Genomic DNA, 72,089 nt, shown 5'->3' with positions numbered 1-72,089 from the left:
TACAGATTTAATGCAATCCCTCTAAAGATACCCATGACATTCTTCAAAGAAGTGGATCAAACACTTATGAAGTTCATCTGGAACAATAAACACCCTTGAACAGCTAAAGCACTCCTAGGGAAAAGGAAAATGGGAGGCATTACTTTCCCCAACTTTAAACTGTACTACAAAGCAATAGTTATCAAAACAGCATGGTATTGGAATAAAGACAGACCCTCAGATCAGTGGAATAGGCTTGAGTTCTCAGACCATGTTCCCAAGACATACAATCACCTAATTTTTGACAAAGGAGCAAGAAATCCTAAGTGGAGCAGGGAAAACCTCTTCAACAAGTGGTGCTGGCAGAACTGGTTAGCCACTTGCAAAAAAGTGAACATAGACCCCCAGTTTACAAAGGTAAAATCCAAATGGATTAAAGACCTCGATATCAGACCTGATACCATAAGGTATATAAAACAACACGTCGGTAAAACACTCCATGACATTGAGACTAAAGGCATCTTCAAGGAGGAAACTGCACTTTCCAAACAAGTGGAAGCAGAGATTAACAGATGGAAATATATTAAGCTGAGAAGCTTCTGCACCTCAAAAGAAATAGTGCCCAGGATACAAGAGCCACCCACCATGTGGGAGAAACTATTCACCAATACCCATCAGATAAGGGGCTAATATCCAAAATATACAGGGCACTGACAGAACTTTACAAAAAAAAAAACATCTAATCTCATCAAAAAATGGGGAGAAGAAATGAACAGACACTTTGATATAAAAGAAATACAAATGGCCAAAAGGCACATGAAAAAATGCTCCTCGTCACTAATCATCAGGGAGTTGCAAATCAAAACAACAATGAGATACCATCTCACACCACAGAGATTGGCACATATCACAAAGAATGAGAACAATCAGTGCTGGCGGGGATGTGGATAGAAAGAAACTCTTATCCACTGCTGGTGGGAATGCCATCTTGTCCAACCTCTATGGAAAGTGATATAGAGATTCCTCCAAAAACTGGAAATTGAGCTCCCATTTGACCCAGTTATTTCACTCCTAGGGATATACCTAGAAATACAAGAATACAATACAAAAACCCCTTCCTCACACCTATATTTATTGCAGCACTATTCACAATAGCCAGGCTCTGAAAACAACCAAGATGCCCTTCAACAGACGAATGGCTAAAGAAACTAGTACATATACACAATGGAATATTATACAGCTGTCAGGAGAGATGAAGTCATGAAATTTTCCTATACATGGATGTACATGGAATCTATCATGCTGAATGAAATAAGTCAGAGGGAGAGAGAGAGACGCAGAATAGTCTCACTCATCTATGGGTTTTAAGAAAAATAAAAGTCATTTTTGCAACAATCCTCAGAGACAATGAGAGGAGGGCTGGAACTTCCAGCTCACTCTATGAAGCTCACCACAAAGAGTGGTGAGTGCAGTTATAGAAATAACTACACTGAGAACTACCATAATCATGTAAATGAATGAGGGAACTGGAAAGCCTGTCTAGAGTACAGTTGGGGGTGGGGTGGGATGGAGAGAGATTTGGGACATTGGTGGTAGGAATGTTGCACTGGTGAAGGGGGGTGTTCTTTACATGACTGAAACCTAATCACAATCATATTTGTAATCAAGATGTTTAAATAAAGAAAAAAGTTTAAAAAATAAAAATAAAATAAAGAATTAATAAAAGAATAGATTGATGGTTGTAAGATAGGGATCAGTGAGGAATAAGAAAAACAGAGGGAGGAAATTCTCAAGATTCAATGTTCCATGTATAAAATAACCTGGGGATACTATAAGCAGTACAGGAACAAGAGTAAATAGTGCTCTGTGGCACATTTGAAATTTGCTAAGATCATATCTTACACAGTCAGTACACAACACCAAAATAAACATGTTTGATAACTGTATATGGTGCAAGCAGTAATTGGACCTACTGCAGAGTCACTTCACAAGAAAGATTAACATCAGGCCATTACATTCTATGCATACTGCTAATTATATGTGACTTAAAAAATCTCTGTTACTAAAAATAAATTAAAAGAATAATTAAAATATCCTCCTATGAAAGTGAGCCTCAAAAACATGACATGAGGTGAAAGACCCCAACACAGAAGACCACATGCTGGATCCAGCTTTCTGTGGTCCATCTGAATCATGAAACAGAAGGCAGAGCTCAGAGTGCTGTAGCTTCCTGGGGACAGTGATGGCAGGGCCCCCCAAAAGATCCAAAGGGGATCTTTCTGAAGAGTGGGATCATGTTTATGGTCCCCCAATTCTGTGTATTAACACTACTAAACTGTGCGTTAATATGCATGAACTTTGTGATATGTAAATTCGACCTTTAGAAAAGCTTGTCATAAAAAATAGAAATATGGAAAGCTAAACATTTACAAAATGTTTTAAAGAAATCAAAAAAGGAAAAAGTGAGGCCACATGTCAACCTAGAGAACAAGGGCATGCCATACTCATATATGACTTTATGTCCCTGTAGTAGGGCTGTCCTTCCCTACCTTGGCTTGTAATGGCATTTCTTGTCCCAGCCTTATCCCATGCCACTTGGTGGATGTTTGCGGAATGAAACAAGATCACTGTACCATGAATAAGGTGTCAGAGTATGTCCAATGCACAGTCAGGGATTCAAACCTTTCCTGTATTCTAGGATTATTCTTTTTATAATTTTTAATAAAGCAGCATGGTTTTCAAAGTTATTAAAAGTTGTGTTTTACATGGTTCTCTCTAGTGCCCCTTAAGTGTGAGGTGAAACGAGAGGAAGCTATGCACCATCCTGACTGCAATATGGGATATGCAGACTCCAGGATCTTTAATACAGAAGCATGATACCAACAACAGAGACTATGTGAGGAATGGAGGTGTATTGCCACTACAGACGATGACTCGAATTGGACAAACTAATTCGCCTGGAGCCTAGAGTCAGTCCTGTGCCAGGAAACTTCAGGGTTAGGGTCTCCTTGTATTTAGACCATAATTTGTCCTTCCATGTCCCTTATGTTTTGATGGGCCTATGCAAACAAATGCCACTTTAATACCATTTTTTACTATGTTCCCTTGACTCTAATTCTTAAGAAAAACAAGCCACTAAAACTTTCGAGGTTAACTTAAACTAGTTTGTATGTACATGGAACTAGAGAAATGTACTTTGCCCTCAATGTGTAAGGAGCTACATAAGTATAATGTCTTTAGATTATATTGTGTGCTGCTAAGAAATAGTATGTACTACAACTGGGGATTTGAGGGACAAGGAATTGTATTGTACATGGGTTCAGTTTTGTTTTTATTAATGCTCTTTGGCTGAAAGTTCAAGGCTGGGATATCGATGGGACTACCGAGAATTCTGTTTATGGGTGATTGGGCTTCCACTGTAACTTTACCTGTCCTCTTCTTTACATCTTTGTTGTCATAATTAAAATAAAAAAATTAAAAAAAAAGTTGTGTTTTAGACATACAATGTTCCAGCATTGGTCCTGCCACCAGTGTCAACTTCCCTCCACCACTGTTCCCAGGTTCCCAACCATATTCACACTTAGTCTGCCATCTTGACAGGCACAGTTCAAAATTCAATATTCAGAAACAAAAGAATCTCACCAAGATCACAGTGCCACAGAGCTAGAAGTGAACTATAAGAAGATTTGAAGAAACTCTACCTCCACAGAGATTGAACAGCATGGTCCTAAGTCATAGTTGGATCAAAGAGAAAATCATAGGTAGAATAAAAAAATATTCCTTGAGTGTCTGGAGTGATAGCACAGAGGATAGTGCATTTTCCTTGCACACAGCCAACCCTGTTTCAATCCTTGGCATCCCAGATAGTATCCTGAGCATGCCAATCCTGATCATAGAGCCAGTAGTAACCCCTGAGCACCTCTGGGTGTTGCCTAGATAAACAAACACAAAGATTCTTTGAGACATAATGTGATGGGTGATAATAAAGAAATGAGTTACCTAAATCTATGGGACACAGAAAAAGCAGTACTTAGAGGAAAATTCATAGCAATACAGGCTTTTAGAAGGAAAGAAGAAAAAGATGAAATCAACAAGCTAAATGTGCACCTTAAATGTCTGGAGAACCAGTAACAAGTGATTCCAAAAACTGGAGGAAGAGCCTCTGGAATTATCTAGAGTGACTTGTTCATGCTACTTTCACATAAACACACTGTGGACATTAATAGCCACTGTAGCCAGAGCTGTTGTGTGGCTGACCTTCAGCCATATTAAACCCCTTCTAGTTTCATTACAGCCAAGCGAAAAAGTAAAAGACTCTCCTAGCCCCCCTTGAAATCAGATCTGACCCTCATAAATAAAATCTGCAGGGGTGGAGGTGCTCCCAAGCTGTGTTCAGGCCTGAAGGGCCACTCCCAGCAATACTCTACCACTGGGCCACATAGTTTGATGCTAAATCCTGGTGATGTGGTTCTGTCCAGGCCCAGCAGTGCTGGAGGCTGCCAAGGTCACAACAGAAGTGCTCAAAGAGGTGTAAAGTGTTATAGATTCAGCTCCAGGTCCTATGTGTTTAAGGCACCCAGTCCTAATCCACTCCCCAGAGCCTAAATATTAACTCACTATGTATAAGAGAGAGGAGGGACCAACATCAAGAAATATTTTTGCTCTCCTGGTAAAAGAGCTGGTTCCAATCCAGATTCTCTCCTCCTGACTAGAAAGCAGATGTGATATGAGAAGCATCACAGTCACTTGAAACTATAAGTTATGGCACAGACATCACAGGGGCTCTGCCTGTCATGACATCATTAGTCACATGCCTTTACATTTTCTGGAGAGAAGTCTTGTGTCACTCATATTTCTGTCACTGGTAACTGGATGCAATTCTTAAAATACTTGAAAGCAAAACGACAAGAGAGTCCCCCCACTGACTTAAAACTTTTTTCTCTTTCATGCCTGTTCTGAGAAATCTCTCACCCTCCCAGTCTCTCTAGGAGACAGTGGGGGTCCCTGGGGAGCCCCTGAGCATCTCCTTAGAGAGCCTCTTTCCTATTGCTGGACTCAATGGAAATGTCACAAAGCAGCAGCTTAAGTGGGAAATAAACAGGTCTAATTTTCAGGACAGAATCCCATGTTCTCTTCTAAGTACAATCACATCAGATGATGGTAATTGCTGGAGATGATAATAGAGCAGACAGTATGCACTCACCTTCTAGACCTTGTCCTATTCTGGTTCAGCAGGCCCAGATGAGGGAGAAACTGGCCAATAGCCTCCCAAGTCCACAGGGCTGCACACTGATCCCTGGGCTCAGCCCTCCATAGATTTCCAGACCAGAGACAGGACAGTGAACAGCCACACAATATTCTCTCTCTTTCTCTCTCCTCACTTTCCTTCTTTCTCTTCTCTCCTCTGTTTCTTTCTCTTCCCCCCCCCCCCCGCTGCCTGTCTCCATCTCCCACTTCCTGTCTCTCTCCCTCTATCTTTCACTCTCCATCCCTTTGTCTCTGTCTCTATGTTTCTGTTTGTCTTTCTCTGCCATCAAGGAGACTGGATGCTCTTGCACAGATGACAATTCTCAGATCCATGAAGAACCAGGTGGAAAAGCTTCTAAAATGACTCCCAAGAGACCAGGTGCAGCGCTCCCAGGCTGCTGCAGGATAGATGCTAAAGGACATCTGAGACCTAAGGAGAACTTTAAGTAAGACCAGGAAGTAAGGAACTTGCCCTGTCTCTCTCCTATGAGTAGACCAGACTTGGAAATGCAAGTCCAGCCTGAGGCTAGTGACAGGCTGACTCTGTTCTTGGACCTAAACTGGGGTAGTTTCTTTAGGACTGAGTCTCTGCTTCTGCGAATGCTGAGCTGTGCAGCCCCTCCTCTGCCAGCATGTGAAGGGGTGCAGGATCAGACACAGATTGCACTTGAGCTTGACATGACAAGGCCCTAGGTGGCCTAAGAGAGTCTCCAGAGCATAGGATGCAGTGATAGCCTTCCCAGATCCCTTTTCTCATCCCCAAAACTGCTTGTTGGAAGCTGCTACTTGGAGAGAGTGATTGGGGAACATTTGTTCCACAGCAGCAGACAATGCATGGAGAGGAGCAGGATGATATTTAAAAAGAAAAAAGAATGCATTTCTAACAGCATCCAAACCTTCCAAAAGAAAGTGCATGTTTTGTTCTGTTTGGAATTGGAAGGGGGTCACATCTGATGGTGCTCAGGTGTGACTCTTCCCCCCCATGCCCTTTTACCTAAGCTTTCTTTTGAGATATTAATCCCACCTGGATGATCAGACCCACCCATGGGGTGGACTGTTTTAAATAAAGAAAAAGTGCTGGCTTTGGGGGTAGAGAAGGTACATGGGAGAGACAGAACTTAGCAGGAGAAAGACACATGAGGAGAAGCATATGGTGGACAGGGTCATGGAATAAAAGCAAGCTGACTCTGATGAAACTTTAACTGACTGCTTGTGAATTATTTCTTTATCTTCAGACCCATTGGCCAAAAGGAGTAGAGGTTCCGTGCCAAGGGAGTACTCACCGAACACATGAATCTCTTTATATTTTATATTTTAATTCTACAACTCTCAGGGTTTACTCCGGGTTCTGTATCCATCATAAGCCACATGCTGTACTTGCATCTCCCCACCCTGGTGTAATCACAGGAAAAAATGTGGAAGAAAGAGCCTTTCCCCTTATATTTTTTTTTTGCTTTATCTTTGGTCGATTCAGGAGTGTAACTTTACATCCTATGTGTACAGGATACAAGGGACCCAGCAGCCCAATGGCAACCATATAACCCCCAAATGATGCCTCCCCCATATCTCTCACTCATGCCCCTTCTGTCCAGTTAACACTCTGGAAAAGGAAGTCTGGTTTAGAAGACAATGTCCCTCATGGTTTGCCTGGGGAAACTAAATAAACAATCCTTAAAACTCTGGCTGAATGTTGATCTCTCTGTTGTCTCCACTGGTCCTCTGCTGCTCTGGGACTAGTACTTATAGTCCTGGGTGCAGAGAAGAAAATGAGGCACTTTAGAAGGAACAATTTCATTTCCAAGATATATTTCAGAATCTCTCTATAGGTTCCATTTGGTGTGAAAAGGTTTGTGTGCATGCAGGCAGGTAGACTGGTACTCACGTGGTCATAAGGTCCATATCAAGTGCAACCCTCGGTGGAGGACCCCCGACCCGCGGGGGTGTGGGAATGAGGGTCACTAGTAATTTGTGGGTTTACTCGAGCAGGTCTGATCTGTGAAGAAAACTTAAGTTAGTAAAGAAAACCCTTAAGGCAACTCACACTGTTCAAAAGGGGTTTATTGCCCAGGAAGATCAGCTTTTAAAGGCGAAATACATCATAGAGGGTGTTACAGTTTTCCACCAATTACAATTGCAAGCACTCATTAGCATAAGCTGGGGGCAGGTAATAGGGAGGGGTAAAGAGGTAGACCTGAGCACATGTTTGTACTGAAAGCATGAGTTTATACTGAAAGCACAAGATCCAAACAGGGTCTTATAAATTTTACTCAGCAAGCATAAATAAAACATCAGCTGTAAACACATTATTCTTTTGCTAACACAAAGGCAAGTTGCTCTATATGGGTAATTTTCTCTCTGGCTGGGTATATTGGGCTGCTTTGAATTATTATAGTGTTTGTCTATTTCCTTTGTCCTCAGGGCATGGGTGCCTCTGGTCACGGTGGGTAACAAGGTCAGGGATTTCTGAGACACCCTTTTGTTCTAGGTTCCATCAGCTCGGCTCCCCACAATCAAGCATCTACAAACTGGCTGCAGAGGCCAAAGAAATACAGCTCATCTTCTAGGTTCTGTAGGGCTCAGACAGATGAGAGCAAGGTTGGAGAAGTGGAGGAGGATCATGTGGTAAAAGTTAGATCACCTAAAAAACCATGTTGAAACTTCCATTTTATTTTGCATAAAGTTGACTCTGCATTAAGGTTAACATGGGAACATACTCCAGTCCTTTATGTGATACCACTCACTAATAGTTTGTTGTTGTTGTTTCTTTCACCTGGCAGTGCTCAGGAGTTCCACCTGGCTCTGCATACTGGAATTACTACTAACAGTGCTCAGGGTACCATATGGGATGCGGGGGATCAAACTTGGTCAGCCACATGCAAGTCAAGTGCCTACCTTGCTGTCCAGTCACTCCAAGTCTCTGGCTGCTTCCATGTGACAAGGACTGTGAGCTTATAGGTCAAAAAACTAGGTGAGCTAATACCTGTTCTCTCAAGAAAAGATGCCTGCCTTGATTTCCTATTTTTTCAGTTTGTTCATTTAGTTTGACTTTTAATAGATTTTTCCCACATAACTCATTGAATCTACTCTATTCTTTTAGATTTTTTCCCTCCAGAAGAGTGGTCCTCAAACTTTTTAAACAGGGGCCAGTTTACTGTCCCTCAGATCGTTGGCGGGTCGGACTATAGTAAAAACAAAAACTATGAACAAATTCCTCTGCACACTGCATCTATCTTATTTTGAAGTGAAGAAACAAAACAGGAACAAATACAATATGTGGCCCGCGGGCCATAGTTTGAAGACCCCTGCTCCAGAATGAGTATTCCTGAAAATCTAGACAATATTCATCCCTCCTAGCTTCTTCCTTCAAGATTAGAAGCCCCTTGAAGATTTTGACTTTCTCTGTTTATCTTTACAGTCATAGAGTAGAAAAAATTAAATCATTAATTGGTTAAGTGCAGTACCTCTGGTTCTAAACATAAAATTAAAATAATAGACTAGGAATCTTTTTTTTGGGGGGGGGCACACCTGGCGTTGCTCAGGGGTGACTCCTGGCTGTCTGCTCAGAAATAGCTCCTGGCAGGCACGGGGAACCATATGGGACACTGGGATTCGAACCAACCACCTTTGGTCCTGGATTGGCTGCTTGCAAGGCAAACACTGCTGTGCTATCTCTCCGGGCCCAGACTAGGAATCTTTTACAAAAGATAGATATGGCTCAGAAAAAAAAAAAAAAAAGAGATAGAGATTTGAATGTCAGTCAATTCTGCGTCCCTTAGAATGGAAATTTATCTTCAGCACCATTTTTTTTACATATTAAATCCTTACTGCCTCCCTTTTTTCAAAACAACTTGACATGCTTAACAGTCATTTCCCAAGATAGCATATTCTCTGTGACAAGATTTAATTAAACTTCCAGTAAAATAATTATCAAGGCTATCTTAAAAGACTGTTTTCTAAATACCAGAGTGATACCAAAGAGCAAATAGAGTTAACACTGTCACCAGAGATCAAAGCCATCAGAAAACATGACTTGGAATTCCACCTCTGGCAGCCAACTATTGCAGAATACACATGGAAACAGTTGGGATATTCCTCCATCTTGGGATCCATCCACAAATTCTTTTGACATGGAAAACTTCCATGGGAAACTTAAACTTGGTAAATTTCCATTAATTACATAGCCTAGAATGTTCTCTTCATAATTTATTATCCATCAGCAATGGGGGAAGTTGTAATGACTCTGGATCAAATAGATGACTCTTCTTCACTTAGAAACAATAATGGAGTTACCAATTCAGTTCATTTGGGGGTCAAACACTTAGGGATGGTATTGATGGCTTTCTCATATACAGATCCTCTATAATGGAAACAATGGGGTTCAGAACTTATTGTATACCCCCACAGTTCATGGGAACAAACAAGAAAATTCCAGGGGTTCTAGGTCAAAGACATTCTATCTGATCATTCCAGAGTCCTAAGTGATCCTCTTTAAGCCTCATTCTTCACTCATCCATGCCATGATCTCAGACTCTCCTCCAGACACATTTTGCCCAGTTACTGGGATAATAGAAAATGTTGCTCAGATCCATCGTGAGGAAGAAAGCAAAGGTCTGGCAATAATCTTATTTGTTCCACACAGGATATCACTAGGGACTCTCATTTCATTCTTGTGGACATCCCATTGAATACTCACTCAGCTTCGTTGGGGGAAAGGGGATCATACCTCCCCTCACCTAGTGCTGAGAGAAATTAATTGAATACACAGGATGTGCTCAGATCCTGCCAGCCATGGGAAACATTCAAGCCACTTAGTGCCACTCCCACTGCCATGCAAAGCTTCCATTAGGAGAGTCTATACCATACCCCCTCCCTCGGCCTCCCATGCGCACTCAGGCCAGATAAACCAAATTAACCTGAAGAAGTATATTCACTTTCTATCTTGATTGCAAACATGCCTATTCCTGCTCCCCTCACCCACCTGCAAGGCTCTCTCACCTTCCCAATTCCTCTGCTAATACAAGCACTGATTATTTTTCTTAAACAGCATTAGGTTGTTTCCTCCCAATACATCTGTGAAGGAAACAGAAATGGAAGGGGGGAGGAAGGATCTGTTCTAGCCATTAGCTGTGTTTCATGCTATAGGTGACCTTAGTGCCTCTCTTCACCTCCCATGGGCTCAGAGGTTTCGTCCTGTTTGAATAGAAGCAGTGTTAGGTAAGCCTTACCACGGCTGGTGACCCCAGCCACAAAACAAACCCCCTTTACCTAATCATCGCTACTGAAGGGGCTTCCTAGTGTCATTTCAAATAAGTCCTCACCAGCAGAGTTCCTTGGACTCAGGCTCCAAATGATTTGCATATTCAGAAGCAGGGTCTCTGAGGCTTGGGTCCATTGAGGAGTGATTTGCATGCAGGGAGGAAAAGCTAATAGCCAAGTCTGGGCAATTAGTGAAAGACATCCAGTCAGTCTTCTAATAAATTATCTTAACCCAATTACTAAAAACATTACAAACATTCCTGCACATCTAAGACCATTCTGCCCAGGAATCTTCATTGGCAAGATAATTAAAAAATGTATGAGTTGGGGCCTGAGTGATAGCACAGAGGTGGGGCATTTGTCTTGCATGTGGCTGACCCAGGACAGACCTGAGTTCACTCCCTGGCGTCCCATATGGACGTCATGTGGACGTTCCCATATGGAAACTTCCCAGGCCAACCAATAGAAACTCTCAAGAAGAAACAGGTTAATTTCAACATCCCTGAGCTAAGGGCTAGGGAGCTCTTACAAGATTTAAGGCACTAGTCTTGCATGCAGCCTACCCCAGTTCAGTCCCCAACACTACATAAGGTCCTGCATAAGGTTCCCAAAGCATGGCCAGGCATGAACCATGAGCACATTGCCAGAAGGAAGCCCTGAGCACCACAAGTCTTCCACACCAAAACCAAACCAACAAAAAAGACCAAAGTTTTCAGAGCTGGCAGGGGCAATGCCAGAATCAGACCAAAATCTGGTGATACCAAAGCTTTTCTGTCATTCCTCAACAGGTTACTCAGCTGTTCTCTGCCTGTGCTATGTGCTGTGCTTGCTGTACCTGGATTTGTTGAGTGACCATATTCCCCTAAGACTTCCCCTGTTCAGCCGAAGGCTCCATCTGTAAAATCACCCCCATGCACCATATCTCCAACCCCAGGTGAATGAATCTAAAGCAGTCACTGCATGAAACAATCTAGACCAGACTGAAGGTGAAACATATAGTCTGTCAATCTTCTACCTCATATGAAGTGCTAACTGCTTGCCAGAACTATCATTTTTATTTAGTACAGAAACCACCCCCAGGTGGGGCAGTAAGGACAGATAGCTCAGGCTATTCTGAGCCAGTTCTGCCCAGGTTTACATGTAAGGCAATCTCTGTTTTGGGGTAAAACCAAGTTGTAAACAAATAGATACAAAAGAACCAGGGATGATCTTAATCTTGGGTTAAATCAAGTTGTAAACAAAAAGAAACAAAGTACAGGTGTAGAGGGGTGGGGAGGAGGGAGATCTGGGAAACTGGTGGTGGGAATGTTGCACTGGTGAAGGGGGGTGTTCTTTACATGACTGTAATTATACAACTATAATCATGCTTGTAATCACGGTGTTTAAATAAAAATAATTATTAAAAAAGAACATATTATATGCCAATATCATGCCAAATAGCATGTAAATCTTCTCTCAAGATTCTTTTTTTTTGGGGGGGGGTCACACCCGGCGGTGCTCAGGGGTTACTCCTGGCTGTCTGCTCAGAAATAGCTCCTGGCAGGCACGGGGGACCATATGGGACACCGGGATTCGAACCAACCACCTTTGGTCCTGGATCGGCTGCTTGCAAGGCAAACACCGCTGTGCTATCTCTCCGGGCCCCTCTCAAGATTCTTTATAAAAAGAAAAAAGAAAAGAGAAACCAGGGATGGTCTTTGTTTTGGGTAAAATAAAGTGTAACCTAACATCCATCCACAGAGTCATCATTGGCCAGGACTCATCCATTATGCAGAAGCAGTGAGAAAGTCACCAGATCACTGGATGGGAACAAGCACTGCTTTCCCCTCCAGGACCAGACCCACAGGGATCTAGTGGGCCATGGCCAGCCACATGTCCACATTGAACCTTAAAGGCTCAGGGATTGGGAAAACAGAGGCGCTTGGCAAACCGCACTGACAGGCTGGCGTCCTCCCTGCCAGATAGAGGGGAGGGAGGGAGGCCATTTCGAAAGGCAAGCAGGCACTCTGTAGCCAATAGTTAATGGACCTGGATTCCTGGCCCAGGTCCCCAGATCTGACATTCATCTCCAAATGCCACCTCCCTCTGATCATGGGGGTCTCGGGCCTTGGACCCTGCCAGGAACACAGACACTGGCAGTGCCTTTGTCATTAGGCTCCTGTTCAAACCCCTCCAGCAGACACTGGCCCAAAGAGCAGAACTGTGAGCCCAGATCCAAGGGTACAAAGGAAGCCAACACAAAGCCATGGGCAGAATCATCCAGGCCAGCACTACCTGCTCACGTCCTAAAATCCCGACAAATGCAGAATGTTTTCATCAAAAATGCAGCTTCTGCCTCTCCCCCAACCGCTATCATTAATGGCATTGATTCTCCTGTCGCCCGGCTGAATGTCGTTGTCTGATTGAATCCACTTGACAATGTCAAGAGGACCATCTCCTGTGCTAGACACAGGGTGGGGACCAAAGCTGACACCTTAACCAGGGCAGGGGCAGGCAGCTCTCAGAGCCTCACATGGTACCTGTGTCTTCCAGAGCCTCACATTGTCTCCTGCAGCCACCTCAGCCTGTAGCACCATCCCAATGACCAGATTGCAGAAGCCAACCAGGTATGACTCTGCAGATGAGACCAAGTGAAGCCAAAACATTCTCTAGGTCAGAGGTACTTTAACTTGACATCTCTGTCCAAATCCACCAGCAAGCCAAGGTTCTGAAGCCTCTTGACCATGTGCCAGGTTGCCAGACTACCCATTTTGCATTTCTGTACCAGTTGAGTCCTCATTCCTGCAAGGGTAGATGGTGCTGTGCTCGAAAAATGCAAACCCCATTCCTTGCCCTTGCTGGGACTGTCCCTAGTGCTCTTCCTGCCCCCCTTTCTTTCTCCACACAGTTCTCCCCCCACTAAATCACCTACACCAGAATCCCTGCCCCAGGCTGTGCAATTGGAGCCATGGACCCAAGACATCCTCCTTCTCACACCCTCATCTCTGCCTCTCTGCTCCCTCCGGGATCCTGAACACCATTCAGAGCCTCAGGAGATAGTGACATGGGGGGAACTTGGAGTTGTGGGTTGCTAGGAAGCACCAGGCCAGACAGCTGAGAAAGGGCAGCCAAGTGGACCTGCCTGGCAGTGCCCAGCACCCCCGCGCCAGACTGCCCTCGGCCTCCTGCTCTTTGGGTAATTAAGAACAGATGGCCCAGCGCTTCGCCATCGCAGCCGCCAAGCCCCATTAATTCCTTAATGCCACTCTTCTGGAGGCCGGACGGCTGGCCGGAAAAGCCGGCTTTAGAGGTCGCCTGATTAACGGATGCTGGCACCGATGGCTGCCCAGGCTCTCCAAGGCATGCCAGCTGCCCCTGTGGCTTCATCTGCATGGCTTCAAGCAACCCAATGGACTGAGGACCTGGGTGAGCTTAATCAGGAGAGGCGCCTAGGGTATAGAGTGCTGGTGTTGCAGGCAGAGCTGTGCACCTAGCAGTGGACATGCCTCTCTAGTCCACCTTTTGCTGCAGAGCCATAGGAGCTGCAGCAACCATCATGATCTCAAGTTCACTGGGCCTCTAATGGCAATCATGGTCCCTTTTGTGATCAGAATCGCTCTAGGGGCAATAAAAAACGCAGCCGAGGGGCCAGAGCAATAGCACAGCTGTAGGGCTTTTGCCTTGCATGCGGCTGACCAGGACGGACCTGGGTTAGATCCTCAGAGTCAAATATGGTCTCCCAAGCCAGGAGTGATTTCTGAGCACAAAGCTAGGAGTAACCCCTGAGCGTCACCAGGTATGGCCCAAAAACAAACAAAACAAAACAAAACAAAACAAAACAAACAAAGAAACGCAGCCCAATGCTTTCCATGAGCCTTCTGACCTGCTAAGAGTGATTTCTGAGCACAGAGTCAGAAATAAACCTGAGCACTACTAGGTGTAGCTCAAAAAATAAATAAATAAATAAATAAACAAACAAACAAATAAATAAATAAAATAAAGATGAGAAGTGAAGAGTAGGAGAAGGAGGCTTTAGTTGGAAGCTTTCCACTAGGGATACAGAGAAAGGTGAGTTGGGTCAGGGAAGGGACCACTATTACAAGGACAGTGGACATTGATCACTCTGGACCAGGACTAGGTGCTGAAAGAAGGTAAAGTAGCATGCATGATCCCCTCTCAGTGCCTAATGGGAGAGGAGAGTATAAAATTAGCCTATCAAAGACAGGTTAGTGGTAAGATAGAAACTGGGGACCTTGGTTGAGAGAGGTAGATACCAGTGAAGGGATGGGTATTAGATCACTGTATGCTTAAAACTCAATCATGAATAACTTAGTACCTTTACAATTCATAGTGATTCAATTAAATTGCTTTCCAAAGAAACCTTGACTCCCCTCCCTTCAAGAAATATATAATAATAATAATGCCAATTTAAAAAAAAGATGCCATTCTTTTCTTTTATTCTACTTTCTCAACTTAAAGTTCCAGTGTTTATACCTGCAAACTCCAGATTCTTTGTAAACCTCCTAGCTAGCTTGACAGAGGAAAAACTGATGAGGGCGGAGCTCTGGGAAGGCCCCTCAGTCCAGGGCAGGCTGATAGGAGTCATAAGTACTGGTATCTCTTCTGAGTTTCTGCACAGGGCCAGTAAGTGCAAGAGGAAACCAGGGAGGCAGGATTGGGGTCTCAGCTCAGGGAGAGAGAATCCATGTTTCCATCCACAGAATGTGGTCATTGAGGGGAATGGAAGCAAGATCAGGCACATGTTTCAGGCCCACTAGAAAGAGGGCCAAAAATTATTCTTTTCAGTAATTGGGTTTGACATTTCTGCCTAGACAAAAAATGTTTCAGCTCCTGATCAGGTGCATTGAGGTGATGCAGTTTCATTAAAACTTCAATCAGGTGAAAAGGCTTCTCAACATGGACGTTCTACTTGTGTATAGTTTCTTTTTTGTTGGTTTTTAAATATTAGGAATACACTCCTAATTTTAAAAAGGGGGGGAGGCTTAACAATGCCCAAGGCTGCTTGGAAGATCTCTTGCAGCAAATAACTATTCCCTTGCCTGTTCCTCATCTTACAGCAGACAGGCAGCCTGTTTTATGGACTAATGCTTACCCCAGGCCCCCACATGATAGAACATGCATCTTCTTAGAGTGACTTAGCTTGATTATTTTCTCTTTTTCGGGGGGGTGTCATACTCGACAGAGCTCAGGGCTTTCCCTTGGCTCTAAGTTCAAGAATCACTCTTGGCAGGGCTCAGGAGACCATATGCGGTGCTGGGATTGATCCCAGGTACTATGTCTCCAGTCCCCCAAGACTTGATTCTTTCATTTACTCTAAAGGCCTTAAACTGACAGATGTTCTGTGCTCTTGTCACCTCAAGCTGGGCCATGGAGACCTGGCTGTGGTTTGAGCAACTCCTTGCTATCCTTAAACCCAAACTTCAAGCCCTTCACTGGAATGTGAGGGTTTTCTTGGTCAGTGCTGAAAGCTAACCAATAAGCAGTCACCCAAAGACATCCACCCCAAATCCCGTCAAGATGATAGCTTACATTACAAATGCAAATATTGCAAAGACTATTCAGTTAAGGAACTGAAGACTATGGTGTGGCATGAACTAGGCAGATATATCATTCCCAAATTTTTTATAAGAGGCGGTATGAGAAGGTCAAAGAGAAAGACCTGAGATGCTGAATTTAAAAGGAAAATAGGAACAGAGGGATGCGAGTTGCAGGCCCACCTCTAGAATTGTCATACTCTCTGCATCATATATGTGTCCTCTTTTTGGAGGGGGTTGTTTCTGCTTGTTTTTATTTGTTTCTTTGGTTTTGGAGCCATACCCAGTGGCGCTCAGGGGTTACAATCCTGGCTCTACACTCAGGAATCACTCCTGGCAAGTTGACTGGAATTTTATCTCTGGCATCCCATATGGTCCCTTGAGCCTTCCAGGGATGATTTCTGAGGGCAGAACCAGGAGTAACCCATGAGCATTGCCAAGTGTGGCTCCAAAATCAAATAATAATAATAATAATAATAATAAAGAAAACGTAGAGTCCCATAAGCCACGATGTCTTTGCACTGATCCAAAACCCTCTTCCCTTGACTTAATTTTTCCCATCCACTAACCAACTAGTATTCAAAGTAAATAAAAAAAATGTCACTTAACGCCCATGTAGACACATATACACACAGAAATAAGTGTTTTGTACAGACAGCAATTGAAGCCTATTTTGATCACTGCAGTCTCACCATATTGAGAGAGCATAGTTGATACCAGTGAGTGGACCAAAACTCAGGAAACAGGCTGCTGGGGGGAGAGGGGATCTTATATATATGTATAGCCTGGAGTAAGGCCCTAAGTCTCTGTCTATGCTGAATCACATATTCAATCCCTACAACTTGAACAATCACAGCTCCCTCACCCAGATCCCCCCCACCCCTACACACACAAATACATGTTGAAGGACTGGCCCAGAATTCTATACATCTCAGCCTAGAAGTTGTCAGAATTCCAGCCTGTCAAGAGCTCTTACATTTTATTTGATTGCAAATATGTCTAATTCTTGGTTCACTGGAGCAGCAAGGAGAGGGGGGAAAAGCCACTCAAGTCTGTAATTTATAGAGAGCAAAGCAGAAATATTCATCTTAAGAAGACAGTGGGATTCAATCATTTTTGAAAAGGGAGAGAGGACTACCTACTCTGCTCTGAAACTTCCCATTGCCTATTATTTACAACACCCTTGGAAAAGCAGCTCCAGGTCTGGGGCCAATCATTTGGTTCAAGGGCTCATTTCCTGAGGTGGGTAAAACTGAGTTCCCTAGGAAGCCTCTGGAGGCAGGAAAAATGAGTGTAGGGCCTGAGTCCTTTCTTGGGGGAGCATGAGTGAAAATCTGATAGTCTTGGCTCTGCCCCTCTAAGGCTTGTAGAATGAAGAGAGGAAAGGAACACCCCAAAGAGGAATGTTCAAGGACACACTTAAAACCTCATAGAGAAATAAAGAGAAAGCAAGGTGACTAGCAGTTCTATAGGGTATTGAATGGATGGGTACATGTTTCTTTGGTCTGAGCTTTTCTTGGTCAAAGATCTCTACCAAGGGGGCAAACAAGGGTGGGTAGTAACCTGGACAAATGATGGAGAGAAATTGACATTAGTAGTGGGATTGTTATTGAAATATTGTATCTGTTCATTTGTTTGCTTTGGGGCTATATCTGTTGGTGCTCAGGTTTTATTCCTAGCTCTGTGCTCAGGGATCACTCCTGGGAAGGCTCAGAAAATCATCTGCGATACCAGGGATCTCTCTGTGCAAGGCAAGTGCCAACTCTTGTACTATCTCTCTCTCCAGTCCCTGGAATATTGTATGTCTAAAATTTAACTATTTATAATTGTATGACTATATCTCAACTATGTATGAAAGTCACTACACATAAGCTACATAAAAACTATATAAAACTCACTATGCCTAAAATACAAATTACGAATAACCTTGTGAAACACAGCACCTTTATAAATCCCTTTTTTGAAATCTCTCTCACTGTGCCAAACTGGGCAACAGTCTTCCTCGTGCATTTCCAGGAGTGGTGATGGGGCTTCGAATAGGTAAGATGCACCTGTCCTTCTCCTGCATATCCAGAAGCCATTCTAATGCCCAATCACCCTAGTGACTAGGTGCAGGATTGAAGAGATAAGGGAGTGCAGGAATGACAATCCTCCCAGACTTAGATGCTATTACCATTGTCTGTGTCCCCACTACTTGGTAAATAGCATCCAGGCACATTGAGTCCAGAGCTTCCCTGGCTACCCACCTCCTCACATCTCTACATGTGTCCTCAAATCTTCCACAAGCACCCAAAGCCTTATCTTCATGTCAGCTTCCAGAGAAAGTTCCTGGAAGACAAGGCTAGGATTCTCTGCTCCATTTTTCACAGAGAAAAATTGTAGACACAGAAAGCTTCAAACACTCACCCAAGGGTGCACAGAACACACCACTGGCAAGGAAGGACACACATCCAAAAAAAATCTGGCTTATAACATGATATGGGAGGAGGCAAGAGAAGGTATCTTGCTACCTGAACTAGGCACAGAGTAAGAAAAGTTGCCTTAAAGGTGCAGAAGATAAAACATTTACACCCAAGCACTGTGCAACCAATGGCCAAAGGTGATAATAGCTTCATGGATCAAGACATAGACCAGCCTCATTCCACTAATGAAAGCTTTGTCTCTCCAGCCCAGCCAGCCATGGCTTTCCTAAAAGATGAGCCAGCAGCAGCCATGCTACTGGTGTTATCAGATAGCATGGATTTCTGGCGAGCTTGTCAACCTAAAACTTTAATTGCCAAACAGAGCTCAGCCCCCTCCCCACAAAAGCAGCCCCTCTGTATTGACAATTACATCCAGTGTTGCATGGAATTTAATGCCTAAATAATGAAGTCAGAGAACAATGTTGGAGACCAAGCATTTGAATATACTTGATTGATTCGTTCCTTGCTCCCATTTAATAACTCAGTTGCTGACTGTTAAGTGCTGCAGACTTAGAAAGAACATAACACACCAGAGAGAAAAACATTTCACAGATTAATAACTGGAGGTGGGTATAAGCTGGCTCTCCTCTAATAGTAGCACAAAAATAGGTTATCGTCACACACACAAATTCTGGTTCTAACATTCCAAGATGGAGATTCATGCTTTTATCTTTTTAATGGTTCCATACTTATCATCCTAGGCTAATGAAACAATTCAGAAATAAGGAGCTAATAAATACAATTCTGGAGAAATTTGTTTTATTTTCTAATTTAAGATCATCCAAGATCGTGATCTTTGTTCAATATCTTTAATATTCAAATTACAATGTGTAAATAGTAAGCCTATTTGATTATGATTGAACTATCTAAAACAAAAGGCTAATTTATCAACGCAGCCACCTAACATGTCTCTACCATATGAAGGAGGAGATGGCCACAATTTATCTATACTAATTTATTTGGTAAAGATAGCTTTGAAACCCACCTACCTGAAGAAAGCTGTGTGAAGCTAGATACTCATCTGGCTTGCGTGTCTGATGTGCACAGAGGGACAGACAATTAAATGCTATTGAATCAGTATTTAAAGCAGGTAGGGGGTTGGCTTGGGGAAATGTTCTCTTAAGTTACATTCTTGCTGTGCTGATGAAGAAAAAGAAGGTAGTCGGTATAGGGAAGGCTACTCTCTCTCTCAGGTCAAATCATAAAAAAGTGGGTTGGATCCTCTTTCTGAAATAATTTTTGGATGATAGTGCAAAAAATATATTCCCCCCATGAAATAGATTTATGTTTCTCGTTCCTTTCTTATCCCTTGAATTTGATACTTTCCTTTCATCTGACCCTGTTCAACAGAGAATGGCCCACGTCCCTGGACCTAAGGGGGCTTGCTTGTTGTTTGCCACCCTATCCCCAGAAAGGACATGTTACTGCAACAATGGAAATGGGACAATAAAGGGATGGATTTACCTGTGTGTTGTGACCAACAACTTGGCTCATTCCTTCTGTGGTCACTGACTCTGCCCCAATATCATCTTTTTTCTAACTTACCATTCAATATGCATCATTTAAGATACTGACTCAGGCGCCAGAGTGATAGCACAGCAGTAGAGTGTATGCCTTACATGCAGCTGATCCAGGAGGAACCTCTACTCCATCCTTGGCATCCCATATTGACCCCCAAGCCAGGAGAGATTTCTGAGCACATAGCCAAGAGTAGCCCCTGAGCATCACAGGGTGTAGCCCCCCAAAAAAAAACAAACAAACAAAAAAGATACAGGCTCAGTACAATTTACATGTTAAACTAGAATGTTATATCTGACAAAAATTTGGGAGAATTTACCTTTATAAATATTCTCATGCACCCATTTGATCCTGAGTATCTTAGTAAAGATCACAAGGAAAATTCATACAATCAAGAGAGGTTACTCCAAGGGCTAAGCTAAGCACATGCTAGTACACAGAAGACCCAGGATTGAATCCCTGGAACCATTTGGTCCCCTAAGCATTGTCATGAAGGGAAACATGCAGCACAGAACTAAGAAATGGCTTCTAGGTGTGATCTAAACACTAGACAAGAGGTCTCAAACTCGCAGCCCGCAGGCCATTTGCGGCCCTCCATACAACATTTTGTGACCCACGGCCTGCCTTCAAATATCGCAGTATTTGCATTTATTTGCTTACTGAATAATCACAATAAAAATCGCATTAGTAAGAAAAAATTGCATTAAACATTCAAATACCCTGAGCAGTTCCATTCGGGGTATGCAAATGTTTAATGTGATTTTTTGCAATTTCTTTTCTTATTAATGCGATTTTTATTGCGAATATTTGATAAGCAAATAATCATGAATACTTTGCACCTAGCGCAGACATCATTTCCGCTGCTCCTGCCCGCTGTCTCTTGCATTATCGGAGGCCTAAGGGAAAGAAGGGAGAGAAGGAAGAGAAGTTTATTACAGAATTAGATTTTGTCATACCTTCATCATGACATCAAAGCCTGCAGTGAAAAGAAAGATTGATGACGAGCACAGACAATTTCAGGAAAAGTGGGAGACACAGGGGCATCCCCATATGTCTTATTTGCTCAGAGAAAGTTGCAGTGCACAAGAAATACTACTTGAAATGCCATTATTCAACTAAACATGCTGAGGAATGTGCAAAATATCAAGGAAATGAGAGAGCCAAGTGGGTTGCCAGTCTTAAAGCATGTCTAATGAGGCAACAAGATTTCTTCAAGAAAGCAACCAAAGAGAATGTTGCATCAGTCGAAGCTAGTTACATGGTTAGTGAGTTGATTGCTAAGGCAGGGAAACCATTCACAGAAGGAGAGTTTGTTTAAAAATGCATGTTACATGCTGCAAGTATTATCTGTCCAGAAAAGAAAGGTCAGTTTAGCAAAATCAGCCTTTCTGCCAACACTATGGCAGAGCACATTTCTGACATGTCAAGTGACATTTATCATCAACTGTGTGAGAAAGCTAAATGTTTTGATGCATACTAAGTTGCTCTTGACGAGGGCATAGATATAACAGACACTGTGCAGCTCACAATTTATGTCCGTGGTGTTGATTGCAATTTTGAATTGACAGAAGAGCTGCTCACAATAATACCAATGCATGGCCAGACCACCGCTAATGAGATATTTCGACATCTGTGTGATGCCATTGAGAATGCAGGTTTGCCATGGAAGAGGTTTGTTGGAATAATAACCGATGGAGCGCCATCGATGACAGGGAGGATAAATGGACTGGTGGCGCTTGTTCAAAAACACTTGAAGAGGAGGGTGTAGAGAAGGCCATTGCTTTTCACTGCATTATCCATCAGCAGGCCCTGTGCAGTAAATGCCTGCCGTGTGACAATGTAATATCTGTTGTGAAATGCATCAACCAAATCAGATCCAGAGGCTTAAAGCACAGGAGGTTCCATGCTTTTTTAGAGGAAATGGAGTCAGAATATGGAGATGTGCTCTATTTCACCAAGGTATGTTGGCTCAGCAGGGGAAATGTCCTGAAAAGATTTTTTGAGTTGAGAGAAGAAGTGAAAGCCTTCATGGAGAAGGATAGGAATGCTGTTTCTGAGTTGAGTGATCACAAATGGCTCATGGACTTAGCTTTTTTTGTTGACATCACACATAGCTAAATGTACTAAACAAGATGTTACAAGGCTCGGGGCAGCTTATCAGTGCTGCCTATGACAACGTGAGAGCATTCTCCACAAAACTTGTGTTATGGAAATCCCAGCTCTCTCAGACAAACCTTTGTCATTTCCCAGCATGCAAGGAACTTGTGGATGCAGGCATACCATTCAGTGATGAGAAATATGTTGATGCTATTTTTAAGCTAGAGAAGGAATTTGATCACAGATTTGCAGACTTCAAAAAGCACAGAGCCACTTTCCAAATTTTTGTGGACCCCTTTTCCTTTGATGCGCAAGATACCCCTCCTGTGCTACAAATAGAGCTCATTGACCTGCAATGCAACTCTGATCTCAAAGCCAAGTTCAGGGAGATTAGTGGAAAAGCAGACATGCATGGGCAATTTTTGAGAGAATTGCCCCCCAGCTTCCCTGGGCTTTCCCGAATGTTCAAGTGCACCATGTGCTTTTTTGGGAGCACATATTCGTGTGAAAAGTTATTCTCCACATTGAACTTCAATAAGTCAAAGTACAGGTCTAGTCTTAATGATGATCTTCTTCAAGCCATACTTAGAGTCTCACTGCTTCCTCTCTAAAGCCAAATGTGGTTCAGATTTGTGAGAAGAAGTGCTGTCAAGTCTCTGGCAGCAAGGAATACGCAAAAGATGCCATGTTCAGAAGAACTGTTCATGATCTTCACTCAATGTTCTATTCATGTTCAGAAGAAATAATTAAAACTGTTAATAATGAAGTTTGAGGACTTTTTTTGTGAAATCCCTTATGCGGCCCTGCCTCACCCCAACTTTGCCTCCTGTGGCCCTCAGGTAAATTGAGTTTGAGATCTCTGCACTAGATCCTCCAGAAGGGAAAGTTATTTCTTCTATAGATTTCCCCAAGGAAAGCCGCCATTTCTTGGTGCCCTGAGCAAAATCTACTATGAACCTTGGGATAATTAGTAACACACCTCTCTTCACACACACACACACACACACACACACACAACATACACACTCTTTCTCTTTCTTTCTCTCTCTTTCTTTTCTCACACACACCCAGTCCCCCTAGAAAACACATAAATGTCTTGAAGTGCCAAGCAATTCCCCTCTTTGAGTACAAGGAGCCCCTTGGGTTGGGTGCAAGCAAGGAGATCAACGTGGAGACAGGCATCCCTATGCTGGTCAAGGACATAGCTTGGCAGCAAATGCTGGTTAGGTATCAGCCAACTCACGCTCTCTTGGTTGGACTTGCACAAGGACCTTCTCAAATTTTCTCATGCAAGGAATCAGGGTGACAGGGTGGACTAAATTCTCAGCCCTGTAAATAATCCTGGGTAAAATCCTGGAAGCAATGGTCAGACTTTGGTAAAACCTTAGATCTGAAGTCTAAATGAAACCCTAAGGAAAACAATTCTCTGAGGGACAAAAAACTTGGTTCTAAAATCCACAGGGATCTACTGCAACACTATCTTATAAATAGGGCAGATGGAGTTGATGTGCTTCAACCAATTTCCAAAGTTCTACTTTTCTCACCAGCTCAGGTTGCCTCTGGTTGGTGGGGACCCTGAGCAAACCATTCAGTGAAGCCACATCCTGAGAGGATGTGGCTGTCTCTGTTGCTTGAGTACTCGCCAATCAGAAAGTAGTATGCAGATTTCTTTTTTTTTTTTTTTGGTTTTTGGGCCACACCCGGCAGTGCTCAGGGGTTACTCCTGGCTGTCTGCTCAGAAATAGTTCCTGGCAGGCACAGGGGACCATATGGGACACCGGGATTCCAACCAACCACCTTAGGTCCTGGATCGGCTGCTTGCAAGGCAAACTCCGCTGTGCTATCTCTCCGGGCCCTAGTATGCAGATTTCAAATATCCTAATTGGATAAGATGCTAACCAATGTCTATGCAACAGGCTTCGGATTCTTACCATCAGTTTCAGGTGAAGAACTAACAGCTTTGCTTTCAACTAGAGAAAGAAAAGCTTTTTCCCCAGAACTAAGTGACACTGAAAGTTCTAGAAAGTCAGCTCAGAAACTCCTCCCCCTGTTTCCAGACTTGTGTTTTGACTTCTTGTATTATGGTCAACATCTGAAATGAACAACTAATAATTGCAGCCATGTCTTAAGGGGCTTTCACCTATTTACATATAAATAGTTTTGACCAGAACTGGCCACCAGCAATAGTTAATTCAATTTACTATCCCCTGGCAAAAGAATAGTCATTGGTTTCCCAGCACTTTTAACCTTGGTAGACCCTAGGGAAATAAAAATTAGATTGAGAGAAAATTACCAGTGGTGGTGAACAGTATAAAAGTGACAGTAACATATATAAACCTGCTGCAAGAGTGGAATAAAGTAGCAGGTTATTGTTTGCCGGCTCCCCGAGTTCAACATTTCTTGTATGATTTATTCTTGTATGATTTACTCTGCCTTCGGAGAGTCATTGTGGCCATGTCTGGTGAGGCCTCCCCTGAGTACACCCTTGTTAGTGTCCTAGTAGGGACAGATCAGTTGCCTAAGCAGGGAGGGATGTGAAGACAAAAAGCCATAAGATAATAGCATGAGGGATCTACGCCAACACTGTCATAGATAGGGCAGATACAATCTATGTGCTTCAGCCAATTTTCAAAGTCCTACTTCCTCCACCAGCCCAGGTGCCTCTGGGTGGTTGGAACCTTGGATAAACCATTCAGTAAAGCCACACATCCTTAGAGGAAGTGTTTGTCTCTGCTGCATGGGTTCTGAGAGTTTAAATAAGATTTAAAGAGCTGCCTGACAAGTATCAAAAAATCTGGAGACAGCAAGTGTTGGTCAGGCTGTGCTAAGAAAGAACCTTCATCCCTATATGGGTTGGGAATGTCATCTGGTGAGGCTTTATGGAAACTAATGTGAAAATATCTCCCCAAAATAGGAATATAACTCACATACTACCCAGTGATAACAGTTCTTTTTCGTCTATCCCCAAAACACACAAAAAAGTTTCTTTGAAAGGATAGATGCACACCTAAATTCGTTGCTGAATTTACAACTACAGTTTACTAAAAGAACTAAATGTCCACCTATGCAGGAGTACATCAGGAAGTTGTAGTCTGTCTGCACAATGGAATACTTTGCAGCTCTCAGAAAGAACAAAATCATGAACTTTGCAGCAACATGGGTGGAACTAGATGACATCATGCTGAGTGAAGTCAGTCAGAAGGAAAGGAATAGATACAGAATGATCTATCTCCTGTGTGGGACTTAAAGATACACAGCAAGGGAGCAACAAAGGCAACATAACAGAATGAATTCTCACAACTGAGTTGAATGAGGAGAGCTTTGAAGTGGAGGAGTGCTGGGGTCCTTGGGAAGGAAATTTGGTACCCTGGTGATGTATGTGGTGTTGGAAGTATGTATATGAGAAACCATTTTTAATAGTGTTATAAAACATACTATCAGGGGCCGGAGAGATAGCATGGAGGTAAGGCGTTTGCCTCTCATGCAAAAGGTCATCGGTTCGAATCCCGGCGTCCCATATGGTCCCCCGTGCTCGCCAGGAGCGACTTCTGAGCATGGAGCCAGGAGTAACTCCTGAGCACTGCCGGGTGAGACCCAAAAACCAAAAAAAAAAAAAAAAAAAAAAAAAAACATACTATCAGTCAACTAAAAAATTAAAAAAATAAATAAATAGAAAGCCTCTTGGGAGGAAGCAGATGAGCCCTTGGGAGGCCCAGGTAATGACCTTCACTTTTTCTCAAGAACTCTAGACAAGTGAGCCCAGTTCTGCTGGGAAGGTCCTGCCCAGTGCCACCCTCTCAGGCTCACAGTTCACCAAGAGACCTCATTTGAATATGGGCACCTTACACATACACAATTGTTCCTCTCCCTGGCCTTTCGCTCACATATACTCCTCTGCCTTGGTGACCTTTTTACCCTTCAGATCTGTCAGTCTAGTCACTGATGGTCATTCAAATGTCAGTCCAGCCAGCACCTCCTTTGGAAAAGGTTTTACTATTGGACTCTGAGCCAAAACAGCTTTAGACAATTACCCTTTACTGCTGCCCTTCAGTTCCACCTCTAGGACATGTTATAAGAAGCCTATGAGATAGTTCACATGGTAGACCACATATTTTGTATGTAGGAGGCCCTGAGCTCTATCCCAATGCATCAAATGGTCAGACCCTCACTCCTAGCACTGTGGTCTGGTGGTCCTGCTAGCCCTTGAGTACTGAATTGTCAGGACCACATCAGTATTGCTGGATGTGAGAAACTCACCTTTTCTTTTCTGTACTTGATCCACACCCAGCAATCTTCTGTGCATACTCTAGACTCAGGCATTTTCAGTGGTGTTCAGGGGCCATGTGGTAGTGGGGAAATCAAATTGATGTCCCCTGCATGTGACAACTACACTCTGGCCACTTGAGCACCCCTGCATCCCTGGGCAGTGTGCTTTTTTTTTAAATGTGCAACAGAACATACAATAATCCTTTTGTGGCTGAATCTATTGTGACCTCTTAAAAAATAACAGAAAATAGAAGTTGAAAGAAAAGTTTCAAAGTTCAAAATAGGGATGAAAACAAGAGGGTAGAAAACTCCTACCTAATGCCTCCAAAAGATAGCTTTTCCTATATTGTACCCACACGGTTTTGTCCTTTTAATTGTGTGATTATTTGACTAATACACACAGAAACATACCACATACGCACACACACACACACACACACACACACCTGCAAAGGCAGGAGTGAATCAGCCTACCTTTCTTGTATTTCAAGGAAAAAAGACACAGGGTTGATGTGATAGTATGAGACTAGGTCAGGGAAGGGTGGGTCAATTTGCTTGCAGGGGTGATATGATAGAAAGCGTAATACCGTATTTTCCGGCATATAAGACAATTTTTTTTTTTGGTTTTTGGGTCACACCCGGCAGTGCTCAGGAGTTATTCCTGGCTCCAGGCTCAGAAATTGCTCCTGGCAAGCACAGGGGACCATATGGGACGCCGGGATTCGAACCGATGACCTCCTGCATGAAAGGCAAACGCTTTACCTCCATGCTATCTCTCCGGCCCCATAAGACAACTTTTGTTTTTTTTTTGTTTCTTTGTTTTTATTTAAACACCTTGATTACATACATGATTGTGTTTGGATTTCAGTCATAAAAGGAACACCACCCATCACCAGTGCAACATTCCCATCACCCATGTCCCAAATCTCCCTCCTACCCATCCGACCCCTGCCTGTACTCTAAACAGGCTCTGCATTTCCCTCATACATTCTCAATATTAGGACAGTTCAAAATGTAGTTATTTCTCTAACTAAACTCATCACTCTTTGTGGTGAGCTTCCTGGGGTGAGCTGGAACTTCCAGCTCTTTTCTCTTTTGTGTCTGAAATATATTATTGCAAGAATGTCTTTCATTTTTCTTAAAACCCATAGATGAGTGAGACCATTCTGCGTTTTTTCTCTCTCTCTGACTTATTTCACTCAGCATAATAGATTCCGTGTACATCCATGTATAGGAAAATTTCATGACTTCATCTCTCCTGACAGCTGCATAATATTCCATTGTGTATATGTACCACAGTTTCTTTAGCCATTCGTCTGTTGAAGGGCATCTTGCTTGTTTCCAGAGTCTTGCTATGGTAAATAGTGCTGCAATGAATATAGGTGTAAGGAAGGGATTTTTGTATTGTATTTTTGTGTTCTTAGGGTATATTCCTAGGAGTGGTATAGCTGGATCGTATGGGAGCTCGATTTCCAGTTTTTGGAGGAATCTCCATATTGCTTTCCATAAAGGTTGAACTAGACGGCATTCCCACCAGCAGTGGATAAGGGTTTCTTTCTCTCCACATCCCCGCCAGCACTGTTTGTTCTCATTCTTTGTGATGTGTGCCATTCTCTCTGGTGTGAGGTGGTATCTCATTGTTGTTTTGATTTGCATCTCCCTGATGATTAGTGATGTGGACCATTTCTTCATGTGTCTTTTGGCCATGTGTATTTCTTCTTTGTCAAAGTGTCTGTTCATTTCTTCTCCCCATTTTTTGATGGGATTAGATGTTTTTTCTTGTAAATTTCTGTCAGTGCCTTGTATATTTTAGAGATTAGCCCCTTATCTGATGGGTATTGGGTGAATAGTTTCTCCCACTCAGTGGGTGGCTCTTGTATCCTGGGCACTATTTCCTTTGAGGTGCAGAAGCTTCTCAACATAATATATTCCCATCTGTTAATCTGCTTTCACTTGCTTGGAGAGTGCAGTTTCCTCCTTGAAGATGCCTGTAGTCTCAATGTCCTGGAAAGTTTTGCCTATGTGTTGTTCTATATATCTTATGGTTTGGGGTCTGATATCGAGGTCTTTAATCCATTTGGATTTTACCTTCATACATGATGTTAGCTGGGGGTCTAAGTTTAATTTTTTGCAAGTGGCTATCCAATTGTGCCAAAACCACTTGTTGAAGAGGCTTTCCTTGCTCCATTTAGGATTTCCTGCTCCTTTATCAAAAATTAGGTGATTGTATGTCTGGGGAATAGTTTCTGAGTATTCAAGCCTATTCCACTGATCTGAGGGTCTGTCCTTATTCCAATACCATGCTGTTTTGATAACTATTGCTTTGTAGTAAAGTTTAAAGTTGGGGAAAGTAATTCCTCCCATATTCTTTTTCCCAATGATTGCTTTAGCTATTCTAGGGTGTTTATTGTTCCAAACAAATTTCAAAAGTGCCTGATCCACTTCTTTGAAGAATGTCATGGGTATCTTTAGAGGGATAGCATTGAATCTGTATAATGCCTTGGGGAGTATTGCCATTTTGATGATGTTAATCCTGCCAATCCATGAGCAGGGTATGTGTTTCCATTTCCACGTGTCCTCTCTTATTTCTTGGAGCATAGTTTTATAGTTTTCTTTGCATAGGTCCTTCACATTTTTAGTCAAGTTGATTCCAAGATATTTGAGTTTGTGTGGCACTATTGTGAATGGGGTTGTTTTCTTAATGTCCATTTCTTCTTTATTACTATTGGTGTATAGAAAGGCCATTGATTTTTGTGTGTTAATTTTGTAGCCTGCCACCTTGCTGTATGAGTCTATTGTTTCTAGAAGCTTTTTGGTAGAGTCTTTAGGGTTTTCTAAGTAGAGCATCATGTCATCTGCAAACAGTGAGAGCTTGACTTCTTCCTTTCCTGTCTGGATTCCCTTGATATCTTTTTCTTGCCTAATCGATATAGCAAGTACTTCCAGTGCTATGTTGAATAGGAGTGGTGAGAGAGGACAGCCTTGTCTTGTGCCAGAATTTAGAGGGAAGGCTTTTAGTTTTTCTCCATTGAGGATAATATTTGCCACTGGCTTGTGGTAGATGGCCTTAATTATATTGAGAAAGGTTCCTTCCATTCACATTTTGCTGAGAGTTTTGATCAAGAATGGGTGTTGGACCTTATCAAATGCTTTCTCTGCATCTATTGATATGATCATGTGGTTTTTATTTTTCTTGTTGTTGATGTTGTGTATTATGTTGATAGACTTACGGATGTTAAACCAGCCTTGCATTCCTGGGATGAAACCTACTTGATCATAGTGGATGATCTTCTTAATGAGGTATTGAATCCTATTTGCCAGGATTTTGTTGAAGATCTTTGCATCTGCATTCATCAGCGATATTGGTCTGTAATTTTCTTTTTTCGTAGCATCTCTGTCTGGTTTTGGTATCAGGGTGATGTTGGCTTCATAAAAGCTATTTGGGAGTGTTTCCATTTGTTCAATTTCATGAAAAAGTCTTGCCAGGATTGGTAGTATTTCCTATTGGAAAATTTGAAAGAATTCTTTAGTGAATCCATCTGGGCCTGGGCTTTTGTTTTTGGGCAGACTTTTGATTACCATTTTTACTTCATCAACGGTGATGGGGGTGTTTAGATATGCTACATCCTCTTCTTTCAACCGTGGAAGATTATAAGAGTCCAAGAATTTATCCATTTCTTCCAGGTTCTCATTTTTCGTGGCATAGAGTTTTTCAAAGTAGTTTCTGATTACCCTTTGAATCTCTGTCATATCAGTAGTGATCTCTCCTTTTTCATTCCTAATACGAGTTATCAAGTTTCTCACTCTCTCTCTCTTTCTTTGTTAGGTTTGCCAGTGGTCTATCAATCTTGTTTATTTTTTCAAAGAACCAACTTCTGCTTTCGTTGATCTTTTGGACTGTTTTTTGGGTTTCCACTTCGTTGATTTCTGCTCTCAGCTTTGTTATTTCCTTCTGTCTTCCTATTTTTGGGTCCTTTTGTTGAGTACTTTCTAGTTCTATTAGCTGTGTCATTAAGCTACTCAGGTAAGCTCCTTCTTCCTTCCTGATGTGTGCTTGCAAAGCTATAAATTTTCCTCTCAGTACTGCATTTGCTGTGTCCCATAAGTTCTGATAGTTTGTGTCTTTATTGTCATTTTTTTCCAGGAACCTTTTGATTTCCTCCTTGATTTCATCTCGGACCCACTGGTTATTGAGTATGAGGCTGTTTAACTTCCAGGTGTTAAATTTTTTCTTCTGAGTCCCTTTGGAATTCACAAATAATTTCAGAGCCTTGTGGTCAGCGAAGGTAGTCTGCAAAATTTCTATCCTCTTGATCTTATGGAGGTATGTTTTATGTGCCAGCATGTAGTCTATCCTGGAGAATGTCCCATGTACATTGGAGAAGAATGTGTATCCAGGTTTCTGGGGATGGAGTGTCCTATATATATCCACTAGGCCTCTTTCTTCCATTTCTCTCCTCAGGTCTAGTATATTCTTGTTGGGTTTCAGTCTGGTTGACCTATCCAGTGTTGACAAAGCAGTGTTGAGGTCCCCCACAATTATTGTGTTGTTATTGATATTGTTTTTCAGATTTGTCAACAGTTGTTTTAAATATTTTGCTGGCCCCTCATTTGGTGCATATATGTTTAGGAGAGTTATTTCTTCCTGCTCTACATACCCCTTGATTAATATAAAATATCCATCTTTGTCCCTTACAACCTTCCTGAGTATAAAGTTTGCATTATCTGATATTAGTATGGCCACTCCAGCTTTTTTATGGGTGTTGTTTGCTTGGATAATTTTTCTCCAGCCTTTTATTTTGAGTCTATGTTTGTTCTGACTATTCAGCTGCGTTTCTTGTAGGCAGCAGAAGGTTGGATTGAGTTTTTTTGATCCATTTAGCCACTCTGTGTCTCTTAACTGGTGCATTTAGTCCATTGACGTTGAGAGAAAGAATTGTCCTGGGATTTAATGCCATCTTTATATCGAAATTTGGTGTGTCTTTTGGTTAGTCTTGTTTTAAATTAGGTCTTTCAGTTTTTCTCTTAAGACTGGTTTTGAGTCTATAAAGTTTCTGAGCTGTTTTTTGTCTGTGAAACCATGTATTCTTCCATCAAACCGGAAAGTGAGTTTTGCTGGGTACAGTATTCTAGGGGAAGCATTTATTTCATTCAGTCTTGTCACAATATCCCACCACTGCTTTCTGGCATTGAGTGTTTCTGGTGACAGGTCTGCTGTAAATCTCAAGGATGCTTGCTTGAATGTAATTTCCCCCTTTTGATCTTGCTGTTTTCAGAATTCTGTCTCTATCTGTGGGATTTGTCATTGTGACTAGGATGTGTCTTGGGGTGGTTTTTCTGGGGTCTCTTTTGGTTGGTACTCTTCGAGCATGCAGGATTTGATCACATATATTCTTTAGCTCTGGAAGTTTCTCTTTAATGATGTTCTTGACCGTTGATTCTTCCTGGAAATTTTCTTCCTGGGTCTCTGGGACTCCAATGATTCTTAAGTTCTTTCTGTTGATCTTATCATATACTTCTATTTTCATCTGTTCCCATTCTTTGACTAATTTTTCCATTGTCTGTTCATTTGCTTTAAGTTTTTTTTCCAATCTCTCCTGCTGTATGGAATTGTTATGTATCTCATCTTCCACAGCACCAAGTCTATTCTCAGCTTCTGATACCCTGTCCCAGAGCTTATCCATTTTGTCATTCACTTTGTTTACTGATTTTTTCAGGCCTGTTAGTTGACATGGTATTTCAGTTTGGAGTTTTGTGATTTCTGTCTTCATATTTTCTTGATTCTTATTAGTGTTCTGTTCCACTCTATCCATGGTTTCTTTGAGGTCTTTGAGCATCTTCCATATTGCTACTCTAAAGTCCTTATCTGAGAGGTTGATTAGTTGGTTGGTCATTAACTGGTCATCAGAATTATCATCTTCATTCTCTATGTCTGATGCTGGCCTGCGTTGTTTCCCCATTGTCACACTTGTATTGTGGGTTTTTCTACGTGTTGTGGTGGTATTCATTGGTTATATGATGCAGGCAGCACACTTCTCTGGCTCCGCCCTTTCTGGATGGGCCGACTTGCCTCCAAGGTAGGGGAGTCCTCCGTGGATGAAGCCTCACACAGGATCAAATCTTAGGCCCGAGCATGCAGCAGAGAAGACAGTCTGGAGAGAAATTCTTGCTTCTGTGATCCAACACAGTTCTTAGTGTGGTTTTTCTTCTTCTTGTGATAGTGTTCTTTTTTTAGAAAGAGCGCACGGCTGCATAGCAAAGTGGAGCTAAGTGCCTTCTGGAGCCTCTTTTCAGCCCACTCTCAAGAGGTTCACGCAACAGGATAGTAGAGAGACACACACAGGCAGCACTCACAGTTTTTCACAGTCGGGCCCCACTGGACAGGCGTAGTTTTCACTCGCTTGCTGGGCAGCTTCAGAATGCTGTATTTTTGGGGTTCACTTCCCAGGACTATGAGGAGATCTTCAAGAATTCAGAAAATACAGGACAGGGCTCCCTTCAGGTCCTCTGTTTCCTCAGAAGAAGCACAGCCGGGTGGAGACTCTGCAGGTAGAGCCATCAGCACTCTGCCTGGAAACCCCCACATCCAGCCATTTCTTACTCACTCACTTGCTGGGTAGCTTCAGTTTTTTTTGGGTTCGCTTCCCAGGGCTCTGAGGTGAGCTTCCAGAGTTCAGGAAAGACAGAGAAGAGTAGGACAGGGCTCCCTTCAGGTCCTCAGTTTCCTCAGAAGAAGCACAGCCAGGTGGAGACTCTGCAGGTAGAGCAATCAGCACTCTGCCTGGAAACCCCCACATGCAGCCATTTCTTACTCACTCACTGGCTCGCTGGCTAGCTTCCGAAAGTAGTTTTTTTGGAGTTCGCTTCCCAGGGCTCTGAGGAGAGCTTCCAGAGTTCAGGAAAGACAGAGAAGAGTAGGACAGGGCTCCCTTCAGGTCCTCAGTTTCCTCAGAAGAAGCACAGCTGGGTGGAGACTCTGCAGGTAGAGCAATCAGCACTCTGCCTGGAAACCCCCACATCCAGCCATTTCTTACTCACTCACTTGCTGGGTAGCTTCATAAGACAACTTTTGAAACAAAAAAATGTTAATCAAAAATCGGGGGTCGTCTTATACACCGAGTACATCCCAAAAAATGTTTCAATAACAAGAAAAAAGCAGGCCGCTTAGTTTCCAAATCTCTTTCTTGGGGGCTCCCAAATAGTACTCAGGATGTCTGGGGGTCACTTCTGGCAAAACCCAGCTAACCGTGTTGGTGGTTCAGTGCTAGGGTCCAAAGATGGGGTGTTGTTTGGTTCATGTAGTAGGGGAGATTAACTGACGCCACCAGGTAATTGCCAGAAAAGGTGCCTATGATAAGGGACCAATCACTGCAAGGCTGCTCGGACCACCTCTCTAACTCAGCCAATCCAAGCAGGCTTTTTATGCATGCAAATTAGACAATGTTTTGGACCACGAATCTACACTGTAAAAAGCCTGCTCAGATTGGCCAGAGTCAGAGAGGGAGTCTATGACAGTGTAACCTTTGAACCTTTGCTTGTTGTGATTGGCTCACTGTGGTCCATACAGTTGCAGCACAGGAACGTTATATCTGATACAGCAAATATAGGCCTAAACCTATGTTTTAACTGCAAAATTAGGGGGTCGTCTTATACACCCAGTCATTTTATATGCCAGAATATACGGTACCTAAGTAGTTAATATCTAGATGCTAAAGGAATAAGGAAACAATTATCGGGCCAACCTTGCTGCTTTGCTGAGGATCCTCTACTTAGCACAGACTCCACAGCCCCAGCCCACTTGCCTCATTCCTCTCTCTCCTGCATGAAAAGGGGTGCCTGATAGTCACTAACTGATAGCCATAGAGAGAAAAGAGTAGAAGGAATGGAGCCATTCTGACGTATTATTGGCCTCAACTCTGGCTTTGAGTACATTGGTGCCAAACTGACTCAACATTTGTTGAGTCATTGAAATGTTGAAATGTTACCACTTCTATATGGAGTCCTAGTTTCCTTTTACTCCTTTGAAAAAAAAATAGAGAAATTTAGGACTTCAGAGGTAAATTTTCCCAAGACATGAGACAGTAAGTGTTGACACCTTGATTCAAACTACCAGCTTTTACACAGCTCAAACCAGCTCCTGGCAGAGCAAGTAGTTATCCAAGGAAGAAGGGGGTGGATTAGAGATTATGCCATCATTGCATACTTGCTTTTCTGGGTTAACTGTTGCCAGAGAGAACATTAATTCTGGGGGAGGTGATTGGGCAAGTAAGTTCTCTTCCTTCCATCTCTTCCTGGGAGAGAACTGGGGTCCTGGGAGTTGGGACTTCCTGTGAGGAACCAGGGATGCTGGGAACACAGGCTCTTGAGCTGAGTGAGCCATGGTCTGAATCATGGCTCTGACTTATGATCTAAAACAGTTCAGGTCTAAATTCTCCATTAGAAATAATGATCATCAACATAAATTTGATGATTAGTCCAAATAAGAACAACTCCTCAGAATCAAAAAACACTATTGCCAAAGAATAATAACCCTAAATCTCTTCCATGGATTCATGGCCACTCCAAGTTTACAAAGCACAAGAAGGCAACTTTGTGATTTCTTTAATTATGAAAAAGTACAAGATAAATCTCCAGAGTCTCTGAAATGAGGCTTCATTTGAGATAAAAGATAGTATGGATGGTGATGATTGTTTCTTAACCTTGGAGATTACTTCAATTCTCTAAGAACTGAGTATGCACAAAACAGGGGCTAATCACATCCGAATTTAATTTTGAGATGAAGTGGGCTAAGAAATCAGGAAAGAGTCTAGCAGTCACTCATTTAAAGAGAGTGACAGTTGCCAGGATAAAATCAATGACTGTGACCATGATAAAAATCAATGATGCACTTAAATCCCTGTCCTTCGGGCTTGGGAGGGTCTCTCTCCCTTCATGGAGCAGGATTTTTAGCCGGCACGGGCGGGCAGCTGGCAGACCTCCGCATGTGCCAGCGGCCTCTTGGCCCGGCCTAGGGTAGGGGGGCCCGGACCTGGGTCACCCGACCCCCCTCTCCCCCTTTCCCCTGGATCTCCAGGTGGGTTTCTGGGAGGAGCTGATGGGGCACCCTGGGTTTTCCGCACTCCCAGGCCAGGTCCCCAGACTGGCCTAGGGTTGGGCTTAAATCCCTGTCCTTCGGGCTTGGGAGGGTCTCTCTCCCTTCCTGGAGCAGGATTTTTAGCCGGCACAGGCGGGCAGCTGGCAGACCATGTGCCAGCTGCCTCTTGGCCCGGCCTAGGGTAGGGGGGCCCGGACCTGGGTCACCCGACCCCCCTCTCCCCCTTTCCCCCGGATCTCCAGGTGGGTTTCTGGGAGGAGTTGATGGGGCACCCTGGGTTTTCCCCACTCCCAGGCCGGGTCCAGAGGTTGGCTTAGGGGGTGGAGTTTGATCTGGGGGGTGGCAGATAACTGCTCAGCTATACTCAGGCCGTCACTGGCAATTTCATACCAGTCTACATTTTGCAAACCGCGCGGGGGTAGCGCCCCCACGCAAACATATACTCCTCCCAACCATCAGTACCCCAGATTTACCCTTCTTAACTTCAGTAACACACAGTTCTAATCTCTGACCAAAGACATACAGTAGAACTAACAAATCCCAGAACTATTTGTAAGGACACAAATTGAACACATATTGAACACATATATCTTTTGAATATTTTATGGGTATTTTCTTTAACTGCTGTAACTCTCTAAATATCCTTCTACCATGATGTTTCTATCCACTTTTCATCTTGTCTTTTCTTTGTAAGCTGTTCAGTAAGGATTGTTGGTGGAACTGTCCCTCAGTTTGATTCCTATGATTGAACTATGTCATGGAAATTGCTGGTCTTGTTCCTATTGCCTCCAGATGCACCAATAACACTTCATGGCATTGATCCTTGTTTGCATAGACACATTAAAATGGGAAAACACTCTACATACAGATAAGTTCTTATCTAATAAATCTCAGTACAATGTACCTTACACCCTGAATATTGATATAATGACCTGGCACAGGCCTCAGAAGAATGGGCATCCTCCATTCACGCCGGAACCAGGCAAGCTATCTACGAAACATCCAAGGTCTTTTATAGCAACAGCTGAAAGCAGTCCTCTAGCAGGAAAGACACTACCAAGGGTCTGACTTCCGTTTACACTGAGAAGACGTGACAACAACAATGACCTGCTCTACAGGACATGGTTCTCTCTATTGCCCCTTAAGTGTGAGGTAAAACGAGAGGATGCACTGCACCATCCTGACTGCAATATGGGATATGCAGACTCCAGGATCTGTAATACAGAAGCATGATACCAACAACAGAGACTATGTGAGGAATGGAGGTGTATTGCCACTACAGACGATGACTTGAATTGGACAAACTAGTTTGCCTGGAGCCTAGAGTCAGTCCTGTGCCAGGAAACGTCAGGGGTAGGGTCTCCTTGTATTTAGACCATAATTTTTCTTTCCATGTCCCTTATGTTTTGGTGGGCCTATGCAAACAAATGCCACTTTAATATCGTTTTTTACTATGTTCCCTTGACTCCAATCCTTAAGAAAAACAACCCACTAAAACTTTTGAGGTTAACTTAAACTAGTAAGCATGTGCATGTAACTAGATAAATGTACTTTGCCCTCAATGTTTAAGGAGTTACATAAGTCTAATGTCTTTAGATTATATGGTGTGCTGCTAAGAAATAGTATGTACTACAACTGGGGATTTGAGGGACAAAATAATTGTATTGTACATGGGTTCAGTTTTGTTTTTCTTAATGTTCTTTGGCTGAAAGTTCAAGGCTGGGATATCATCGATGGGACTACCGAGAATCCTGTTTATGGGTGATTGGGCTTCCACTGTAACTTTACCCTGTCCTCTTTCTTTGCATCTTTGTTGTCATAATTAAAATAATAATAAAAAAATCAATGATGCAAAGAGAAAGCCTCAATAAACAATGATCTGTTGATATAGACTTGATATTGACTGAGAGACATGATAATAATAATAATAGTGCAAAAGATTGTGATAATACTGGTGGTTAGAATGGTAATGGAGTAGAAGATAATGATGATATTGAGGAAGAGATCAAAGAAAAAAGAGGAAGAGAAAAGAGAAGAAAAAGACCATGAAAAATGATTGATGAGACCATAATGAGTAATGATTATCAAACTAATATGTTTATTGATAAGAGTTGGCAAGGGGTATTGGTAAAATTTGATAAGAGTGGACAAGAGGAGGAAAGAAGAAGCAAAAAGGAATGAGAAAGGAAATGAAAGAAGGAAGTAAAAGATGTGAAAGAAGAGAATAAAACAAGAAAAATCACTGGTTTTTTGTTGAGTCTCATCCACAAACTACTGTGTGCTATTCTGCCATCAAAGAAGATACATACTCCTGCTTCATCTGCTTCATTTACCTATTTCCCTCCTCCCACCCTATGGCACTTCTCTTGAAATAATAATAAAAGGACTCTGCTCTTATTTATGAGTAAAGTTGAAAAATCACAGGGACTTATAAATCCATATATTAGATTCAAAGATGAACACCATAAGCCATTTCTCAGAAACTCAATATTCTCACAGGCATGAACATCTTGGGAGCTTAACCTGACCCATAGTACTGGAATGGACAGATAGATAGAAACCCCAAGGTCAAAAGGAAGTGCTCTCACCTTCCAGCTGGCAGGCACTAGGGAGGAAGGACAAGTTTACAAACCCCGTCTCACACAGGCTGACACTAATGGAAATATTTTCCGAGTAACCAACTTTTCAGTTAGAATAACCACACAACTGGACCTGAAGGATGTGCAAACTTCTCTTTATGAAACCAGGATTCAAGTGAACTAAATTCATTGAGTGACAGATACTTTCTTTGAATTGATGATTATCTCTTTTCTACCATGCAAAAGTTCCCACAAAGGGCCAGAAAGTGGGATTTTTTTAGGCTTTGTGAGTCAGACGAGCACAAAAACTCACTTCTGTTGTATGAATAATCGCTGCTTTATTTCAATTAAATACTCTTTCTTTATTTATAAAACTAGGCAGCAGTGTAGCTTTGGCCCATGGGTTATGGTTGTTGAACCTGTAAATTAGGTTTCTGAGAGCACATTTTACCCTCTGAGAGGATCTGTCTTCTGAGAATTGAACCAATCCAGAGAGACACAGAAGGGAAATATGGGAGGGCACAAACAAAACAGTAGCATTATTAGACCCTGGATATAGCCATACCTGAAACTAACCCCCCAGCATATACACACACATATCTTCATTTATGTAAAACAATAAATGATCTTTAAGTAATGAAGTAATAACTGTAAATAAAAAGTTATGTTTACATCTGCAGGAACAAAAGAAAGTCTTCCTTATTCGTATACAAAGCACACAAACATCAGAAAAGAAAAGGCCTCACCCCAAATCTCTCATCTTCCATCCCAGTGCTCTTTTATTATTTAGTGTGTCTTTATTATTTAGCACCAAGCAGAAATAAGTGCCCATGTGCACAGAAACCTTTGGCTCTAGCCTAGGACTCCTGTTGTCAATGGGCTCAGTTGTACTCCATGAATGCTCCTGCATGGGGGTATCTTCAGAAAGGGAAAGATAGAGGTGAACTTTGCTGCATGTGACTGTGAGAGGTTGGCAGAAACAGCTATGAATGCCAGATGGGCTGCAGACAGCTGTGACAGGGTTGGAAGCGGTGCGTTTGGCCTGACCCCCAGAGAGCCCAGCATGAGCAGGTTCAATTAGACACCTCTTCCAAGAGGGGCTGATGGCAGCATGTGGCTGCAATCGTGGTCCTCATAGCCATGACACACCACAGTTCCCTGTCTCTGCAGCTGCCTGTAAACACTCCCGATAGTGAATCCACAGGTCTTCCCATACAAGGCTGAGAATGCATGGAAACAAAGTGGGTCCAAATGCTATACTCTATATAGCCATGGTACAAGAGATGTCTTTATGAGGATTTAAACCTTTCAAATAAAAAAAAAGCCTTTATGACTTTTGATATGATGTCTTTTTTGTCCATTGTAAACATACCTCCCCGAAAATAAAAAAAAATTTTAAAAACAGCAAAAGGGGCTAGAAAATTAGCACTGTGGGTTTGATCTTTAGCATCCCATTGAGTCCCCTAAGTCTGCCAGGAGTAATGTCTAAACAGAATCAGGAATAATAACCTCTGAGCATAGCCAGGTGTGCCCCCCAAAAAATAAACCCTAAAGAATCAAAAGTGCACAGCAAAGCTTCTGTACAAGGATGTTCATGTAATGTAATGTTCATGAAAATGTAATGTTCATCATTAGAGCATTGATGGAGACAGGGCAGGGAATAATGAGTACCCAAAGGTCATAGGCAGGAAATCAATTCAATACAATGTAGGCATGGTGCCTTCACCAGATGGAAAAAGTATAATGGCCATAAAAATGATGATCAAGAAGAATCAGAAATAACATTGGGAAATACTCCTACTATGGAAGGTTGAAGAAGTGAGATACAACTTGCATGCAGATTATGATCACCAAGATCCTGTACACGTTCATTTTGCACTTCCCTGAGCAGGTGACTGGTAGATGTGGAGTATCTCTCTTAATCTTTCTGCAGGAGCTTTCCTGTGGCTGATATGCAAAGCAGCAAGGTGGCAGGAGCATCCTGGAGAGAGAAGACAGCAGAACAATTCAGGCTACAGAAAGAGAATACAGGACTCACTACTCTCCAAAAGCAGTACATTTTCATAAAGCCTTTCAGAAGCCAAAGCAGCATAAAGTGAAGAAGCAATCGCCATTAATTGATATGGAAATGTCATTTCCAGGAGTGTTCCCAGATACCTCCCCCATCCCAGAAACCTCTCCAATCACACTAAAGAAACCTTCATACTGAAAGTTTCTAATCACACATACCAGTATGGGCTCCCAGAAAGGAAAGTAATGGGGACCCCTTGAGTTCTCAGGTCTTCTGCAACTGCTTTGCAAAATCAATGCTAAATGCTATTTTCACTTTTGTCATTAAAAATAAAAATCTTCTGAATCTTCAGTTCATGAGAAATGAATTATGAATAAAGGCCTTTCAGAAAAAGCAAAGGAGTGTGGCAAAGTTTGATGTTCCCCCAAAACAGGGGTAACCTGGAACAGAAATTGGCTCTTCCCACTGATAAACCCAAGGACCTTACACACACACACACACACACACACACACACACACACACACACACACACACACACACTAAGCAGGCAGTTGGGCAGAACTGGAAGCTCCTGTGTGTCACTTCTTCAGGGAAGTCTGTCCCTTCCCCCCAGAGGCAGTCCCAGGATCCTGAACCATTCCCTCAACACCCCAGATGTTCCTCCTTTGAAGAACATCCTAAACACTGCCCACCTTATAGGTAACAGGCCCCTGTTCCACTCCTCTACTAACTGGTGAGTTCAGAGTTGTCACTATCAACTGAATTGATAGGGAGTCTTTCACTCAGGGCTCCCTCAGGCAGCAGATAGCATCACAAGGTTTGTGCTGTATGCTCAATTCCCAACTCAACTTGGTTGTTGATCAACCTTAGGTCCTCTTAGACTGATGCTGTCTTTGATTCTTTGTCATGAAGCCAGCAAGAGAATAAAAAATGGGAAGAAGTCTGAGGCCACAGCTTTTGTGATCTAATCTCAAATATCTCATCAGTGTGTGATAATTGGTTGATTGGAAGTGGACCATGCAAGATGGCCCATGTACAGGGTGAGGGGTTTCAACATAGGGTACATATCAGAAGGTGGGCTTATCAGGGATATTTTAGTATTTGAGGGACACCTCCTAAGAAGTATTCAGGGAGTCATGGGACCACTTCCAATAATATTTAGTCAACCCACCCTGGAGGTTCAAAGAAATGCAACATTACTCAGGGCCAGTGATTGCCAGGGACTTTCAGTGATAGACCTACTGGTTCAGAGGCAGAGGCACCCTGCAGTATTGGGGACTAGATTTAAGTTTTCTAATGCACGAGATGTGCCCCTGCATGACCCTCCCATCATGTCAGGGACCATTGAGCTCTCCAATCCCAAAATCAAGTCATAGAGGACAATGCATAAGAAAAAAAAAAAAAAAAGATCAGGGTCGGGCGGTGGTGCTAGAGGTAAGGTGCCTGCCTTGCCCGTGCTAGCCTTGGACGGACCATGGTTCGATCCCCCGGCATCCCATATGGTCCCCCAAGCTAGGAGCAACTTCTGAGTGCATAGCCAGGAGTAACCCCTGAGCATTACTGGGTGTGGTTCCCCCCCAAAAAAAAGATCATAGAGCCAGAACAATGGCACAAGCAGTAGGGCTTTTGCCTTGCACATGCTGACCTAGGACGAACCACGATTCGATCCCCCCAGCATCCCATATGGTCCCCCAAGCCAGGAGCGATTTCTGAGCACATAGCTAGGTGTAACCCCTGAGCATTACCTGGTATGGCCCCAAAACAAAAACAAAAACAAAATGATCTTAAATTGGACCTCATCAAAATTAAAACCACTTTTCACTGTAAAAGTCCCCATGAAGAAGCTATGTAAAGACAAGGTAGAATATTAGAAGAATGTGTTAGTGAGCCACACTAACACTGGCTAGGGGCTAATATCTAGAATATATATAGACCTTGCAGAATTCAACTGTGAATACCATGCCGAGCAGCCAGGCACATGCAATTAGAAAGTGGGCAAAAGGCATGAGCAGACATTTGAGTGAAGAGGAGCTACAGATGGCAGATGAGTACAGGAAAAGATAAGCAGCATCTCCAGCTGTGGCAGGAATGCGGACGATAATGATGAGATATTTATCAGGATGCATACAACTCAAAGCAGCAACAACATCAGCTTCTGGCAAGGCTATGAAGGGAGCGGATCATTCAGTGGCTGCCAGTGGGAATGTAAATGAAATGTAAAATGGTGCAGTCACTTTGGAGAGTGCAATCTGGCTTTTTTTTTTTTTTTTTTTTTTAGCAAACTCAACTTGCTATTGCCATGCAACCCCATAGTGACGCTCCTGGGCATTTATCCACAGATAAGAAAGTATATGTTCACACAAAATCTGTACAGAGACTTCTACAATAGCTTTATTTGTTAATAGCAACCCCCTGTCACCAGCCCAGTTCTTCAGCAGGTGAGTGGTTAGCAATAAGTGACAGACAACTCCCCATTCTCCAGAAACATTCTTGTTTGGTGTGGTTCTGTAGGTTGTACTTCCAGTGTAAGAATACTGTTCCTATGCATTTGTCGGAAGACATTCTTGAATGTTTCCAGATCATTCCCCAAACCCTAAAATCACACCAAATCAGAGTTCTTCACTTTCTGATAACAGGATCAGCTTTTAGATAGATAGAATATTCTTCAGTCAATAAAAGACTAATCCTGGGGAAGGTTCTTTGGGACATTGGTTGAAGCAGACTCTCTGGTGATGAGTGTGTTATAAAATGATGGCTGCATGAAAAGTATCATCAAATACTGTCAGTCCTGCTACCTCCATAAAAATGGATTACAATAATCAAATCAAAAGAAAATAGTTGGAAATTTATTTTCAAAAGCAAAAAATTAACCTATTCATGCCTGCACTCACCTGCACCCATCCCAGGACTTTATAGCAGATAATGAAAGCAATTCCTGAGGATCCTATCCACAGGTGATGCCAATTACATTCAAAATTCCATAATTTTAGAAATGAAGCAGCCAGAGTCTGAGCTGTGAAAAACTGAAGATGGAAGAAAAGGTGGGGGAAATGATAAAATGGCAACAAGGAAGGATTCTTGGATAAAGGAAATGATTTATTTCTTGATGTGACTCTGGATACATGTACTTCATCATGACACTGTGTACAACTAAAAGCCTATACACCTGAATCAGGTCAGTATCACTATCTATATCCTGTTCTATGATATTTTAATAGTTTTGCAAAACATTATCTTTGGGTCATCTGGGACCAGTGACATAAGTCAGAGGACCAGGCATGTTTTTGAATGAGGGCTGGGTTCCATTGCTAGCATCTCAGGAGGGCCACCCAAAAATATTACCATTAAGAAAATCTTTTTTATTATAATTTTGTGTTAATGTACAGTTGTCTTTATAAAAGTTTTAACTAGAAAGTAGAAGACCTTAGTTTTCATGTAATAACATAGATGAATCCCAATGATGCTATTTTCTTTTCTGATATTTGAGATATTTACTTTCAAATTCCATTATAAATAGAAGTTAATTATAAAATGTTGAAAAGATCATAAAAGAAATACCCATCTAGTACTACCTGGTACTGGTTAGCATTTTTGCCATTTTTAGCTCCACTTAAAGTCAATCTAAATACATGGAATACTTTTGTTCCAAACTATATGAAATGTCTCCCCAAAGAATAAGATTATATTCTGTCCCATCCTGCAGGACCTGTCAACCAGGGTATGAGGAGAGGGTACAAGAGTGAAAAGAGAGATGGAAAACTTGAGTAGCTAAAGAAACTACTGATTTGTTAAGGCTTGCACAAGCATTTTTATATCTCTTGTACACAGACAGTTTGTATTATAGCAGGTATCAGGGGTGAGTGTCAGAAAATTTCACAGCCAAGGCCAATATGTTTATGCAACAAATACCTGTTACTTGTTATAGATCTTGTTTTACAACCACCTGCTTCATCCTGTAGCAAGACTATCTTATTTATGATAAATTTGATCTTTACATCGTTTCTCATAAATGAGCTCTATTATTTGTTTAGTTAACCATCTTTGCTAAGCTTGGCAGTATTGCTTTTGCACCAGGCTTTAAGTTCAGTATCAGTCATTACAATGTTCTTTTATAAAAAAAAAAAAAAATACCACTGGTGCCATATTAAATTAAGTCCTCAGGTTTCAAGCCCAGAACATTGGCAATATGCGGGTCTGGAATCAGATGGCAGTCTGGAAAATAATTTACACATGCACACATGTAAAGAGAAAAGGCTTTAGAAGAGTTTCCCAAGTTACTCTTCACTCCTTCTAGCAGACGACTGCTCCAACCAGCTCTAAGGAGATCCGAAAAATAAAAGGGCTGACTTCCTTTCCAAGTAAGCATTTAATCTGAGGGAAAACGTTACACCTGGAAGGTGGGACCATCCGGTTTCTCCACCAATCCTATGTAACACATTTAAGAATAATTCCCTCCAATGAGTAACAATGCATATACTGATTGAGGTAGAAACAAACAGACGCCGTAATACCGCATCTCCCCCTATTTTACTTTATAGAAAAAGTGCATAAATAAGAGGTAAATAAATAAGAGGTAACATAAGGGACTTCCAATGGAAAGAGAGCTATTAAGGGGAAGATAAATGACTCTAAAAATAAAAAATGATAGAACAATTTTTGCATGGGTACAGCAAAATCTGAAAAATAGGAAGCAAAAACTTTTGGCCTAAAACCACAGATAGATATCCCAATTCACAAAGCTCTTGCCATAAGACCAACTACAGGCTTCAAGCACATTAATTTGTTTAACTCCAAGGCCTTTTTTCAATGTAACTAGAAAGGTTCCCATCTTGGTGCCCCCTCCAATATGGTCTTTGCAGTCAGGCCACAGTTCTTAAAGATGTTGGTGAAGCACTTTATGAAGTTATGATGTTCTGAGGCAACTCTTGGTTACATCTCACCTTTTTGCAGTGAGGCAGCTCATTCTAGATGCCCTCCAAGTTTCCAGTCCGGTCAGATAAGATTTCCTTCTCACGTCAGGAATGCCCAGTAGAGGCTGGGGTAATGATGTGAAGGTCAAGTCCATTGAGCTAGAAAATAGCTCTAAACTTCTCATCATTTTTAGTACTGTTCTGTAAGAGTAAGTCACTCCCTCTATAACTTTCTTGAAGCTGGAACTAAGTCAAATTATTTTTCCAACTGTTCAGAGTGGAGGGAACCTGTAACCAGAAAATACTGAGTTCTTGTCCCTAATGATAATAACCCCTCTTAAAATTTAATAATTTCTAATTTTAATGTGCCCATGAAAAAGGAATTGTGCCACAGAAAACTATTGAGGCCTAAGGGGAAAAACAATAATACACCAAAAACAATTCTGGTGACCTAATTATACAAGTAACACAACAACCCCAAGGGTACAATCTATACTAAATTCTAAACAATTTTTACTAGCTAATCTAAATAAAAAGAACAAATGTATACTTACTAAAGTATACAATATATACACATTAACTAATTACACTTAAACAAGATACAAAAAAGACATACATGTCCCTTTTAGATACAAAGAAAATATACATAAAATATACATATCCCTTCTAAGTGTTAAAAGTAATGACTGATGAATAAATTTTGAATCATAATTTCAGTCACTAACATAGTCCTGTAGAGCCTGAGAAACTGGTTGGCAGTAGTCACAGTTCTGAAGATGTTTTAAAGCTAAGGATATCTCTCTCTCAAGCTGACACCAGTCATGAGCAGTCTTAAGGTGAAGAAAAGTGGTATTAAAAAAGGGCTATTTCCACAAACCTATCAAGAATATTGATGAAACTGTGGAGAATGACTCACAGCCCAATTGATTCGAGCAACTCTAACAGCATCTGCAACCAGAGTAATGATATCTTGCAGGACAGTCACTGAAGAGGACCACGAACATTTCCACACCACAGTGATGCAATCCTTTCTCCCACACTTCAATCAGTGGGTGGTTTACAGTGATGATGTCATCTTCCCATGATGGAAACAGGAGACAAGCTGGAAGTGGTAGTCCCACCAGAAGCCTATTAGAAAGTGATTAATAAGAAGTTAAATAACTGAAGGTGAAAAGTTAATAAAGGGGATTTAAATAGAATGAAAGGCTAACATACCACATAGATAGGCATTACAAACAAAACCAAACAGCACTGAGGGAAACTCTCAGCACTACTGGAATTAAACAAGCACAGAGGTGGCCAACACATTCACACTCAACACACACATAAACAGACAAAAGGATAAATCCAAAGCTTACACCTGAAAAATTGGCCCAGGTGAAATGGGTCAAGTGCTTTTAAATATAGAGCCGACTTGTCAGGAGAAAATTTTTTCCAGCTTCTAGAAGTAATTGATGTAGATGGAGTAGAACTTTGCTGAAAATAAAAGCTTCAAAGTTTAGATTGAGCACAGAACATTTCCAAAACAATCATAATTTTGAAGTTTAAAATATTAAGTAAAATGATTAACGAGCACGGTAGAAGAAGTCTGTCCCTCGAAATATAATATCATATGTTTCAAATAACCAGGTTCCTTCTAGAAAGCACCAGAAACAAAGTCACTTGATATAATAAAAACCCAGCAAGAATCAAAAATTGTAAATGACATACTCAATGGCTGAGCACTGTCCAAGGTATTCGAATATCTATCCAAGGGTCTCTGTAGAGAAACATATGAAATCAAACAAACAGGTATAATCAAATAAAAGAATATTCTGGTTATGACATTATCATAAAGAGCACTGTATTAGGAGTTTAAAATAAAAAAATATCTCTTGATGATAACTGTAAACAAAGACATTAAAGGTTATTATGAAAATAGAAATTAAGGGCCTGGAGAGATAGCACAGCGGTGTTTGCCTTGCAAGCAGCCGATCCAGGACCAAAGGTGGTTGGTTCGAATCCTGGTGTCCCATATGGTCCCCCATGCCTGCCAGGAGCTATTTCTGAGCAGACAGCCAGGAGTCACCCCTGAGCACTGCCGGGTGTGACCCAAAAACCAAAAAAAAAAAATAGAAATTAAGACATTAAAACATTCTCATGAGCACAGTAGTGAGAGTCTATATCTTCTAACCCATCTAGCTGCTGTTTTCCTGTTGATAAACATCTTAGAACATTATTATAGACATCTCTAAAAAGCAGTTAACTAGTTTAAACAGCTGTATCTGTTGCTAAAGATCCTTTTGAGGTATAAAAAAAGAGTATAAGTCGCTGAATATTTCAGATGATTTGTAGATTTCAGAAACTTCTTGATCTTCAAATTTAAACCAATGTTACTTTGCTGAATTTTTACAATATGCTGTGCAATGACCCTTTTCCAATTCACCATAATGGTTCACAAACAAGGATAAATTGTAAGTTGTATTGTTCAAAGGTATTCTTAGAATTCCTGATATATTGTGATAAGTCAAGGCTTTCTAAAGGAAAGTCCACATAAGTCTGCAGTTTTATGTCTTTTTTTTCATAGAGAAAATGTTTCATATGTATTAATAGCACAGGAGGTAATTTCAAATCTTTTGTTCTTTTTATAGCATCTGTTGGGTTGTTTTTTTTTTTTTACAATAGCTTCTGTAAACCCTAATATTGTCTTTAAGTTCTTCTTTTTCAAAAGCCATTTCAAGACAGTCTTGTAATGTGCATGTGTCTGTGGATATCAGAGGAAGGAATAAATGAATAAAAGTCTCTGATGTCTGAGATTCATGGTGGCACATGATACTGTGGATCTTAGCTGGCCTTGGAAAAAGTGTAGTAATAAAGGATTCATTAGACTGCTTGTGTCTCAGCCAAACTTGTTTCACTGTTCTTGATTCAGGGATATAATCATTACTTTCTTCCATATGGCCACCCTGTCCACTACTTTTATTCAAGTTCTGGTGGAGACCCTCCATTAAGAATAGATGTAGTTCACATTGGTCTTGTTGACTTTCTTCTGCAAACTGATTATTTTTCCAATGGTCATCATAAAACCTTTTGGGCTGACATACCTATGTTGCCCTGCCCACAAAACCTTTTATAAGCATAGAAAATTCTTCTGCCACCTGGTTTTTATGTTCCAATAGATTTGACATGTTAAATGTTAAATGGTTCTGGTAAAAGTAACCAGTCAAACTGGGTGTATAATGCATGAATTGTAATACTGAGTTCAAATAACAAGTGTTTCCTAAATTATGAGGTCCGGTGAGAGCAAGACCCCTCTCCTCATCTACAGAATTGAGATCATATAATTGGTATTTCCATTCTCTATAGTTGCTATTTCATTGGGTGGTGTTGATTTATTGTCCTGGTTACCCGTTAAAGTCAGTTTGTTTTTTGTTCTCGTCCATTTGAGTTATCTGTGTTAATGCTGAGGGGCAATGTACCATCTTATCTTGCATTTGTGTTTAAAGTTTTTTATTTGTGAGAATCCTGCTTCTGGCAAGGGAAAGTGGGAGCCAGAGTTTCCATCTGTTAAAAATATAAGCATGCCGGAGTGGTGGCATGAAGCGGCAAAGCATTTGTCTTGCCAGAGCTAGCCTAGGACAGACCACGGTTCAATCTCCTGGTGTCCTATATGATCCCCCAAGCCAGGAGTGATTTCTGAGCACATAGCCAGGAGAAACCCCTGAGCATCACTGGGTGTGCCCCCAAAAAAAACATAAATAAAAATTTAAAAAAAAATAAAAGCATATCCTTTTCCTCATATGAGGTTACCAGCAATTCATTCATAATCCAACTTTACCATATATGTGAATCAATTATTTTTTATACCTGAGTGTCTTCTGTTATTATCTTTTATTTTTATTTTATTTTAAAAATTGCATTACATAGTTGACATAACTGATCATAATACATTTGTTTTAGGAAGGCCAAAAGCAACATGATTTTAAAAAATAGAAAATTGAAAGAACTAAAGAGATGGAAGAGAAAGGAAAGAAGAAAAAGTTCAGTAGCAAGTATATTTTTGAAAATTATTGAATCCCAATGAATTTATTCAAGCACCAGCAGAAAGTTTAGTAAGCTCTTCTTTTATTTTTTAAAAAAAGGATAAGAGTTAAAAAAAATATACAGCAATAACAGTGTGAGAGTGGCAATTGTTGTTGTTTGCATAGGCCCAGCAAAATATGGGGGAAATGAAAATAAAAAAAGCCTTGGCCTAAATACAAGGAGACCTTATCCCTCAAGTTTTCTGGCATAAGACTAACTCTGGGTTCCAGGCACACTATATTGTCCAATCCCTGTGTCATTCTCTATGGTTCCGGTGGAAATTTTTTCACATCTTAGCTGTTAGTTGTTGGTGTCAGGTTTCTGTAGTTAAAGATTCTGGTTTCTGTGCATTTCCTTTATCAAAATCAGGATGATGTAGAGCATCTTCTAGTTTCACCTCACCATTAGATGTGGAGCGTCCTGCAAGCAGGTTGTTGCTCTTGCTGAGTCACATGGGTGTTAATAGAACACTCTTTGGAGTAAGTCAATACCAGTGTAGTGGTAGGGTCTTCCCTGGTAGAGGTTTGCTTCCTGGTGATGTTATAGACATCAATTGTGATTGTTTCCATAGATGGTCCATGGTTCAGGGGTATAAGGGCAATGCCCATTTTTCGGAGGCCTGAGCCAAGTCATTATCCTGAGCATCTTCTTTAAAGTGTTTTTCTTGGGCTGGAGCAGTGATGCAAGTAGTAAGGCATCTGCCTTGCCTGTGCTAGCCTAGGACAGACCACAGTTTGATCCCCCCAGAGTCCCATATGGTCCCCCAAGCCAGGAGCAATTTCTGAATGCATAGCCAGGAATAACCCCTGAGCATCACAAGGTGTGGCACCAAAACAAAAATAAATAAATAAATAAAATAAAGTGTCTTTCTGCAGTGATATAGGTTTCTCCTTGAGTTAAATTTAAGAAGTTTAGTGAAAATAATGTCAAAGACAGAATTTCAGTGGTGGCATACCAACTTAATATATATATCTATATATATATATAGATATATATTGGTTTTTTGAGCCACACCCAGCAGTGCTCAGGGGTTACTCCCAGATATCTGCTAAAAATAGCTCCTGGCAGGCACAGGGGACCATATGGGATGCTGGGATTCGAACCAACCACCTTAGGTCCTGGGTCAGCTGCTTGTAAGGAAAACGCTGCTGTGCTATCTCTCCGGCCCCAAATTTTCTATATTTTAATAGTTTCGTTTTGAGAGTCCGATGAGTTCATTCAACTATGGCTTGTCCCCTAGGATTATAAAGATGTGCATGATTTGCCATTCTTTACAAAATGTTTGAAAAAATTTGCTTACATAGGCCACGCCATTGCCTGTCTTCATGGATTGGGGGATCCCATAACAGAAAGGCATCATAACATGAAGGTACAAACTGCTTTATCTCTTTCAGAAGTTATTGAAATTCCCCAAAGAAAATAGAAGTAGGAAAATGGCTGACTGTGGGGACTGCCAGGTGAAGTGCTGATTGCTTCACCTGCGGAGTCTCTGCCCTGCTATGCTTCTTCTGAGGAAACTGAGGACCTGAAGGGAGCCCTGTCCTGTGCTTCTCTGTCTTTTCTGAATCCTTGAAGCTCTCCTTAGAGCCCTGGGAAGCGAACCCCAAAACACTGCATTCTGAAGCTACCCAGTGAGCAAGTGAATGATTAAGAAATGGCTGACTGTGGGGACTGCCAGGTGAAGTGCTGATTGCTTCACCTGCAGAGTCTCTGCCCTGCTGTGCTTCTTCTGAAGAAACTGAGGATCTGAAGGGAGCCCTGTCCTATGCTTCTCTGTCTTTTCTACATTCTTGAAGCTCTCCTCAGGGCTCTGGGAGGCGAACCCAAAAAAAAACCACATTCTGAAGCTACCCAGTGAGCAAGTGAGTGATTAAGAAATGGCTGACTGGGGCCGGAGAGAGAGCATGGAGGTAAGGCGTTTGCCTTTCATGCAGGAGGTCATCGGTTCGAATCCCGGCGTCCCATATGGTCCCCCGTGCCTGCCAGGAGCAATTTCTGAGCCTGGAGCCAGGAATAACCCCTGAGCACTGCCGGGTGTGACCCAAAAACCACAAAAAAAAAAAAAAAAAAAAGAAATGGCTGACTGTGGGGACTGCCAGGTGAAGTGCTGATTGCTTCACCTGCAGAGTCTCTGCCCTGCTGTGCTTCTTCTGAAGAAACTGAGGACCTGAAGGGAGCCCTGTCCTGTGCTTCTCTGTCTTTTCTGAATCCTTGAAGCTCTCCTTAGAGCCCTGGGAAGCGAACCCCAAAACACTGCATTCTGAAGCTACCCAGTGAGCAAGTGCGTGATTAAGAAATGGCTGACTGTGGGGACTGCCAGGTGAAGTGCTGATTGCTTCACCTGCAGAGTCTCTGCCCTGCTGTGCTTCTTCTGAAGAAACTGAGGACCAGAAGGGAGCCCTGTCCTATGCTTCTCTGTCTTTTCTACATTCTTGAAGCTCTCCTCAGGGCCCTGGGAAGCGAACCCAAAAAAAAACCACATTCTGAAGCTACCCAGTGAGCAAGTGAGTGATTAAGAAATGGCTGACTGTGGGGACTGCCAGGTGGAGTGCTGATTGCTCTACCTGTGGAGTCTCCGCCCTGCTGTGCCTCTTCTGAGGAAACTGAGGACCTGAAGGGAGCCCTGTCCTGTGAATATCTGTCTTTTCTGAATCCTTGAAGCTCTCCTCAGAGCCCTGGGAGGCAAACCCCCCAAAAACTTCATTCTGAAGCTACCCAGCGAGCAAATGAGTAAGAAATAACTGACTATACAAGCCCAGAAAGGGGAAGACGCTGAACTCTGCTGGAACTCAAATGCCAGCAACACTATCTGCCTGTCTTCTGTGCTGTGCTCCATTTTCAGCCTGATTTCATCCTGTGTGTGGCTCATCTGCAGACGGCTTGCCTTCCCTAGAACCTTCCCTGAAGGTAAGCTTACACACCAAGAAAGGGGAAGCCGCTGAACTCTGCTGGAACTCAGATGCCAGCACCCCTATCTGCCTTTCTTCTGTGCTGTGCTGCATTTTCTGCCTGATTTCATACTGTGTGTGGCTCATTTGCGGATGGCTTGCCTTCCCTGGAGCCTTCCCTGGAGGTAAGTTTGCACACCCAGAAAGGGAAGAGCCAGAGGAGCATGGCCGCTCCACTTCACTTCACAGCCATGCACATCATTTAGCCAATGAATACAACCACAACATGTAGAAAAACCCACAATACAAGTGTGACACTGGGGAAACAATGCAGGCCAGCACCAGACATAGAGGATGACAATGGCAACTCTGATGACTTGAACATGACCAACCAACTAGTCAGTCTCTCAGATAAGGAATTTAGAGTCTCAATATGGAAGATGTTCAAAGAACTCAAAGAAAGTATAGAAGATATCACTAATAAGAATCAAGAGTATATGAAGATAGAAATCAAAAAACTTCAAACTGAAATTTCAGGTTGAATAACAGGTCTGAAAAACTCGTAGATGAATTGAAGAAAAACATGGTTGAGCTTTCCCATGGGTTAACAGCAGCTGAGGAAAAAAATAGTACACAGGAAGAGGAGATGAATAATAATCCCATACAGCAGAATAAATTGGAAAAAAAGCCTTAAAGCAAATAATCAAACAATGAAAAAATTACTCAAAGGTTGAAACCAGATGAAAATAGAAGTCTATGATAAGCTCAACAGAAACAACTTAAGAATCATTGGAGTCCCAGAGACCCAGGAAGAAAATCTCCAGGAAGAATAAATGGTCAATAACATCATTAAAGAGAAACTACCAAAGCTAATGAATACATGTGATAAGTCCTGCATACCCGAAAAGTAACAACTAAAAGAGACCCCAGAAAAAACACCCCAAGACACATCCTAGTCACAATGACGAATCCCACAGATAAAGATAGAATTCTGAAAGCAGCAAGATCAAAAAGATAAATTACATTCAAGGGAACATCCTTAAGATTTACTGCAGACCTGTCACTGGAAACACTCAAGGCCAGAATGCAGTGGTGGGATATAGTGACAAAACTCAATGAAATAAATGCTTCGGCTAGAATACTGAACCTAGCAAAACTCACTTTTAGGTTTGAAGGAACAATACATAGCTTCACAGGCAAACAACAGCTCAGAAACTTTACAGACTCAAAACCATTCTTTTTTTTTTTTTAATTTATTTAAACACCTTAATTACATACATGATTGTGTTTGGGTTTCAGTCATGTAAAGAACACCACCCATCACCAGTGCAACATTCCCATCACCAATGTCCCAAGTCTCCCTTCGCCCCACCCGACCCCCGCCTGTACTCTAGACAGGCTCTCCATTTTCCTCATACATTCTCATTATTAGGACAGTTCAAAATGTAGTTATTTCCCTAACTAAACTCATCAATCTTTGTGGTGAGCTTCCTGAGGTGAGCTGGAACTTCCAGCTCTTTTCTCTTTTGTGTCTGAAAATTATTATTACAAGGGTGTCTTTCATTTTTCTTAAAACCCATAGATGAGTGAGACCATTCTGCGTTTTTCTCTCTCTCTCTGACTTATTTCACTCAGCATAATAGATTCCATGTACATCCATGTATAGGAAAATTTCATGACTTCATCTCTCCTGACAGCTGCATAATATTCCATTGTGTATATGTACCACAGTTTCTTTAGCCATTCGTCTGTTGAAGGGCATCTTGGTTGTTTCCAGAGTCTTGCTATGGTAAATAGAGCTGCAATGAATATAGGTGTAAGGAAGGGGTTTTTGTATTGTATTTTTGTGTTCCTAGGGTATATTCCTAGGAGTGGTATAGCTGGATCGTATGGGAGCTCGATTTCCAGTTTTTGGAGGAATCTCCATATCGCTTTCCATAAAGGTTGAACTAGACAGCATTCCCACCAGCAGTGGATAAGAGTTCCTTTCTCTCCACATCCCCGCCAACACTGTTTATTCTCATTCTTTGTGATGTGTGCCATTCTCTGGGGTGTGAGGTGGTATCTCATCGTTGTTTTGATTTGCATCTCCCTGATGATTAGTGATGTGGAACATTTTTTCATGTGTCTTTTGGGCATGTGTATTTCTTCTTTGTCAAAGTGTCTGTTCATTTCTTCTCCCCATTTTTTGATGGGGTTAGATGTTTTTTTCTTGTAAAGTTCTGTCAGTGCCTTGTATATTTTGGAGATTAGCCCCTTATCTGATGGGTATTGGGTGAATAGTTTCTCCCACTCAGTGGGTGGCTCTTGTATCCTGGGCACTATTTCCTTTGAGGTGCAGAAGCTTCTCAGCTTAATATATTCCCATCTGTTAATCTCTGCTTTCACTTGCTTGGAGAGTGCAGTTTCCTCCTTGAAGATGCCTGTAATGTCCTGGAGTGTTTTGCCTATGTGCTGTTCTATATATCTTATGGTTTTGGGGCTGATATCGAGGTCTTTAATCCATTTGGATTTTACCTTTGTACATGATGTTAGCTGGGGGTCTAAGTTTAATTTTTTGCAAGTGGCTATCCAATTGTGCCAACACCACTTGTTGAAGAGGCTTTCCCTGCTCCATTTAGGATTTCCTGCTCCTTTATCAAAAATTAGGTGGTTGTGTCTCTGGGGAACATTTTCTGAGTATTCAAGCCTATTCCACTGATCTGAGGACCTATCCTTATTCCAATACCATGCTGTTTTGATAACTGTTGCTTTGTAGTACAGTTTAAAGTTGGGGAAAGTAATTCCTCCCATATTCTTTTTCCCAATGATTGCTTTAGCTATTCGAGGGTGTTTATTGTTCCAAATGAATTTCAAAAGTGTCTGATCCACTTCTTTGAAGAATGTCATGGGTATCTTTAGAGGGATGGCATTAAATCTGTATAATGCCTTGGGGAGTATTGACATTTTGATGATGTTAATCCTGCCAATCCATGAGCAGGGTATGCATTTCCATTTCCGTGTGTCCTCTCTTATTTCTTGGAGCAGAGTTTTATAGTTTTCTTTGTATAGGTCCTTCACATATTTAGTCAAGTTGATTCCAAGATACTTGAGTTTGTGTGGCACTATTGTGAATGGGGTTGTTTTCTTAATATCCATTTCATCCTTATTACTATTGGTATATAGAAAGGCCATTGATTTTTGTGTGTTAATTTTGTAGCCTGCCACCTTGCTATATGAGTCTATTGTTTCTAGAAGCTTTTTGATAGAGTCTTTAGGGTTTTCTAAGTAGAGTATCATGTCATCTGCAAACAGTGAGAGCTTGACTTCTTCCTTTCCTATCTGGATTCCCTTGATATCCTTTTCTTGCCTAATCGCTATAGCAAGTACTTCCAGTGCTATGTTGAATAGGAGTGGTGAGAGAGGACAGCCTTGTCTTGTGCCAGAATTTAGAGGGAAGGCTTTTAGTTTTTCTCCATTGAGGATAATATTTGCCACTGGCTTGCGGTAGATGGCCTTCACTATATTGAGAAAGGTTCCCTCCATTCCCATCTTGCTGAGAGTTTTGATCAAGAATGGGTGTTGGACCTTATCAAATTCTTTCTCTGCATCTATTGATATGATCATGTGGTTTTTATTTTTCTTGTTATTGATGTTGTGTATTATGTTGATAGATTTACGGATGTTAAACCAGCCTTGCATTCCTGGGATGAAACCTACTTGATCGTAGTGGATGATCTTCTTAACGAGGCATTGAATCCTATTTGCCAGGATTTTGTTGAAGATCTTTGCATCTGCATTCATCATTGATATTGGTCTGTAATTTTATTTTTTTGGTAGTGTCTCTGTCTGGTTTAGGTATCAAGGTGATGTTGGCTTCATAAAAGCTATTTGGAAGTGTTTCTGTTTGTTCAATTTCATGAAAGAGTCTTGCCAAGATTGGCAGTAGTTCCTCTTGGAAAGTTTGATAGAATTCATTAGTGAATCCATCTGGACCTGGGCTTTTGTTTTTCGGCAGACATTTGATTACTGTTTTAATTTCATCAATGGTGATGGGGGTGTTTAGATATGCTACATCCTCTTCCTTCAACCGTGGAAGATTATAAGAGTCCAAGAATTTATCCATTTCTTCCAGGTTCTCATTTTTAGTGGCGTAGAGTTTTTCAAAGTAGTTTCTGATTACCCTTTGAATCTCTGTCATATCAGTAGTGATCTCTCCTTTTTCATTCCTGATACGAGTTATCAAGTTTCTCTCTCTCTCTTTCTTTGTTAGGTTTGCCAGTGGTCTATCAATCTTGTTTATTTTTTCAAAGAACCAACTTCTGCTTTCATTGATCTTTCGGATTGTTTTTTGAGTTTCCACTTCGTTGATTTCTGCTCTCAGCTTTGTTATTTCCTTCTGTCTTCCTATTCTTGGGTCCTTTTGTTGAGCATTTTCTAGTTCTATTAGCTGTGTCATTAAGCTACTCAGGTAAGCTCCTTCTTCCTTCCTGATGTGTGCTTGCAAAGCTATAAATTTTCCTCTCAGTACTGCTTTTGCTGTGTCCCATAAGTTCTGAGAGTTTGTGTCTTGATTGTCATTTGTTTCCAGGAACCTTTTTATTTCCTCCTTGATTTCATCTCGGACCCACTGGTTATTGAGCATGAGGCTGTTTAACTTCCAGGTGTTAAAGTGTTTCTTCTGAGTCCCTTTGGAGTTCACAAATAATTTCAGAGCCTTGTGGTCAGCGAAGGTAGTCTGCAAAATTTCTATCCTCTTGATCTTATGGAGGTATGTTTTATGTGCCAGCATGTAGTCTATCCTGGAGAATGTCCCATGTACATTGGAGAAGAATGTGTATCCAGGTTTCTGGGGATGGAGTGTCCTATATATATCCACTAGGCCTCTTTCTTCCATTTCTCTTTTCAGGTCTAGTATATTCTTGTTGGGTGTCAGTCTGGTTGACCTGTCCAGTGTTGACAAAGCCGTGTTAAGGTCCCCCACAATTATTGTGTTGTTGTTGATATTATTTTTCAGATTTGTCAACAGTTGTATTAAATATTTTGCTGGCCCCTCATTTGGTGCATATATGTTTAGGAGAGTGAATTCTTCCTGCTCTACGTACCCCTTGATTAATATAAAATGTCCGTCTTTGTCCCTTACAACCTTCCTGAGTATAAAGTTTGCATTATCTGATATTAGTATGGCCACTCCAGCTTTTTTATGGGTGTTGTTTGCTTGGATAATTTTTCTCCAGCCTTTTATTTTGAGTCTATGTTTGTTCTGACTATTCAGGTGCGTTTCTTGTAGGCAGCAGAAGGTTGGATTGAGTTTTTTGATCCATTTAGCCACTCTGTGTCTCTTAACTGGTGCATTTAGTCCATTGACGTTGAGAGAAAGAATTGTCCTGGGATTTAACGCCATCTTTATTTCAAAATTTGGTGTGTCTTTTGGGTAGTCTTGTCTTAGATTAGGTCTTTCAGTTTTTCTCTTAAGACTGGTTTTGTGTCTGTGAAGTTTCTGAGCTGTTTTTTGTCTGTGAAACCATGTATTCTTCCATCAAACCGGAAAGTGAGTTTTGCTGGGTATAGTATTCTGGGTGAAGCATTCATTTCATTCAGTCTTGTCACAATATCCCACCACTGCTTTCTGGCATTGAGTGTTTCTGGTGACAGGTCTGCTGTAAATCTCAGGGAAGCTTGCTTGAACGTGATTTCCCCTTTTGATCTTGCTGTTTTCAGAATTCTGTCTCTATCTGTGGGATTTGTCATTGTGACTAGGATGTGTCTTGGGGTGGTTTTTCTGGGGTCTCTTTTGGTTGGTACTCTTCGGGCATGCAGGATTTGATCACATATATTCTTTAGCTCTGGAAGTTTCTCTTTAATGATGTTCTTGACCATTGATTCTTCCTGGAAATTTTCTTCCTGGGTCTCTGGGACTCCAATGATTCTTAAGTTGTTTCTGTTGATCTTATCATAGACTTCTATTTTCGTCTGTTCCCATTCTTTGACTAATTTTTCCATTGTCTGCTCATTTGCTTTAAGTTTTTTGTCCAATCTCTCCTGCTGTATGGAATTGTTATGTATCTCATCTTCCACAGCACCAAGTCTATTCTCAGCTTCTGATACCCTGTCCCAGAGCTTATCCATTTTGTCATTCACTTCGTTTACTGACTTTTTCAGTCCTGTTAGTTGACATGTTATTTCAGTTTGGAGTTTTGTGATTTCTGCCTTCATATTTTCTTGGTTCTTATTAGTGTTCTGTTCAACTCGATCCATGGTTTCTTGGAGTCTGTTGAGTATCTTCCATATTGCTAGTCTAAAGTCCTTATCTGAGAGGATGATTAGTTGGTCAGTCATTATCTGGTCCTCAGAATTGTCATCTTCATTCTCTATGTCTGATGCTGGCCTGCGTTGTTTCCCCATTGTCACACTTGTATTGTGGGTTTTTCTACGTGTTGTGGTGGTATTCATTGTCTATATGATGTAGGCAGCACACTCCTCTGGCTCCTCCCTTTCTGGATGGGCTGACTTGCCTCTAAGGGAGGGGAGTCCTCCGTGGATGAAGCCTCACACTGGGTCAAATCTTAGGCCCGAGCATGCAACAGAGAAGACAGTCCAGAGAGAAATGTTTGCTTCTGTGATATAGCGCCGTTCTTAGTGTGATTTTTCCTTCTTGTTGCAATGGAGTTCTTTCCTTAGAAAGAGTGCACGGCCGCGTAGCGAAGCAGAGCGGCCGTGCTCTGCTGGAGCCTCTTTTTGCCCCACTCGCAAGAGTTTCACGCAAGAGGACAGTAGACAGACATAGACAGGTCACACTCACAGTCTTTCACAGTTGAGCCCCACTGGGCCGGTGTACTTTCGCGGATTTTCCCCGCCTGGTGTCACACACAGGGAGCCGGCTTTTGCAAAGCTTAGCCGGTTTTTATGCTCTGAAGTCCCTCCCTGAAAATGGCGTCTGGGCGAGCGAGGTTTCTGGAGCCTCTCCTTGCCCCACTCGCAAGAGTTTCACACAAGAGGACAGTAGACAGACATAGACAGGTCACACTCACAGTCTTTCACAGTTGAGCCCCACTGGGCCGGTGTACTTTCGCGGATTTTCCCCGCCTGGTGTCACACACAGGGAGCCGGCTTTTGCAAAGCTTAGCCGGTTTTTATGCTCTGAAGTCCCTCCCTGAAAATGGCGTCTGGGCGAGCGAGGTTTCTGGAGCCTCTCCTTGCCCCACTCGCAAGAGTTTCACGCAAGAGGACAGTAGACAGACATAGACAGGTCACACTCACAGTCTTTCACAGTTGAGCCCCACTGGGCCGGTGTACTTTCGCGGATTTTCCCCGCCTGGTGTCACACACAGGGAGCCGGCTTTTGCAAAGCTTAGCCGGTTTTTATGCTCTGAAGTCCCTCCCTGAAAATGGCGTCTGTCAAAACCATTCTTAAAAGAAAAACTGAACAGCCTACTTTAAGACAAGACTGACCAATAGACACACCAAACTTCGATATAAAGATGGCACTAACTCCCAGGACAATTCCTTCTCTCAATGTCAATGGACAAAATGCACCACTTAAGAGACACAGAGTGGCTAAATGGATCAAAAAACTCAATCCAACTTTCTGCTGCCTACAAGAAACGAACCTGAATTGTCAGAACATACATAGTCTCAAAATAAAAGGCTGGAGGAAAATAATCCAAGCAAACAACACCCATAAAAAAGCTGGAGTGGCCAACCTAATATCAGATGATGCAAACTTTATACTTAGGAAAGTTGTAAGGGACAAAGATAGACATTTTGTATTCATCAAGGGATACGTACAGCAGGAAGAAATCACTCTCCTAAACATATATGCACTGAATGAGGGGCCAGCAAAATATTTAATAAAATTGGTGACAAATTGGAAAAATAATATCAATAACAACACAATAATTGTGGGAGACCTGAACACAGCATTGTCAACACTTGACAGGTCAACCAGAATGAAACTCAACAAGAATATACTAGACCTGAAAAGAGAAATGGAAGAAAGAGGCCTAGTAGATATATACAGGACACTCCATCCCCAGAAGCCCGGATACACATTCTTCTCTAATGTACATGGGACATTCTCCAGGATAGACTACATGCTAGCACATAAAACATACCTCCATAATATCAAGAGGATAGAAATTTTGTAGGCTACCTTCACTGTCCACAAGGCCCTGAAATTATATGTGAACTACAAAGGAACACAGAAGAAAGACTTTAATACCTGGAAGTTAAACAGCCTAATACTGAATAACCAGTGGGTCCGAGATGAAATCAAAGAGGAAATCAAAACCTTCCTAGAAACAAATGACAATGGAGGCAAGACACAAACTATCAGAACCTATGGGACACAGCAAAAGCAGTACTGAGAGGAAAATTTATAGCTTTGCAAGCACACATCAGGAAAGAAGAAGGGGCATACCTGAATAGTTTAATGACGCAGCTCATAGAATTAGAAAGTACTCAACAAAAGAACCCAAAAATAGGGGGACAGAAGGAAATAACAAAGCTGAGAGCAGAAATCAATGAAGTGGAAACCCGAAAAACAATCCAAAAGATCAACAAAAGCAGAAGTTGGTTCTTTGAAAAAATAAACAAGATTGATAGACCACTGGCAAAACTAACAAAGAAAGAGAGAGAGAAAAACTTGATAACTCGTATCAGGAATGAAAAAGGAGAGATCACTACTGATATGGAAGAGATCCAAAGGGTAATCAGAAACTACTTTGAGAAACTCTATGCCACTAAAAATGAAAACCTAGAAGAAATGGATAAATTTTTGGACTCTTATAATCTTCCACGGTTGAATGAAGAGGACGTAGCATATTAAAAAACACACCCATCACTATTGAGAAAATTAACACAGTAATCAACTGCCTGCCCAAAAACAAAAGCCCAGGCCCAGATGGATTTACTAATGAATTCTTTCAAACCTTTCAAGAGGAACTTCTACCAATCCTGGCAAGACTCTTTCATGAAATCGAAAAAACAGGAACACTTCCAAATAGCTTTTATGAAGCCAACATCACCTTGATATCTAAACCAGACAGAGATGCTACCAAAAAAGAAAATTACAGACCAATATCGCTGATAAATACAGATGGAAATATCCTCAACAAAATCCTGGCAAATAGGATTCAATGCCTCATTAAGAAGATCATCCACTACGATCAAGTAGGTTTCATCCCAGGAATGCAAGGCTGGATCAACATTCGTAAATCTAGCAACATAATACACAACATCAACAACAAGAAAAATAGAAATCACATGATCATAATAATAGACGCAGAGAAAGCATTTGATAAGGTCCAACACCCATTCTTGATCAAAACTCTCAGCAAGATGGGAATGGAAGGAACCTTTCTCAATATAGTTAAGGCCATCTACCACAAGCCAGAGACAAATATTGTCCTCAATGGAGAAAAACTGAAAGCCTGTCCTCTAAATTCTGGAACAAGACAAGGCTGTCCTCTCTCACAACTCCTATTCAACATAGCACTGGAAGTACTTGTTATAGCGATTAGGCAAGAAAAAGATATCAAGGAAATCCAGATGGGAAAGGAAGAAGTCAACCTCTCCCTGTTTGCAGATGACATGATACTCTACCTAGAAAACCCTAAAGTCTCTACAAAAAAGCTTCTAGAAACAATAGACTCATATAGTAAGGTGGCAGGCTACAAAATTAACACACAAAAATCAATGGCCTTTCAATACACCAAAAGTAATCAGGAAGAAATGGACATTAAAGAAACAACCCCATTCACAATAGTGCCACACAAACTCAAATATCTTAGAATCAACTTGACTAAAAATGTGAAGGACCTATACAAAGAAAACTATAAAACTCTGCTCCAAGAAATAAGAGAGGACACGCGGAAATGGAAGCACATACCCTGCTCATGAATCGGCAGGATTAACATCATTAAAATAGCAATACTCCCCAAAGCATTGTACAGATTTAATGTGATCCCTCTAAAGATACCCATGACATTCTTCAAAGAAGTGGATCAGGCAGGCACTTTTGAAATTCATTTGGAACAATAAACACCCTAGAATAGCTAAAGCAATCATTGGGAGAAATAATATGGGAGGAATTACTTTCCCCAACTTTAAACTTTACTACAAAGCAATCGTTATCAAAAACAGCATGGTATTGGAATAAAGACGGGCCCTCAGATCAGTGGAATAGGCTTGAATAATCAGAGAATGTTCCCCAGACATACAGTCACCTAATTTTTGATAAAGGAGCAAGAAATTCTAAATGGAGCAAAGAAAGCCTCTTCAACAAGTGGTGTTGGCACAACTGGCTAGCCACTTGCAAAAAAATGAACTTAGACCCCCAGCTAACATCATGTATGAAGGTTAAATCCAAATGGATGAAAGACCTCAATATCAGACTGAAACCATAAGATATACAGAACAACATGTAGGTAAAACACTCCAGGACATTGAGACTACAGGCATCTTCAAAGAGGAAACTGCACTCTCCAAGCAAGTGAAAGCAGAGATTAACAGATGGGAATATATTAAACTGAGAAGCTTCTGTACCTCAAAAGAAATAGCGCCCAGGATACAAGAGCCCCCACTGAATGGGAGAATCTATTCACCCAATACCCATCAGATAAGGGGCTAATCTCCAAAATATACAAGGCACTGACAGAAATTTACAAGAAAAAAACATCTAATCCCATCATAAAATGGGGAGAAGAAATGGACACTTTGACAAAGAAGAAATACAAATGGCCAAAAGACACATGAAAAAATGCTCCACATCACTAATCATCAGGGAGATGCAAATAAAAACAACTATGAGGTACCACCTCACACCCCAGAGATTGGCACACATCACAAAGAATGAGAACAAGCAGTGTTGGCGGGAATGTGGAGAGAAAGGAACTCTTATCCACTGGTGGTGGGAATGCCGTCTAGTTCAACCTTTATGGAAAGCAATATGGAGATTCCTCCAAAAACTGGAAATCGAGCTCCCATACGACCCAGCTATACCACTCCTAGGAATATACCCTAAGAACACAAAAATACAATACAAAAATCCCTTCCTTACACCTATATTCATTGCAGCACTATTTACCATAGCAAGACTCTGAAAACAACCAGGATGCCCTTCAACAGACAAATGGCTAAAGAAACTGTGGTACATATACACAATGGAATATTATGCAGCTTTCAAGATAAATGAAGTCATAAAATTTTCCTATACATGGATGTACATGAAATCTATTATGCTGCGTGAAATAAGTCAGAGAGAGAGAAAAATGCAGAATGGTCTCACTCATCTATGGGTTTTAAGAAAAATGAAAGACATTCTTGCAATAATAATTTTCAGACACAAAAGAGAGAAGGGCTGGAAGTTACAGCTCACCTCATGAAGCTCACTACAAACTGGGATGAGTTTAGTTAAAGAAATAACTACGTTTTGAACTATCCTAATAATGAGAATGTACAAGGGAAATAGAAAGCCTGTCTAGAGTACAGGTGGGGGTTGGGTGGGGAGGAGGGAGATTTGGGACATTGGCGATGGGAATGTTGCACTGGTGATGGGTGGTGTTCTTTACATGACTGAAACCCAAACACAATCTTGTATGTAATAAAGTTGTTTAAATAAAAAAAAGAAAATGGAAGTAGGTATCCATCACCACATAAAGATAGGTTTTTTTAGGGGAAAAGTCAACATGTGTGATATGATATTCATTTGCCACAATTCATTAGTCTGTAACCCTCAGGAATTGGACCCAGTCACATGTTTTCTTTTATTCAAGGGTGCACAGAGGGTACACGTGTCAACTAGTTTTTGGCCTGCCTATATGGAATATGATAATTGACATGCAGGTGATGGTCATTTGTATGTAATTCTGCAAGTTCTTCTGCAGGAGACTTATATTTTGGCATGGCCAGGTGATTAGAAGTTTCATTCCCTTTAGCCATTGGCTCCAGGAGGCAGAATGGGCTCTACAGTGAGTGAGAAATATAGGCTGATTGTTTTTGTAATAGTGCTTGTAATTGGGGTCGGAGTGGTGGTGCAGAGCACTAAGGCATTTGCCTTGCCAGTGCTAACCTAGGATGGACCACGGTTCTCTCCACCAGTGTCCCATGTAGTCCCCAAGCCAGGAGGGATTTCTGAGCACATAGCCAGGAGTAACCCCTGTGCATCACCGGGTGTGGACCCCCCAAAAAACCCAAACAAACAAAAACAAAAAGAGTGCTTGTAAGTGCTGTAGCAAATCTTGAACAACCCCATTGCGAGCATTTAAAGAGGCTATTACTATGTGTGGAAACAAACCTACCACATAAGCTGAAAAACTCACTATGTTACATGGCCCGGAAACACTTGATAATAAGTATTTAAAGTAGCAAGCTCCACTTACTGAGCAAACTTATAGTTTTATGAACTATTATAATCAGAGAAGGGCCAATTATACCTTCCTTTTCTGATTCTGACTTGTCATGTAAAACATGTGGGTGTCAGGTATAGAAGACATGTGAGTAATTGATGATATCACAAAGTGTGTTCTTTTAAAGAAGTCCCAGACTTTTCCAGCAGGATAATGGGAAGAAGTTTCTCCTGAAAAATCAGGTATTTCCCATTGAAGGGGCTCCTATTCCTTTTTAGGAATAGGCAACATTGATATATCTGGATCAAAATCTAACAAGGACTGTTCTGATATTCCTTTGATAATAAGAGCAGCAATTAACTCTAAATAAGACACACATTCGTGAGGCTGTTTGCTATGCAAATAAATCCATTCTAGAGGCCGCAACATCTGAGCAATAGCACCCATAGGAGAAAGAGGGGTAGTAAAAATTAAAATCCATACTTTCTCTCCAGGTATAAACCTGGTAAAAAATTTTAATTCCTGTTCTGCCTTTTGAGTTAAACACCTGGGACTATCACCTTCCAAAATACCAAACAATTTATTAAGTTCTGAGTTTGGGATCCCCAAAGATAGACAGACCCAATTTATATCCCCCATAAGTTTTTGAAAGTCATTAAGAGTCCTTAGATTTTCCTGATAAATATAAATCTTTTGGGCCAGAGCAATAGAACAGCGGTAGGGCATTTGCCTTGCAAGCGGCTAACCTACAATAGACTGCAGTTCAATCACCTGGTGTCCCATATGGTTTCCTGAACCAGGAGCAATTTCTGAGCGCAGAGCCAGGAGTAACCCCTGAGCATCACCAGGTGTGGTCCAAAAACAAAACAAAACAAACAAACAAAAAAAGAAATCTTTTGTGAATGCATATTACTCCATTCCCCCAACTTCCTGTTTTGCTCACCTTTAGAGGCAGACCTGCCCACATCTGGGAGGGATCTTTGGCTTCCTGTTTTGCTCACGAGGAGGATAGAGGAGGGGAGCTGAAGGGAAGGAAAGAGAGAGGATTCAGCAAGAGATGTGGCTGGCAGAAGAAGCTGAGATGTCAGGGCAGCTGAAAAGAGCCTGCTTAAAAGCTTAAGAGCCACACAAGGCGTCTAGGGCTTAATAAAGTTGATGTCTCCTAAACCTAACTGTCTGTGGATCATTTCCTCATGGCTATCCTGAACCCTGAGACATGCCGACACGTGGCCCGGGCCAGCAGAGACAGGCCATCCCTCACTCCATCTCACCATCATCCACCACCATCAAGGACTCCATAATTAATATGTTTGTCTTTCAACAGATGCACTGAAGTAGGTTCCAGTACAAATTCCAAGTATTGAAAGGGAGGCAGAGTCTGGATTTTTTTCCTGTGCATATAGTTACCCCAGCATTCTGCAAGCAATTAATAACAACTTCATAAGTACCAGGCAATTCTTTGTGAGTCTCAGCCGAGATTAAATTGTCTATGTAACGGACCAAATATACATGGAGAAAACGTTCATGAGCTGGATGTAAAACACCAACAAAATATTGACACATGGTGAATTTGCCATGCCTGAGAAAAAATCTTTGCGTAGGGGTCCTGGTTTTAAGAGAAGGAACTATAATGTCAAATCTTTTTTTATATTTTGAGTGCATATAATTATAAAAACAGTCCTTTAATTACTGTTAGAAGCTAGTCTCTTCTGCAACTTGCCCATCAAAACCATTTGAGAATTAACAAACCTTAGATCAGTTAAAAGTTTCAAGCTATCTGATGGCTTTTTGATAATAAATATTGAAAAATTCCAACTAAAAAAAATGAGGTTTCAATATGTCCTGGTCTCAATTGTTCATCAACTAAATTTCTAAGAGCCTCTAATTTTGTGCTATGAGTGGGCAACTGAAGAAACCAGATTGGAACATCAGATTTCCATTCGATAGGAATGGGTTCTGGGCATTTTAACCCAGTGGCTCCAACGGTGAAATCTCTGAATTAACATCCTGGGAGGTGTTTTGGTGAGGGATGTGAAATTCTGCTCCTGTTGCTTATGGAAATCATGTCCCCATAAATTCAAAAAACTGGAGCAAAATTACTGGTTGTTGGGTTTCTGAGGCTATACAATTTTAGGCAAGACACCTCATACCTTCTAAACTATGTTGAAATCCTTGTAAGACCCAATTTTGGGGCCAGAAAATTATACTCATTTCTGCTCCAGAATCAAACATGCCATCAAATTTTATGCTCTGAATTTCAAGAGTTAACTTTGGATTTTCCTCTTTTAATTTAGCTGTAAAGGTCACCAATGTATTAACAAAAGGGTTAGTATTTCCAAAGCCTCCATGATTCGCTCTGATTTCCAAGGCATAACATAAAGAAACAATAATATAATAATATAATAATAAAATATCCAGACTGGGTCCTGAAACAAGAACTATTATTTCCCCTACATGGTCAGAATTTATAATTCCCCCAGGTGAATTACTATCCTTTAATCATTAAACTGCTTCTTCCTATAATAATACCCACACTTCCTTGAGGAAGAAGCCCTGTTATGCAAGACCTAATCTTTTGCTTTTGTTTGTGTTTGTGTTTTTTTCCCAGCCACACCAGGTGACATTCGGGTTACTCCGGGCTATGCACTCAGAAATCACTCTTGGCTTGGGGGACCATATGGGATGCTGTGGGATCGAACCACAGTCTGTCCTAGGCTAGTGCTCACAAGGCAGATACTTTACACCCTGCACCATTGCTTTGGCCCCTGCAAGTCCTTATCTTATAAAAGCTGGAAGGACGGTCAAGTCCTCCAGACATAGAATATTTAAACTGCACTTTCTGGAGATAGCAGGCTTTAATGTATTTAAGTTGTGGAGTTCTGTTGGTCTGGACCAGGAAGCTGAAATGTTGATGGAAAGATCCCCTGAATTTGAGGGGCCAGAGGCTGCCCCTATCCATTTTCCTGAGACAGGTTGAATTAGTCCTGGTCTCAAGGGGGAAGATCTCTGAGATGGTACAAAAAGAGGTTGTGCTCTGCATTGGTTTTTTAAATGTCTATATTACCACACTTAAAGCATTTTACCTGCCCACATGAGTTAAGTTTCAAACCCTTTCCCCATTTGCCATCTCAACGTTGAGGAGCTGAATGTCAGTCTCTTGCCCATAAACACCTTGGACAAAGCCCAGCCACTCTCATTTTTTGAAGGCCAGTAGCCCTGATTTCCTGGAGTCTGCATTTGAATAGCATATGCTGTTAAGGGTACAGTGGCAGAATATGAAATCAAACCTTTGACCTGATTCCCCAGTGTCTGCATTTGAATAGTATATGGTGTTAAAAAGCAGCTGTGGGAGATGGGTGAGGGAAGGTTGGCAGAAGCCACAGGAATGGTGGCAGAAGGCCCAGAAGGATAATTGTTATAACCATTGGGAGGAATTTTAGAGGAAGGTGTGAGATTATTGTAATAACTAACATTTCTACAAGCATATATACCCCCACTACATCCTCCTTTTCTCTTATAGTGTGTAATATTGCTTGACATTGTCCATTAGTATTATCAATTGCTAAAGTTCTTATCAGGCACTGTTGGCCATCTATATCTTCTACCTGTCTCTTAACTGTATTTTATAATCTAGAAAATCTGTAATCTAGAAATTTGTAATCAGAAAATCTAGGGGAAAAAACTAGAAAATCTGTATATGGCCCCCTGAACAATCTTAGCATAACTATCGATATATTCAGCTGCAAAATTAACCTTTTTCCAAGCCTCTAAAGCGAGATCCCTAATCATCCTTAAAACAACACATGGTGATCTAGCCTGCTTAATCATATCTTTAAATTCCCCTTGCCCTACAAGTACTTCATAATTCAATTAGACTCCTGCAACCATCTTTCTGGAGTGCTCTAGTTTTTTAAATCTATCTCGAGCCAGTTTGTGGAAATACATTTTCCATTATAAATACTGAGATGAGTCAAGACATATTTTGCCACACTTTTATAATCCCTGTGCCCAATTCACCTCATTACTCCAGATACTAGTGTTTATAATACTGTACAGAGCAAAAGGACCATATTGAGTGTATGCTTTCTTAAACTGACTGATATTGTGTATATTCATAGGTTAGGGCCACTTCATTCTCTTGGTCGGTAGAATTTGTTCCTGAATGTCTCATTACCAATTCCTTTAAGAACTGGCCCCATGGTTGGATATTTTTTCAATGGGGTTCCTTTGTTTCTGAATTTTATTAATTTCAACCTCTTTAGGAACTAGTTTTTTAGGTGAATTGTTTTCCTGGTGAGGAAAACTTAGTTCTGATTCTGTATTTATGCCAGTCTTTCTTATTACTTACTACTTGTTGTGAGGGAAATAGTGGTAGTAGGTTGTTGGGTTACACCTTATTTTACCTAAAACAAAATTTATCCCTGGTTTCTTTGTATCTGTTTGTTTACACCTTGGTTTCACCCAAAACAAAGATTGTCTTACTTGTAAACCTGGGTGGGTTTACTGCCCCATGCAGGGGTGATCTCTGTACTTAATAAAAATGGTAGTTATTGCAGGCAATGAGCTCAATAGTAGGTAGAAGACTGCCAGACTACACGTGTTTCACCCTCAGCCTGGTCTGATGTTTCTTGTATGACCTTGATTCAGATTCATTCACCCTGTACTTAAAAATAAGGTGCATGGAGGTGATTTTACAGTGGGTCTGCCCTCACTCCCCCTGGAAGTCTGTGAGAAAGGCATTGAATCTGTACCACACTCCCTATGGGTCTGTGGGGGAGAAATAGGGTCTGTACCACACTCCCTAGAAGTATGTGATAGAGAGAATTTGGGTGATAGGCTTACAGATCTGCCCTCTGCCTCACTGATTGGGCTATGTTAGTTTCTTGTATAAGATCAAATTTTTCGGGTAAAAATTTGGAAGTTCCTCTACATTTTTCATAGATTCAGCCTGACCCATGCTGACTGTTGGGACTAAGTGGCCTTTTGGCCTATTGCTAGTAGGTGGCGGTGTAGAACCAGCCTCAGGGTTCTTAGTCAGACCACATATTGTGGTGGGGGGTGGAAAATCTGTAAATTAAGCCTTTTCTGACTTTCAGTAAAAACTTAAACTTGGGTCTGGAGAGGCCGCACAGCAGTAGGGTATTTGCCTTGCATGCAGCCAACCCGGGACAGAGCTGGGTTCGAATCCCACATGATTCCCCGAGGAAGGGAGGGAGGGAGAGATGGAGGAAGGGAAGGAAGGAAGGAAGGAAGAAGGAAGGAAGGAAGGAAGGAAGGAAGGAAGGAAGGAAGGAAGGAAGGAAGGAAGGAAGGAAGGAAGGAAGGAAGGAAGGAAGGAAGGGAGGGAGGGAGGGAGGGAGAGAGGGAGGGAGGGAAGGAAGGAGGAAGGGAGGAAGGAAGGAAGGGAGGAAGGAAAACTGCAACTATCTCAGACATCTAAGATAAATCAGACTATTTTAAAAGTACATCAGACATGTTCTGTGATAAGTCAGAGTTTTTCATTCCCATTTTCTTTATCTCGTAATTCTTATACTTTAACATAGCAAATAAAACCAACATACAAATTCCCATCAAATAAATGATAATATCTGTACTTTCCATGTCCCTAGTGCTATCTCCAAACCAATGAGAGACAAACCCACAAACTCAAAATGGTGAAACCCATTCAGAAAGCCATGGAATCAGCTCACCAAGTTCCAGTCAGGTCCCTATCATGGGCCCCATTATATTGAGTTAAGTCCTAAGGTTCTAACCCCAGAACACTAGCAATACGCGGGTCTGGAATCAGATATTAGTTTGGAAAATAATTTACACACGCACACATGCATACATGTATGCATGCAAGCACGCATCTAAAGAGGAAAGGCTTTGGAAGAGTTCCTCCAAGTTACCCTTCACTCCTTCTAGCAGGCCAGGTCCAAGCACTCCAAGGAGATCTGGAAAATAAATGGTTGGACTTCCTTTCCAACCAAGCATTTAATTTGAGGTGCTACATTCAAAATTAATGTCATCCAATGAGTAACAATGCATATAATGACTGAAGTAGAAACAGACAAATCCCATAATACCACAGGGCCAAAGTGATAGCCCAGTGGTAAGATGTTTGTCTTGCATGCAGCTGACCTGGGACCGACCCAGGTCTGATCCCTTGCATCCCATATGGTTCCTCAAACCTGCCAGGATCACTTCTGAGCTCAGAGCCAGGAGTAACCCCTGAGTGCCATCAGGTGTGGCCCAAAAGTTCAAAAAATGCCATTACAGCAGCTAATAAAAAATATTAATTATTATTTCATGCCATCTAACAAGATGGGCCATTTTTAAATTTCTCCAATTGTATTTTATAGTTATTTTAAAAGTCAGTTGCATGTACAACCAATTGCATTTGGTTTTGTCTTTCCTGAAGATTTTGAGACCATTTTCATACACTGATCACAATTCTTGTTCTTCAGAACCCAAGGGATATGTAATAGTTATATTTTGGGTAACCTTGAAAAAATCCACACAATTATTTCTGGAAAAACAAAACAGCAACAAAATTTATGCAATTCTTAACACTATCTTATCTTTGTGGAGTGCTGTCTATGAGTATATTGTCTCATTGGGTCATCTCAGTAATACAGTTTTCTCAATCATTCACTTAAAATAATACCAAATTTCATCCATGACAGGTATTAATGGGATACTTCCTATTATCAGAGTTCCTGTATGAAGTATTTGGAAGTGGGCTGGCTTTTTATTCTGTTTTATTTGCTTGTTTGTTTGCCCACACTAGGCTCTGCACTCAGGAATCACTCCTGGCATTGTTTGGGGGGGGGGGGGCATATGGGATGCTGGGAATTGGACCTGGGTTGGCTGCTTGCAAGGAAAACACCCTCCCTTCTGTACTATCTCTCTAGCCCCAGCTTTCATTCTTGTTGCCAAAGGCAGAGATGGAATCACCCAGCAAGGCTAGATGATCTGCAAGACTTGGCTCCATCAGCACCACAATTCAGACATTGGTAGACACATGGTGTAGCTGCCTGTACCCCTTCAGCTCTCACTTTCTGGGGAGCTGGTCTGAGTCCTGCCTTTGGGCACCTGTGTCTCTTTCTGAGCTCGCTGCAGCCTCTGGAACCCACATTTCCCCAGCTTCAAGGTCTCTGACGCTCCTCCCCTAATTCATGTTTCTCTGGCTAGCCAACAGTCCTTGGCTAACCTCCTAAATGATGACTCTCATTTCAGTCAGGATTTACTTTTGGAGGGACTCAAAATGAAGACATTCCTCTCTGTCTTTGGCTTGAACCTTCAAGGGAAGTGTGACTGTTTTTTTGTGGGCATATAATTCAAGTCCACTTTTAAAAAAAATAAAGAAAGAGATGAAAGATCTAGAGCCTAGAATGAAAGATTTTCTCCCACACATGAAAACGAAATGGCCTGGCTCTAGAGAATTATCTGTGGTCAAATCTTGCTTTCAAGGAGAATGAATTCCCTCAGGGTAGGACATCTCTTGAAAAGATATTTCACTGGATCCATTAAGAGATGCCTATAAATTCTAAGACTACTATTCTGTTTGGGGAGGGGAACTTTGCAGGTACAATATTGCTTTTATTTATTATTTTTTCTCCTCGAGAATAAACAGGAAGCTTGCACAAAACTCTGGTTTTAAATTAACAACATGAAGTTAACCTAATCTTGGTTCATTAGGTAGAGGGAGTGCCTGGACCGAGGTCAACTTTTAAAGGAAGCAAGTATCGCTCTGATCTACCTGCACAATGAAGCATCATTTCTCAAGCAACTTAGCAGAGGTAAAGGCAGTGCAGATTTATTTAGATCGTTAACCTTGGGGAATAAAACTACAGAAGCCCAGTGCAAGGTTTGTA

This window comes from Suncus etruscus, chromosome 15, assembly GCF_024139225.1.
Source record: "Suncus etruscus isolate mSunEtr1 chromosome 15, mSunEtr1.pri.cur, whole genome shotgun sequence".
Taxonomy (NCBI): domain Eukaryota; kingdom Metazoa; phylum Chordata; class Mammalia; order Eulipotyphla; family Soricidae; genus Suncus; species Suncus etruscus.
This window is presented reverse-complemented; position numbering follows the sequence as displayed.